The 62,630-nt window shown below is 39.6% G+C and overlaps 3 protein-coding genes across 3 annotated transcripts; all 3 read right to left on the minus strand.

Annotated features, from left to right (window-relative positions):
* Positions 1-6,580: 6,580 nt before the first annotated feature.
* On the minus strand, positions 6,581-23,502 carry LOC104462377 (plasma kallikrein-like). Its single transcript, XM_010074294.1, has 14 exons — positions 23,445-23,502; positions 20,551-20,713; positions 19,797-19,903; positions 17,927-18,086; positions 17,237-17,346; positions 13,941-14,100; positions 13,075-13,184; positions 12,827-12,986; positions 12,583-12,698; positions 12,028-12,202; positions 9,915-10,090; positions 9,516-9,611; positions 8,110-8,249; positions 6,581-6,736 (listed from the first exon to the last, which is right to left on the minus strand). Exons 1-14 carry the CDS (start codon positions 23,500-23,502, stop codon positions 6,581-6,583), a joined length of 1,887 nt encoding a protein of 628 aa, XP_010072596.1.
* Positions 23,503-28,866: 5,364 nt separating this feature from the next.
* LOC104462378 (cytochrome P450 4V2) lies at positions 28,867-41,623 on the minus strand. The gene is made up of 11 exons (XM_010074295.1): positions 41,413-41,623; positions 39,473-39,585; positions 38,512-38,597; positions 36,577-36,767; positions 36,090-36,159; positions 35,007-35,133; positions 33,046-33,237; positions 31,560-31,662; positions 31,077-31,211; positions 30,727-30,906; positions 28,867-29,110 (listed from the first exon to the last, which is right to left on the minus strand). The coding sequence occupies exons 1-11, from the start codon at positions 41,621-41,623 to the stop codon at positions 28,935-28,937; spliced, it is 1,584 nt and encodes a 527-aa protein (XP_010072597.1). The 3' UTR covers positions 28,867-28,934.
* A 6,407-nt stretch (positions 41,624-48,030) lies between these two features.
* Positions 48,031-60,472, minus strand: FAM149A (family with sequence similarity 149, member A). The gene is made up of 13 exons (XM_010074296.1): positions 60,367-60,472; positions 59,255-59,387; positions 57,631-57,773; positions 55,505-55,630; positions 55,195-55,371; positions 53,129-53,319; positions 52,247-52,401; positions 50,996-51,099; positions 50,546-50,773; positions 50,100-50,220; positions 49,181-49,309; positions 48,684-48,771; positions 48,031-48,137 (listed from the first exon to the last, which is right to left on the minus strand). The coding sequence occupies exons 3-13, from the start codon at positions 57,714-57,716 to the stop codon at positions 48,031-48,033; spliced, it is 1,512 nt and encodes a 503-aa protein (XP_010072598.1). The 5' UTR covers positions 57,717-57,773; positions 59,255-59,387; positions 60,367-60,472.
* Between the last annotated feature and the right edge of the window lie 2,158 nt (positions 60,473-62,630).

Raw genomic sequence — 62,630 nt, forward strand, 5'->3', positions numbered from 1 at the left:
CTTTAAGATTCTGATGTGTGTGAAGGTCAGGCTCATACATAGCTCCCCAAGCTGAGGTTTGCCCCAGCCTAAATTCGCTTTAAGATTCTGATGTGTGTGAAGGCCAGGCTCACACATAGCTCCCCAAGCTGAGGTTTGCCCCAACTCCATGTCCCCCAGATCCCTGATCCAGGGCCAGACAACTGCTCTGTGCCACAACTGGCCTCCAGCCAAGACCTGCAAAGAGAGCAGATGTGCTCAGGGCCTTGACTGTGGTTTTCAACAGTTCGGATGCCTTTTTATTAAAATGTGAAATACTATGGGGCTGTGCAGGCAGGGAACTGTGTGCAAATAGCACTTGCTTAGCTTGTTTTTTGTCAGCCTTCATGTCCTACTGTCTCTTAATGCCCCTGAGCTCTGCTGAAAAGTGGAGCTAAACATATCCACTGTCTTTGAACTCTCCGAGTTCTACAAATGTAGATGACTGTTAATTATTTACTATTATTGATCAGCTATAGGAATGAAAATATCCTTTTTAGATCTACTAATCATACTCTAATCAAAGCTATACTAGAACAAGTTAATCTCACCATGCACAAGTTAGAGCAAAAGTGACACCTAGTGCCAAAACTATTGAAAGTTATGAAATACATGAAAACGTTTCTCAGTTTTCCCTGAAATTTTAGCTGAATATGCAGTGAATGTTAAAGAATTCAGAGACTTACTGAGAGCCATACAAACATTTCTGTAGACAAACAGGATATCTTTACTGCAAAGAAATATACAACCTCTTTATTCTATTTCTTTTTCATGTTTATTGCTATTTCAGTGCTCCCACCAGCCCATTCTGCCCATCTTAAAGTTTCAAACTCTTTGAAGTCCAAAGTTTTGGATTATGTGGACTCATCCAATATTAATCATGTAAATGTTTTATTGACAGTTCACAACAGTTCTTCCAACAAGAGAGTTCAGAAAATTATCTGCATTCAGTGAACTTTATGGCATCAAATCATCTGTCAAGACAGCCAAATTCCAGGAAGCCCAGGAGAGAAGTTAGCTCTAAAGCTGACACACCTTTGTCTTTCCCCTTCTGCACCTTCCCATTGTCCCCTATGGATGTCACTGCTCCTCCCTCCTTCCCCAGTCAAATTGTGTAATCTGTTGAGTATGTCTTCTTCCCTACTCAATGTGTTAGGCACAACTTCAAAACCAAAATACTCATGCTTAAAGTTCTTAAATGATGAACCATGCACAGGACAAGGGAATCACTCACAGCACAGAAACACAAAATCTTCAGGACGCTATATGATGGTGTTTCCATAAGAAGCATCTTTCTATAAGCAGCACTCAACCAAGAGGAATGAAACCTCAGGGAGACTACGTTACCCATTAACACCCCAGAACAGTGATTTCTCCAGATCTCCTATGATAAGTAAAATCATACCAATCTTCACATCTCCATACCCAACCTTTGGGCGCAAAAATGAGCAAAGAGACAAAATCTACCAGATGGTAAAATCAATGGGAAGAAAGAGTGGAAGTCGAGACATGAGGCTAACAATTCAGACTGTTACATCCATGTAGAGCAGCAAATCACAGCAGAGGTGTGTGGCAACAAGCTCAAGTGTGAGTGCAGCAGATTCATGTTAAAGCAGCACTGCATTTCAGACAACTCTACAACTTCCTAGCATACAAAGAGCTAATAAGTCTATTTCTGCACAATACCTCATTAATCTTCAGGTCCCGTGGTACAGTTGTGTGGACCTGGAAGGGATGTCTAGGCACTCAATCATGTTTTCAGTTGCAAGTGCACAGTTGTGTACTATTTGGGCTGGTCTTTCTTCAACTTGTACTGATTCTTGTTTTGTTTTCTCTCAATAATTTCACTTCACCTTTAATTCCTATCAGCTCCTTTTAATCTCTTCTTGCACGCCCTGCACACATAGTCCTCTTCCTTCAGTGTTATCATCCACCCTTCCTGGTCTTTACAAACAAAGCAATTAACAGAAGTGAGGGAACTGACTTAACATTGGCTAACATCACATTGTGATGTGAAACAAGTATCAAATGTATGCAACATTGGCTAACATCATGTTGTGATGTGAAACAAGTATCAAATGTATGAAAGGTGACTACAGAAAATCCAAAAAAAAGAACAACAAAACCCCAACCTTCACCATCCCCATTTTCTATTTCCATGGCAGGCAGCACAAGTAAATTAAACTGTAGGAAAGATTATTTCATTCAGCAACAAGGAAAAACTTTGCAGTGGTAAAGATCACCGAGCACTGGAATACCCATTTTCCATTTCCATGGCAGGCAGCACAAGTACTAGAATTAAACTGTAGGAAAGATTATTTCATTCAGCAACAAGGAAAAACTTTGCAGTGGTAAAGATCACCGAGCACTGGAATAGCTTGTGCAAGGTGACTGTAGAACCTCTGCTGCTAGATCTAGAAAAACTCTGGTCAGGAATGATATAGGGGTCCTTGATTATGTATGAGGGCAGGATGGCGCACTAGTTAACCTCTAAAGACCTTCTCCAGATCTTTTTTCTGGGATCCTATGAAAATTAAGAAATATTAAGAAAGTGCAAAACAACTGTTTTACATCTCCACTGCATAACTTTCACAAAAAAATTTCTTCTAACACACAACTCTCCACAGTAACTCTAATACATCTATAAATATTTATAACATGATTTACAACGCAAAGACCATAGGAAAACCAATTTACTATTCCAGGAAATGCTTGACTAGAAACACATAATATTTCATATCTGCTATTATTGTTCAAAGAGGTAAATTGATGTTGCCCTCTGTTTGAAGTGGAAATGCATTTTTATATATTGTAATGCAGATATTTCATAAACAAAATGAGCTAGCAATAATTTTCCAAAGAATCCTCCATATATACTGGAAATTAGGCAGAGAACAAGAATCCATATTTTAATTTGAGTTCTCCTACTATGAAGACCACCACCATTAATTATTTTCATTCCATCCAGTTCCTTATTCCTCAGCATCTGAGATGCATTTTTCATCACAGCAGAATAATAATTTTTCACAGAACAAATAAAACTTATGGTAAAAGCTTATATCAAATTGTTCCCTTCCCTTCTTCTAGAGAAGCAGAGGAAATGGGCATACTTGATGACCTCTGTACCTCCTCACTTTTGAGAATTTTTAATTCTCCCAGGCAGAAGAAATGAGAGAAGAAATTTCATGTCATCTTACTGCCAGATCGGGTCACTTTCAAGAGGACATACTTCAGCCTTAGACATTAGGCAAAGCATCAGCAGTGACAGGAAACACAATGCAAAGCTGTTTTAATGGGAAGCGGGCCTTCTTTGGTTAACAATTCCATTAAAATGACTGCAGAAAAGGCTATTACAAGCTAAAGAGACCATTTGAACAGCAGCACCGTATGCCTTACCTTATGACAAACTAATTGCTCTCCAGACTATCACGGCACATATAAAGTGTTTCATATCTGCCTGAACAACACTTTCAATTTCTGAGATCAGGGACCTTATTTGTACAAAAACTCAGGACAGACTAATGCTGCCATTCAGTACCCCTTGCAAGACTTCTGCCCATCTAGTGTAAGATTATGAGTTTTATTGACTTTTAGTGTAACTAAAGAGCTGAATGTAAGATGCTGCGAGAGACACTTGCCATTAATTAAAATAACAACTAAAGCACTGATGTTTATGGCCTGTACCAACATAAACAGAAGCAGATATAAAGAATAAAGCTAGGCTTTTCTTTAATGAGATTGAGATAGGATTCGTGGCTGTTGGTTGTTAAAAACTATTTTTCCCCAGGGAGACAGAGGAGAAGGGAGGATAAATAAAGGTCTTAAACCACCTCTTATTTAGTGCAAGCTACCTACTGATACCAGAAAGCCTAAGCAACATAACACTTAACAGCCATCTGTTTCTATCTACGAGTCTAAAGGTCTCAATGAATTACATATTATGCGGGTGTATAAATACACAGAACGGTCAGACATTCCCTCATGTAGTTCTTAAACGAAGTCATAAGGACTACCAGGAACTCCTGCATTCTCCATATAATATCTATTCCTGTCACTCACTTTTATCTATCAGGAATTTGTTACAGATGAACAGACAACTAATGCAAAACCTCACTGAAGCATATCTGCTCTAGGTGAAAATATATTGGAAGATATTTTATATGGTCAACAGCTGCTCATGAAGGATGTATGCGGTCACTGAAATCCCTTATCTTTTCCACAGGAAGAGAGAAGTTTCCTTTGGCATATTGCTGTAACCAGGTATACCTCTGAGAAACAAAACATGGAGCTCCAGAGCTCTACGGAGCTGCCATTCCTCTTCATTGCTCCAGTAGTCATAACCTGGAAAGTCTCATAGCAGAAAACAAAACAAAACAAAAATAAAGAAAAAAAAAAAGGCAAAATAAAAAAACCACATGCACTTTGTGTGCATTTGAAAAAGAAGCTGATGACAGCATTGTTATTAGAATGCATTAAAGGTTATTAGTTTGACACTGCATATGCTCTTTAGCAAATATACAGCTTGAGTATTGGCAGATGGGGAATTTGGATGGTCTCCTGACGATTCTTTTTTAGAGCATTTCAGTCTCTGTTTTCACACAGAAGCAATTCCTTTGTTTCTCCAGCATCTCTTTTCCAGCTGTCTTCACTCCTTCCCCATGAGGACAGAACCACATTTGAATGCCAGGAATTTTTCTTCTTTTGCTATGCTTTCCATTTTTTCCTACTCTTTCTCGGTCCCTTATTTAAGTCTCTGGGTTTTTTACAGCATGTCTGAGGTTTGCTGATATTTAAACCAGTTGTGGATTAAACAGAGCATGAAAAGGCTATCTCCTATTCTGCCTCTGCAATGTTGGCAAAAAGCCCCAGTGCAGTGATATGCCTTCCCTCTCCCCCTTGACCCAATTCTCCCGCCACGTGCCAGGCTTTGCCTGTTAGCCCTCTGAACAGCTAAGCCAGCCCAGGGATTCCCAGATCAGGGGACCTTCAGCACTGAGCACCACTGGCAATGCAAGCCCCTGTCCCCAGGAGCCCACCCTGGGGCAGAGGGAAGGCAGTGCTCTTCTTTCCCAAGATGTGCCCGCAGCAGCACCATTCCCTCTCCCCTCCTGCTATGTTCACACTGTTTTCATCCCTGCTTTGAATTCTGATTCTTTAAAAAAACAAACAAAAGCAAACCGCTGAGCTTTTGAACATAGCTCTGGAATTTCAGGTGCGTTGACTGCAGTCAGCTTAGCACTGCACACCCCGAGAAACACTCTGACCCCAGGGGCTCTTTGGGCACTTAGGCACAGATACAGCTCTTTGCAACCTTGTAGTTGGGGGATTACGTTTTTCCTCAGGGCTTGCTGCAAATAAAACATCAAAAAATTAAACACAGAAGTAATTTTCAGCAGCCCGATTGTTTTCTTCCATAAATTTGGCATGTTTAATTTCTCATCTTCACAACCTCATTTACTTGTAAAGTCACTCCTGCTGCTTACCTCTACAACATACGCCGTGTGGGTGTGTGGCAATTATTAGTGCTCTAGAATATATTTTCAGCAACTAAAGTGATGTAGATTATTAGGAAACAAGCTCATGAAGTTTGGCAAATACAAACGTTAAGTCCTATGCCTTCCTTTCTGATTCAGTGTGAAATGCTGCCTCTTACTATGGGAAAATAATGGAATTTTGATTGCCGTTTCTCACACCAGTTTTAATTTTGGCCACTAAACATATTTTCTACCTGACACAAAATAAGGAGAAAGGATAAAAGGGGAAAAAAAAATAAAGAGAGAGAAAAAGTAAGAGAAAGCTGTTTCTTTAATCAAGGGGTGCTAGGGATCTGCAAAATAAAAATATATTGTGCTAAAGATCAATGACATATAATGTCTTTAAAGGGGATGATTCTTTATTAGACACTCTGGATATTCTGCTTCAAGGGAAGCAGACCCACATTATCATTCATATTACAAAACTGTCTACAGAAATTCAAATAATCTAAGTGAAAGACAGTGCTGTTACCGTACCTGCAAAATTGTTACTGAAAAATTTGCCAAGGCCCCAGTTTTATTTTCTCAGTTAGCACTGCCACTTTTTTGGTTAATTCCCTAAGGAAACAAGGTTTGTACAACCCTACAGGCTTCTCCCTGCTTCAACTTCCCTTCCCCAAACCCCTTAGTAAGTTTGTAACTAGTTGGCCCATTTCAACCAAATTCGGACAAGGGAAGGAAATCTCCATTGCTGTGTCCACATCTCAGAAGCCAGGAGCAGTTTTCAGCTTTCAAGTCCATACATATCCTGCAACCTCATCCACTCCCATTTTATGCTAGCAAGGACAGAAGAAATCAGTGTTTCAGACATACTCTTTTTTTCTGCCAAATCAGTGACCACAGAGTTTATTTTTACTACTGCATTTTATTCAGTAATGGCAAAGTTCATTCATAACTTTTTTAATCAAGTCTTTTACATTCCAGGCTAACAAGACACACCATTGAAAAAACCTTAATACAACTTCATCACGTTGTTCCTAGGGTTACTATTCCACGACATCACTTTGAGCCAGTAGGTAACTCTCATGCTATGTAGTTTTTTCTAGAATCCAGTCTGAATACTCAGCAACTTTTGTGTAGACACCTGGCTGCCTGGGGCGAGCGCACCCTTCGCCCCAGCTGGTGATGCCCACCAGATACCACACCTTCTCGTGCTTGCACGACAGCGGCCCTCCTGAATCTCCCTGTGTCACAGGAGAAAGAGCATGCAAGGAACAGCTCGCGTCAGTATTTCTCTCACAAAGAAAATCTTGATTAAAATTACCATCATTCACCGTTAACATCAGCATAACTGCCTAGATTTCAATTACTTTTGCTCAAGGCTAATTGACAGAGTACTGAAGCAGGTTTACTGTTTTCTTGTAAATTGAGTTCTAAATCCTTTACAGTCATTGCAAATAACTTCCACTTCCCATTAAGTTTCAAAGCTACAGTGTTTTGTTTTGTTTTATCTACATACACATGATTTAAAACCCTATGAAGACTACATGCAAGTGAGAAAAAAAAAGTGTATTTGCCAGTGTTTTCTCTTATGACCTTGGTTTTAGTACACAAACCTCAGTTCTCTTCATGGTTTGTCTTGTTTGAGTGACACTGCCCTCCCTTGGATAAAACGCATCTCTGTTTTCTTTTCCTATTCCTAACTGATCTTTCTGAACATAAGGTTCTTCAGCATAGCTATTATGAGTTGTTGAAACAATAGCAAGTGTGTTATTTTTATGAAACATCATCTTGATGTTCTGGTACACTGTATCAGATAAAGAAAGCTTAATTGGCACAGAGGAAAAATTACTTCCCAGCTTCAAGTATTTTTATTCCTAATTACTCACTGCTGATCATAGTAACAGTAAAATTATAACATAAAAATTTTAACTGCTAAAAGGTTAAAGTGAAAATACTGTATTTGGTAGAGAATTTAATATTACTAATCAGACTATTTTCTTCCTGCATAAATTAACTTAGAATATTTAAATTAAATGCATGAGTTTACACTCAAGCAAATAATTTGGCTCACTGAACTCAAGCTGTTGTGACATTTTCTATTCTAATAATGAACAGACCAGTCTGCTCAAATTGTCTTCAGCCTTCCATTCCTCCTGTATTTTAATAGCGTTGCTAGCACCCTCCCTTCTAGTTTGTACACAGTGGATGCTTTAAAATAAGCTTTCATGTACTGTATTTCTTGTCAAGAAATAAAAACATCACATAGGAAATCTGCTTTTATTGGAGAAATGCTTTGAGATACTATACTTGCCCTCTTTGGATTTCTGATACTCCCAAGGAATACCATTTTATTCCTTAAATGGATGAGAGACACATATACGCACTTGGAGTTCCCTGTCCATGGAATCTATCCCTAATGATTTCAATGACATAAGAAATGTTTTGCACATACCTTGATTTTTCAGTGCTTTTGACAGACAAAAGTGGCAGCTTAATCAACAGCTCTATTGATAACAATATTTTTCTAATGGCAATTAAAAATAGTTACAATATTCAATTATATATTTGAACAAATGGTTGGAATATATGATCATATACTACTTCTTTTCATTACCTTACAAGCATCCCTTCCTCCTTCATCATAGCCAGCACAGATCACTTTGTCACCTATTCGGCGCTTCCGGTACCTTGCCTGGCATTCCTCTTTTGACATCAGGGGAACAGTAACCTTCTGAAGAATATCTTGTACGCGACCTATGTAATAGGTGGTATGAATAGAGAAATGTTTACATCTAGCAAAATAAAAGCTAAAATGAAACTCTAGAAATCCCCATACAGTGATACTACAAAGTTGGAGGCCACTGTTTTTAGAGTGTTGTTAGATGTTCATGACACAGATTTTCCTTTTTTTTTTATGTTAGTAAACAGTGTGAATGGTTGGCTAATTTGAATGGTTTTATAATGCCATTTTATGTCTCATGACTGGGCAAGCTTCAAATCTCCCTTGTGATCTGCAATGAGTAACAATGAGTACAGCTTTCAGGACATTGGCCCTTGGAACCTGTGCTCCCAGTAAGACCATTGCTTTGTGTTATTAGCAATTACTTCTTAGTAATGTATTACAACAGGTTTGGAATCTCAGTTGCCCAATATGTGCCGCTCTATGCCATAGTAGTTTACAAGATGGAGAAATCTGCACATAGAGTAAATAAGAGTATTTGAGAGCAGCCTTGTCTTAGAAACTAACAGAAGAAATTAGCCTATACAGTATCTGTCTAAGTTTGTTAGATTTCACATTGAACTCTAGCCTTCAAATAGGAAGGTGCATAAAGGAAAGGACTCTATTTAAATAGGTGTATTATATACACACACACACAAAAATTTACACATATAAAAATGTAAATACATGTAAAACTAGACTTTCATAATTAACAGCTTTTTGGCCTACCTCCACGTAAAATCAGAGGAGTTCAAATCCCATCTACTATCAAAACACAAAGGTCATTGGCATTGTTTATAATCGACCTCCAGAATCATAAAAGCAACCAACATACTTTAATCTCTGATTTCTAAAATCATACAAATGCAATCACATAGAAAGAAAAAAAAGCATGGGTTTTGTGCTGAGTGTAATTCAAAATCTCACAGTTCAGTGATAAATTTGTTGGCTCTTTTCAGCTGGGAACATGAAAAGGAGTGTGCATTCCAGGTATGTACTGGATTTTGCCAGTAGATTAATCTAGAATCTAAAGAAATGTATTTGAGAGCTGTACAGGATATATTTAAGGTTGCATTCTTTCAGATTTCAAATTATTGAATCAAAGAATTTATCAAATCTATTTTTTTGTCAGAGCATGGAGTTATTTAATTATAATGTCATACATCTTTCATACATGTTTTAAGATGTCTTAATAGAAGTAGATACTAGTGAAGAACTATATTACAGTGCTGGCCAGATAGCAATAATGGAACATGAATCTTGCAAATAGAAGAACTCACTGCTTAAATATTTATCTGTACCTTTTTCTTTTCTGTAACCCCATCCAATTACCCAACAGTCAGTATAAAGTATGTTAGCATCTTCCTTTGATGGCAGGCAAATAGGTAGTTGAAGATCTAAAATATGATTAAAAATATTAGTTTGTCCAGAGACAAGTGTAACATTACGGTTCTGTGGGCACCTACACAACCCCTGATGATAGCCTCCATGTTATGCTTTGTCCCTTATACTATACATTGTTCCAGTCACATAAAGAAAAGCCACCCATTTTCTTTTCGAAGCCAACAGAATGAGATTCTCTTCAAACCCTAGTAACCACATGTTAAAGAAAGCCAGCCCAGGTGTCATGCACTGCTGTACCAATGCCAGCCCTCTGTCATCCTGCACATTTCAGAATTCCTCTGAAATACACTACATACCAGTGAAATTCATAGGCTTATCAAGTTTCATTAAAGCAATGTCATATCCAGTCTGTGCGTATTTATACTGAGGGTGAACAATAATCTCTTCCACTTTGAAGAAGGGCGTATCCTCATTTATTTCTGATTGTTTTAAAATACCAGCATAAACACGCCAAATGTTGGGATTCTCAAGACTGAGGGAAAAAGACAAACAGTCAGTGTGTGGCAAAAGATTTGCACTGATTTAGAGTTTGAGCGTAGGTGACAACATCTTCTGTTACTCCTGAGTGTACAGTGAATAGCACTGAGGTAATTCTTTCCTTTTTTTTTTTTTATTTCCACACTTAAAACTAAAAAGAGGTTTGCTTTATCCCATTCCCTTCACTTCTTCTGTTTCTTTTCCTGCCCATATTTTCAGCCCCACATCAGTTTTCTCTCTCCTTTATGTTCAAACTCTCATTGTCCTGATCCTTCATCCTCCTTCCCCTTCTGTTGCCTTTATTTTCTCTTCTGCTCTTCTCCTTTTTTTTCTTTTTCAAAACTTCAAGGGCCTAATTTAAGCCCTGAAAAAAATACATGACATTCTTTCCATTCGTTCCAACACAACAGTGTTGCTAGTAACCAAAATAGAGTTGGAAATATAAATTCAAGTAGTGTCTATTCAGACACTTATTACAAAAACAAAACCAGCCACCAAAATGAATGTAAATAGAGATTGGAAAGTGTAATACCATAGACCCTATGAAAACTTCAGTTAATCTTTATGATTTCAACTTTACTTTAAGTTTAAGCAATTTTTCATTGTGATATTCTACCATTAAGGCAACCTAAAAAATTTGGTAAATGCAATTAAGATGATGCAAAACTTATTCTACATAAATTTTCCAACAATACTGAATATTTATATATGAATTCATAAATATGTTAGACTTAATAATTTTCAATTAACATAGAATATATATTTTTTTATTTTTCAAGCATACCTTCTCCCTTTGCTTTTTATAATACTATTAACTTTTACCTTGGATAGCAGGTAGAAAATAACATACTTTATATAGGGTCTTTTAGATGGTTTAACCACTTTTATAAGGTTTGTCACTGGAGGTAAAATAATGCCAATGTTACTCCTTGCTAAAGCAGTAACGGGTAACATACTACACTGCTTGAGGAGAAGTGCCTGAATTCAGATGACACAGCTGGATCAACACCCTTTTTGAAGCATTTTCTCTCTTATCTGTCCCTCCTCTCCCATCAAACTGAGTAACAGCCTTGCAATTTTCACTCTGTAAATGACAGGACAACCTCCTTTACAGGTGGTGACTATCTAACACATGCAATCACCGGCATGACAATTAAATTAGTTCTTCACAACACAGCTGATTTCACGACCCAGATCTGATGGCATTTTAATGGTCATTAACAGTATGGACTACATGTCAGTGCAAATTAGCAGTGCTTTGGGTACTGGTTGTGCTAAATCTTGTTCTTATACCTGAAATCTTCATTAAAAATAGGGTATTAATTGTCTGATCGATAAAAAAATGGAAAAAAATGTTAAAGGAAAATCAGGGCAACAGGGATCTGGATGTTTCATATAAAGCAGAGATAGGTCTCAAGTACCAGAAGCAGCCGAAGGGGACTCCCACAGAAGTTTACTTTGTGTCCTGGTCACCCTGCTGCTGAAGCTATAAGATTAGTACCATTTCTTAAGTGCCACAGAGAAATCCCTGAGATAAGTCATTTGACTTTTGTGAAATGGAATAACCTAGCAACAGCTTTTCCTTGATAGGTGATAGGGTATTACAGTAAGAAAAAGCTTGTATCACATGAGAATGTCTAAGTTTCTGTAGGTTTCTGGTGTCTGCTTTAGAATTTAATCTTCTAGATGCATAAGGATAATCTTGCATCAGTGTTACAATACTACGTTACAAAGAGACAAAGTATGGAGTTACAGTTACGTTAAGAATATGAATTGTCTACCTTAAAAGTTTACCTTTTGGTTACATTAAATTTGGTTACATTTATTTTATTCTGGTCATCATTTTTATTTTTTTGAAAGGTGGATCTCAACTCACGTCACACACTAGATGAAATTTTTGGTTTTATTTGTACATTTACATTTAAGCCTCACCTCATGACGCAGTGAGCAGCTGTAAGAATCCAGCGGTTGCTGATGATAGAGCCCCCGCAGAGGTGTCTCTGACGAGACAACTTCACGTGCAAGCTGACTTGCCATGGCCATTCACCAGGGGAAGAGTCTGTCCCTCCCACAATCCTAATAGTTCTTGCAGAATGCTGCATACACACTACAGAAATAATTCAAAACTGTGCTTAAAAATAATTCACACTCACGAAGGAAAAATGAAGATGAGACTACTGCTGATCCCTGAATAGGGACTGACCTACTACAAAGAAGGTGATAAATTATATATTCTAATCCCTTTATGATTTATGATCATAAAAATCTATTAAAACCAAGTTCACAGTGCCACAGTTGGTGTTTACAATGTGCAGACCTGGACAGCTTCACTTTTTCAGAACACACTAGCTTCACAAGGCATCCCACTGGGACAATGCAACCAATTAAATAAAAAAAAAGAAAAAAGAAAAAAAAGAGAGGTTTTGGCTTCCTGTACTGAAATCAGTTAAGCACTGTCTCTTTAACATGAAAAAAAGTTTTACTTACCAGTACTGGCTTTTTTTTTACATAGTCTTAGTGAGTATCCAGAGATCCTTCCTGGCCCATGTACTATTTCCACTGGAGATCCATTCGAGGACATTCTTAGGTGACACTCACACTTTCTGACAATTAATTAATGCAGAGATTCAGTTCATACCCTTTTAATGCAGAACACATACATTACCCCCTCACCAAGCCTGCGGAATGATTATTTCATCAATCTTTGAACATTTTAAAAAATAAATCTCACCTTTCTTCATTGCATGAATCTTGGAGGGAAAAGTAGGTAAAAAATTGGCAGCGGATCACATCTGTGCAAACCTGCTGACAGGTTCTGTGTCCTTTAGTGTAAGTGACATTGAGTTCATCTCCCAAAAAATCCATGTGCATGTAAGTGCGAGAATTGCAGGCTGTAAGAATGAGTGCATTCCAAGCATCAGAAAATCTATTCATCTGACTAATTTAAAATTAGTATTTTTATTGTAATTTATTGTTTACCAGGAAAGGATCTTCTGCAATTTAGGAGACTAAAGCCTGATACAGCATTTTCTTGTGATATAAGTGCCTCTGGTATCCCACTTGTTGATGTCTTCAGAAGGCAAAGATTTCTAAAATGAAGAATTTTTTACAATAACTAAATCTGTTCTCACATCCTAAAATTGATTGTTTAGGTACTGGTAAGGGAAGGTTCTTTCTTAAATGCGTTTCTTCTCCCAGGTCTCTATCTGTAAAACTATTTCATATAAAAAAAACGCATTCACTGAGTTCACTAGATCACACTAAATTGAGGGGGCTTTTGTAGGTTGTACAGTATTTATACATATGTAGAAAAGGTGACTTTATATGATATATGCCATCTCAGCTTTGCTTCTCCCTGAAATTCCTTTGAAACTTTATTCTTCTGTTTTGTATGGAATGCAGATTTTTAACTATTCTCACTACCAAGTATGAAAGAAGGAAGCTCGATAGAAACATTTTTAAACCTGTTAACTTTATCGAAAATCTTTTCAAGTAAATAACTTAATACTGCTGGGAAACCAGATGACTCTCTTGATAATTTCATAAAATTCAGCTTTAACTCATTAAAGCAATTTGGAGGCTCACTCTCTCTTTGATGTGTGTAACTCTTTTCAGATTAACACCAGATATGCAGCTGCAATACAAAACCCCTGATCACACCGGAGAACAGATTAAATGCCCATGGAATATTATAAACTTATGAATACAAAACATACAAAGCTGTGCTTTAATGAAAATAGTCTTTTAACAAAAATTTACATAACTAGAAGAAAATAGTGTTTAAAAAAAGGCTGTGTGCTTTTAAAAAAAAAATCTACTTAGAGAATTTTAGTTGTCATATTCACCTTTGGGATTTTATTTGCCATTCCTTGGTAAAGAACGTAAAGAACAAGCACTTTGGAAAATATGTACAAATAGTTTGGCAGACAGAGATATCAGGAGTGAAAAAACTTGTAATATTAATTCCTGAAAATTCTTGATCTTCAAAAATGTCCGTTTGACAATCTGTAAAAAAAAAAAAAAAAAAAAAAAAAGAATAAAGATGCAACGTTCCAAAGATTTTATTATGTCATCAGAATATTACAGTTTAGAGATTATCCATTTCTATCCTTATGCACATTTTCCTCCCTTTGTGACTGATAAACTGGAAAGACACCACCACATTTTAACCAAAAACTATTTCTCAAGAACTTTTTTGAGTGTGTAAACTCAGGGAGAGGACTACTGAGCAGGGATAAGATTCATATAGAGAAAAAGATAAATTACATGTTAGAATACAGATTTGCTAATCTAATAGGGAAGGCTTTAAACTAGGAACAGTGGAGATCAGTGTACAAATCCACAGTTAGGAATGAACCATGGTAATCTAGGGAAAGCCTAAAATACTTAAGGTAATAGGTAATCTAAGAGGATAATGGGAAGACTAGAAGAAAAATAATGAGATGATCCTCTTAACACTTTATTAAATGCTATTTGAAAAGTAGGCAGAATAAACAGGAGTAATGTACAGTCTGCCCTCTGACATCACCAAAATAACACAGCGGAGGCTTCGCAGGATAATTCACACAACCAGACTATGGATATAGAAGTTACATGAAGTACTAGCATGTTTAGAAAGAGAAGAAAGAATTGCCTTCTCCAAAGATATACTTGAAGTCCTAGTTAAAACCCCAGTGCAACAATAAAAAGAGAGGAAAAGGAAGCACCAGCGTGGAGGATGTTTCTTGAAACTATCAAGTTGTACAGAGAGTAAAAACAGTGAAATGATCCAAAACACAGGACTTGGTGGCAACAGAGAACTTCAGCTGCTGTGAAAGCACAGCAGCCAAGTCAACCCTACCCAATGAGTTATAGAAACATACCAGAAACATCTTACTACAGAAAGGGGAAAACAATGAAAGGGAGAGGTAGAGCTTAATGTGACTCCTGTTAATTTGATGAGGTTTTCAAAAAGCATAAGCATGAAAGGACAACAATACTGGACAGTAATTACACAATAAGAACAACAAAAAAAATCAGGAGACTAGAAAAGAAGTGTCAATTAACTGACAATTAGTAGGCAAGATCCTATGTTAAGGGGAAGTAAAATTCAGGATAACAGATAGTTTCTAAAGGAAATTATATTTAAAGCACAAAGGTGAATGTGGAAGTTGAGGGAAGCTAACCCATGATTTCAATGGTCATGTTTGGTGATCATTATTCAATGACCTCAAGGAAGGTACTTTGCAAAGGGCAGAAATACAGGCAAATTGCTATGGATGTGTAATAGCATGAGTGCATAAGGGCAGAATCAGAAAGGCAAAGTCACAAAATGGAAGGAACAAACTCTTGAAAGAAAAATAATCAGTACTATTTAATAAACATTAAGAAAGGAGCTCAGGTTCTGCTCAGGAAGAAGGAAAACTAATGGCAAAGGACACAAGAAAGGCTAAAGAACTGCAGGGTTTTTCTTCCTCTTGTCATGAAAACAAACTGCAGTTAGATGGTCTACAACATTAGCATTACTGAGCAGAGGTAAAAGTAGAATAGGAAACAGAGAAACTCCATAATATTGATGATTTCAGTGGTCTGAGAATCTGACTGAAGCAATCTCAAAGCTTCTTTGTACAATTTAGCTTTTGGTGTTCACAGAGGGTTGCTGTGATTCCAAAAGCTTGGAAAGGGTAAGCACCTATTTTTAAAATGATGACACTGGAACACATAGAATGTAGGACTCGTCAGACCCATTTCAGATATTTACTACATTTGACAAATCTCTGTCTGGACAGGTATAGCTGACCTGTCTCAGATTAGGACAGATGACCTCCTTAGATGACCTCTTGATCCAATAGTACTGTCTAGGTTTCTGTGATCCCATGATTTATTCCTCCTCTCTCTCCTCTTGCCTTTCTGACAAGACACAGAATGCAAGGAAAGACAGACAGGAAAAAGATTGATCTTCATATGCTTCCAGACGTTCTGCTTTAATTTGTGATGGATCATTACTGCCAAGTCATCAGTGTCATAAATCATAAATGTCTTTGATAAAGTCTCAAATGGCTTTTGATTTTTTTTTAAACTTAAAATCATATCAGTTTTGCATATGCTACAGTCCCCCAACTCTTTTCAAAGTCTGTGAGCAGGACCCTCCTGAATACTGTGATTTTTCTTCTAACCACGATTACATGTCTTTCTTGTATATCTTAATGCAAGAGCTCGGGGAAAAAAAGAAACCCTTCCCTCTGTTCTCCCTCAAACACACAGTGAGGGAATAGCTAAATTTTTACCCTCTCTTCACAAAACTTTTTCTTCCTTTTTTAATTCTTTACAGTTCATTTTCCTTTAAGTGTCTTCATTGTTAAGATCTGAACAAAACTACTTTTTCAATAGTTTCCAAAGATTATTCCTACAATAGGACTATCAGAATCTGAAGAAAATATATTGATACAGAAAAAAAAAAAAGATGCAGTCTCTGTGATTTCTATGAGAAAGTCTTGTATTAGCTCACAGAAAATCTAGTTATGTGGAAGCAGAACACCATCATCATTAAGAAGGGGACACACCACACAGTAAAACAAAGTGGAGGTAGATTAAAAAAAAAAAAAAAAAGAAAAAAGTGAAAGATGTTTCAACTGAGAGCAAAAAGTTGTCATACACTGTTTGATCTTGCACTCTTAAGAGTTTTGACTGAGTTATGATTGCAGGAACAAGCACATACACTGCTTTCATCACAAATCACACAGAATAAATACCCTCTTATTAGCCAATCATATTAGAAAACTGCAGGTCTTCATTAAAAATTTCTAATTGCATACACAGTATACAAACAATTTAGAAAGATTTCAATTCCTCCTGATCTCTGATGGGATTTTGTCTTTCATTTTTGAGTCCATGGTACAACATGCAAGCTGCCTGCAAGCAATTTCATCAAGCTAATCTTATCAGTGAATTCTTTAGATCTTCAAAGCAGGCAACTGTTTTTTGTAAGACAAATGATAAAATAGGAAAACTGAAAAGATCTCAAGCGCCTTTGTGCCTGAGAGTACTAACTATATTTGCAAGAGTAAGATTATATTAGAATTATTTTACATAATGAAACATAAATAACCTCATCATCCATAACCCTTAAAACTAAACTAAATCAGAGATTTTAAATAGTTACCTATTTCAGAAAGCTGGCATGGCTTTAAAGAGAATCCAGACACAACCTCATCACGTACCTTTATGCTGGTTGGAGTTCCTACACTGGCATGTTTCAAGAAGCATTTTTTACTGAGTGACAAAGAATAAAGAAAGTGGTAAGACAACAGGCCATCTTCCTTGGTCTATACCATCCTCCTGGCCACGTAATTCCTACCGTGGTGTATGCTCTGGCCATGGTCCAGAGTAATCTACAAACTCCAGAACAATCTTCAAATGAAGAAGAGAGCTAGCTGAACAATATTTAACTTGTAAAACTGAGCAGATTAACAGCTCAAAAATACGCCTAATAAAAATTAAAACATTTCTCTGGCTGCTCTGAGAATGTTATTTTCAGAGCAACAAGCAGAGCTGGATTTAACAGTGCAACAATGCTGCACACCCATCAATGTAATTTGCACTTCAATACCTCCAGAGGATTTTAATTTCTTCCAGTGCTGTGATAATGAAGTTTGTCTTTCTCATCAATGGATAAATGAAAGCTAATTTACTACAGACATTTTCCTATCTGTAAGTTTGAATAAACATTGCAAGGATGACAAGTCAAGGAAAAAATATTTTCTTGAATAACTTATTGCACCCTAGACTGCTGTGAGATTTACTCTACTAAAGCACAGTACTGTCCAAGGAAAGGGATCAAACCTGTATTTACCGAAAGCCTGCATTGTGAAATGTTTCTGAGGTATATGTAAAAAAATGACAACGGTTGTCATTGGTACATCTTTTTTGACAATGTTGATAGCTGTCAGACATAGTAACATCATAAATTTTCCCTTCCATATCCAGTCCTATGTGGACATCTGGGCTGCAAGCTGTGAAAAAAGAGAGACCAAGTTCTGAAAACATGCTTCTATCCTTCTGTTCCCCAACCTGCACCCCAAACTGCCCAGAAGATGATATGACACAGCCCTCAGAATCTACATTCCAAGTCCCATGCTTGCTTCGGTTACATCATATGTCACATATACTTCTAGTAAAAAAAAAAAAAAAATAAAATCAGAGGTGTAGGTATAGTACCACATGGCAGAGCTAAAAACTGGCGGACATGGCAGTGCCTCTGCCTACGTGAGAGAGGAGCTGTAACCACTATGGCTGAGACCATGATGACATTAATCAAAGCAAGAACTCACAATTAATAATAAAACATACTTTCCCATTTCCAAATTCATAGAGCAGTTTAAAAGGCAAATTGTGTCCTCATAAGCAATAGACATCCCCCATTTGAGTCAGAAGATTTAATTAACACTTCACAAATGGAGAAATGGGACTGCAGGGTTTGAAATAGCTTTCCCCCATGCAGGATGCAGATTTTGCCTCACAGTCAGTGGGGTTTCTTCACAGAACACCAGTGAGCCAGCCATTGGTGGGGTTATAAAACACAATGGATAGATTTTCATTTTAGTGACATCAGTCTGATTCCGCAGTAACTCCAGCAATATCAAATAGCTTATATAGCGTAAAGAATAACATCCCAAACTGAAAACTATTTTGCTGAGTCAAAGCTACTCACAAATACAAATGCAACAGGATGTTGGTAGGAAAGGTCTTTTAAAAGTCCTGGCTGCTCCCAAAGACAAGTGGCAAGCAAAAGCCAGCACAACTGACTTGTCAATAGCTGCAATAGAGAACTTGTGTAAAGCCCAACCCATTTAGCCCTTGCATATTGAGACGTTACGCCAATAAAACTGAAGAATTAGCTGACATCTATAAGATACTATTTGGCCTCAAAGACAGGAAGTGAATAAATATATTCTTCCTTATTCTCTTTCTCTGTAGTACCATGCTATGTTTAAAGCTGATCTCTTAATGACATCATTACGATGGTCCAAGTTTAAAACATATTTAAAACAACACATTTAATAGGCTTTAAATATGCCAGCTGATAACTTGCAGGTATGGCATGGTGACACAGAGATGCTGTGCATGTGATGGGTTTACCCTTGGCTGGGGGCCAACCCACACAGCCGTTCACTCGCCCTCCCCCCACCAATCATGAACAAAGTTAACTCTGTCTCAGCTTAACCCAGGACAGTGCACAGCACACATACACGAAAAGATGGAGCTGCTAATAAATTACTACATGGATTCATGAAGGTAGCAACATCACTTTGTAACTATGTACTTCTGCTTTGCTAGGCATCTGCTCTACAAAGTTGTAAAGCAGGGTTACACATGCCATATGAGCAGCTTGCTGGAGTGGAATTGTAGTAATAAATTAATCTTTAGAACTGGAGCTACCAGTTAAAGCATGTGCTCTCATCTGCCTGTATGAAACAGTGACATCAGGAGCATAATTTCCCCGTTATCTTGTCTGGAAGCCTTGGTGGTGGATAGCTGGGGCTGAAGGGTGAAGACAGTGGAAAATTTTGTAAGCTGTGTTTGAAAGAGATCTGGCAAAGAACATACAAATCACTGCTTGGCTGCTTCCCTGATTCTATTTCTGTTTTCAAAACGTTAATTTTCTAACACCTGCTACACGATACAGAGCACAAAACGCATACATGTGAATAACCATATCTTACCACTAATTTCGATGTTACACTGTTTTAAGGAATGTCCAGAGATAGCTCCTTCCATATGCACTTTTGGCAGCATTTCTGTATCACTGTCTTTTAAGTAGCAGGAAAACCTGTGTTTTGAAATGCAGAATTCACAGCTTTTGCAGTACAACAGACATTTAAAACAGTTTCTCAGGTGAAATGCAGGCTGTCCAATATCCCTTACCATTAAAATTTAGACAACAAGTGCGATTTGGAGAAAGATAGGGTAGGGCTGCATCTACTTTGTTGGCACTGGTGGCAGATGAGATTACTCAGTGTATGTGGAAGCTCCAAAAAGTCTCATTAAAGCAAGAAGCAGAACCCAGGGTCTGGAGGATGCACTGGGCATTGAGAAGACAACCTCATCCTCTCAGGCTACTGAAGTTCTTAATTGTGAGAAAAATATGTGGGGGACAGTAGAGGGGATCATTGGAGATGCGAAATTGATCACATTGTGCCTCAACAATAAATATGTGGCACAGAGGAAGGAGTGCACAGTCAGTTCAGTTTTTCTGAAAGGGTTGGTATGTGAGTGTTAAAGACTGGCCACTGCCATATTTAATCTTTCAAATTTAAGCAAGTACACTTTTAGATCACCAGTTCTAAAGATACATGCATTGTTTTCCATGGCAATCCTGTAGCTTTCCCTGTGTGCCTGTATTCTGTCACAACGCTACCAAGTTCCTAAAATGTTCACAGGAGACCAACAAAAGTCACACAAATACAAACATTTTACCTTTCTGTAGGATCTTTAGTCCATGTTGCTGGCAAATAGGTGAAGAGCAGACAGGTGGGATGGTAAGTACACACTACTTGGCAGTAATTGGCGCTTGGTGTAAAAACCATAATGAGGTCTCCTCCTTGGAAGTAGGTATTTTCATAGATCTGAGTCATACATTCTGATATGGAATAACAAAACGTATAAATTATTAGAGATGAGAGCATGCACAGTTCACCAGGAGAGGGTGAAGCCACTGCTCCTCTTTCTCATTGACCTTGCCTTCAAGACAGTCCTTTGGCAGGAGAAGAGGGTGAGGGGGGTGAGTAACACATTCCTCCAGGAGTCTCATCTTTGCTCTCCAGCAGAAATAAAACTTTCTGTGGCATCTCCCCCTGTTCCGTGCCCCGTACCCAACATGCTGGAGCAGGGCAGTTTGAGCTGAGGCAGAAGCCCAAGCAGCAGGATGGGCCACCAGGCAGGTCTGCATGGCAGAGAGGGAAGGGACCTTCTCAGGAGCAGCAGAAGCATCTTGCATGAGAGGCCAGTATGGAGCACCATTAAGAGGAAAACCAGGAGAACAAAGTGCAGAGACCAAAAAGAGTTAGAAAGTTGAATGTGAAGACAGTCCTATTCTGTTTAGGGATGCTCTGAGGCCAGAGTCACAGGTCATGCTCGTGTGCATAGCTTCAGTGGCTCCCAGTGTTTTATAAAACTTCTGTTCCTTCACACACCACTTTGAACCCCCTCTGACTTGCTTTACAATGAATAAAATACTGTTACAGGAGTAGCATCTCTGGAACTGTCCAGAATAAAAAAGAGCTCAGCTACCACCTCACATGTACAGTTCATCGTCAATCCCATACTGAACTCTAACGAAACCCACTCACACTGCAGAGCCTCCTGCTCCCATCTTCCAAAATGAAGGTGTTTGTAAAATCTTGTGACAAAACACAAAAAAGGGCTGTCTTTGCAGAGAAGCCCACTCTCTTCTTGTATTTTGCCCTCCAAAGGGGTAGCAAATTGGCAAATATGCAAATTTTTATTCCTGTATCTACAAAAGTGCTTTTTCTTAGCTAAAACATAAAGAGAAAATACTGTATTTTTACAGAATGAGAGGAAACTCAACCGAAAACATTTTGTCTAGCTGCTTAATCGGTTGCTATAGAGCTATCATACTGTATCAAAAGCTATTTAAAATTAAAACAAAGGGAACTATCATATTAGAATTTACAGTTTAAAAATATTACAAGTTGATTTTATTTGTTAATGTGATTATAAAATATACTTGGGTTATTCTATGTTTCCTGCATATGGCTAAAATATATAACCTACCCCACAAAAAAAGAAAAATAAAGGAATTATTATAAATATGTGCAAGACAAGCTAATATAATCTAAAGCTTAATTTCTTGTGAATACAATATTTATACTTTATAAACATCCAAATTTTCTGGTGTATATGCTTTGAAGACCTTTCTCTAAAAATTGGTATTTATTATTCTCAGTAGAGTTTCTTCGCCCAACTTTGTCATTAACATAAAAGCATTTTCTGTTACTTAGAACACTCTACGTGCATTCTCAAGTCAAAAGAAAAGAATATTGCAATTATTTGCTGTATCATACATTTTGGATCTCATTTACCTTCTTCTAGTGCAAATTAACACACACCAATAAAAAGATTCATGCTGTAAAACTATATACCATGTAAAACTGTGCACCATGTAAAACTATGCCAGTTCTGAATATTTTAACTTAATGTTTCCTAGGCCTCAGAAATGAGAGTTTAGTTTTCCTGAGATTTCAATCCATGTAAAATGTTCCCTTAAATAATACTACATTTATCAAATAGATTTTGCTAAAAAGCAGTTATCTAACTGTCCTCTGGAAAAATGGTTAATACATTACTGAACATAAACCTGTGTTAGGTCTTAGTTATAATTTATCAGCATAGGGAACTTCAGGGAAATGCAATGCAATTTTTGTAGTTTGACTTTTGCTACCTGAACAGGGTAAATCATTAACACAGACTGACATTGAAAAATGTACACAATCACTAATCTTGCAGCATATCAAAATAATTCTAAAAAAACAATTTACAATAAAACAGTTGGTTCTGGAGTTATTCACTTATTGCAAGAGCCTTTCAAGCATGATACTATGTAGGTGTTACACAGACACTTTTTAAATCAATAATTTCACACAAAGGCAACGTGTGAATAAGACTGAAGGTTGGTTGGGCTTGTTTATTTAAAAAACTTTAAAAGGATGTTGGCTCTGCTGTCCCCCAGTGAGGCTTCTGGGCCAAGTGGCTCCAGCACGATGGCTGTCAGTCCTGTCTCCTACCCAAGGGCAGCATCTGGGAAAGGGCTGAGGCTCCTCTGCAGCCAGGAAGAGGCATCCAGTTTACCCCAGCACCGGGCCAACCCTCCAACTGCCAGCACACATCAGTGCAAACTTCAGAGAGCTCTTATTTGTGCTGGGGGGTAACCAGGTTAGAGGAAAGTCAGCTGAAAAGCATGGGGCACCACTCTACCTCTTGGACCTCCCATCAACCACAAATGGCTCCTGTCCTAAGCTGCTGCTAAAGCTGCTAACCTTGCTGTTGGGTGTGGGACACTGAGCATCACACTGATGAGTTACGAGCTGGATGCAGCCTCAGTTCGATAGAGAAAACTGCCCATAGCATGGTCCTGTTTGTGCTGGGCAAGGTGGCAGGACAATATCAGTGAAGACCCATTAGAAAGTTCCATGTCAGGTAATAGGGTTATGTGAGTTACCCAAGCTTAACTCAGCACAACCCAGCAGAATCAAGGCAGCTCTCTCAGGACCAGACTGCAGTCACTAATCATCTCCCCTTCTAGAAGAGTTGTATGAGTACATGACTATCTTAGAAATTATATATTCACTTACCACTGTAAACGGAAGCAAGTAAGAAAATGAAATTAGAAGTCTGATAAATCCAAATCATCCTAAAAAACACAAAATCATTCTTTAGGATATGTTTAATAAAGGGTGTACAATTGGTTTTATCAAGTATCAGAAGGCATATCACTGATTTGCACATACACTGTTACACCATTAACTCAAAATGACACGGAAAATTACAAATTACAGCTGTGATATGCAGTTATGGTATATATCAAGTAGCACCAGAGAGCAACAAAGGTTTGTCTTTTACTTATGGTTGCAAGACACAAGAAAGCTTATAAGCTTAGAGAATTTCTGCTTCATTTTACAGCAGAATATTTCTTCTTGCTTAGACTGGGAGAAATATTCCACCAAAATATCATTATTAAACCTGGCTCTGTCCCGGCAGTTAAGTGGATACTATTATCAACGTAGCATGAATGACTTGCACTAACTGCTTCTGGTATAAGTCATATAAATTTTAAACAACTTCTTTTTTTTCCCACATACTACAACTTAAGCTGTGAAAGAATCAGATAAATTAACCACATAACACAATCCACAAATAGATGAATATACAGTCTTGTTGCTATGAAAATCTTTCACTGAATATCAGTTGCAATAATGATTACATACCTGAACACACAGTAGGTCTGGATGAATGGATAAGGTTTATGCTCTACTGAAAAAAAAAAGTCAACTGTTTGTGTTAAATATTACTGTGCCTGCAATGCTAACATTTCTTTAATATTTACTTTGAATGGGTACTCTTTCTGTCAATATTGTTACTGATCTTGGGCCACATTTTCAGAGCATACATCATCCACATTGCACTGAAATCGATGTCCAGGATTTACACCAGCTGAGTATCTGCCTCTTGATGACATTATAAAATGAAGGTGAATCCCTGGTTCAGAACAGCCAGAGTATCTGCTGCTAACACAAGAACCTGCACAAAGAGGGAATGAGATTCGTCTCAAGAGTAAATCCTGGGACAGGCAGGAAATCCACATGAAAGCAGTAAGACTAGTGACTCAGACTCAGGAAAATGACACCATTACGAAACTCCTGTAACTGAGGACAGAACCATCACCCATGTTTTCTTACTATTACACCATTTTCTTGAGGCATTCCCTTGGCAGATAGAGACAGGTATATTCTCCAACTATGTATGCTGTGCTCTGTTTCCTTTAACATAAGTTCAAATTCTTATTCCTCCTTTTCAACACTCTGCAGCAGAAATTATCCTGCCTACATCTTCCAAGCAGTTTTAGTGTGGCCCTTTCTACCCTTCTATTCTGCTGTAAGATGCAACTAAGAGAGTCTTCAGTTTCCCAGAAGCCAGAGAGAAACCCAAACCTGTTTGCAGATAGAAAAAAAGTAAATGCAACAACAAGAAGCCAAACTTAATTTATAGCTGATCTGAATCACTTGTTTTGATTTCTGAAATTCTTTTTAACACGTGTAACCAAAGCAAAATAAATTTAAACAATATTCTTTCATATCTTAAAAAAGAAAGATGCTTTGTTTCATAGTGAAACTGCCAAAGGGGCAACTCTTCCCTCCTCCCCACTCTTTCTCCTCTTTTCTTTTAGCCTGAATATGCTGGAAAGACAGATACATATGCTGTACTCAAAAAATACCTAGAACAAAACATTTCACCGAACTGTGACCCTTTTTGAGTATTTCTGATGACTGAAATAACTTCTCCACGACTTGTGTGCCAGTAAGGTCTCAAAATCCTCCTTACAGTGGAAGAACTGTCTCAAGGAAAATCTTCATACTCTCCTGTGTATCTATTTGCTTTGCTCTGACATACCTGTTTTCAGTACAGTAGCTTTTGTTTTTATGTGTTCTCTTCTGTTTTAAGTGTGTACCAGCAACAAGGGAGAGTGCTGAAAGGCTTTACTGCAAACCACATTGAAGTTCACTCCTGTAACATGAAGTATTTTGAGACCAAGATGCCTGTACAGCTCTGACCTTCAGCTCAGAAGAGGAGATTTTCCATCGGTCATGGGGTGTAGAGGTATCTTGGGATTACTGCTCTGGGAAAGTATACCACACTATCCCCAGCAAATACCACAGAAACCTTCCTATGTAACCTCTCAGTCACTCTTTTCTCATCCATAAAATACTGAGGATCCTTTACACTTCTGGAACAATTATCACCTTTGCTTCAAATTACAGAATTTTCATATTCCTGAAAGCAATCACAAAAAGCCATCATGTATCTGAAGATTTATGAATAAAACAAGCTGAACTTATATGCCTTTGTGTTATTTTATCTGAATATCTGAGTACAGATTGAACAATTCTTTTTCTTTTTTTGTGTGTGCGCATTTCACTTGGTGGCACAAAGAGATTATAATTTCTCTCCACAGACTTTTAATATTTTCATTTTTCTTTTCTCATCTGTGCTTTCAAGGAGGTCATTTTCATGACCCAATAGGTCACTTAAGGGGTTTGTTGTCACTTTTCTTCATAACAGCTATTATACCATGATCCAGAAACACTCACACCCTCTTTCTGTCATCCCAGTAGAAAGCTGTGACCTTTCTGTCATCATACAAAAGGGATCTTTATATAAGACAAAACTATCAACTTCTTACAGCAAGGCAGTCATATTTCAGAAGCAGAGCCAGCATCTCCCTATAATTAGCATCATTAAGATGACCTTATATGAACCACTACTCAGGAGTAATATTTGGGTTTAGAGTTCAGCCACCACCTTCAGACCTAAGCCTTCAGCACAAAATCCCAAACAGCTACGACATACAAGTAGTTTTTATTCACAGTATTTTATTGTCTCATTATTTTATCAGGAAACCTGGCAAGGCTGCACTGCATTCCCAAGTCCTACAGGGTTACAAACAAAAAAAAAAAACCAAAACAAACAAACAAACAAGCAACAAAGGGTTGTTTCTGACCATAACCAACAACTACACACCACATGACTCAGGTTAATACAAGCACACACTCTACACAACGCAAGGTATCTAACATCTACCCTGCAGTCAGAAAGTTCCTATTCTTTCAGGATTGATTTCCACAATATTTATTTCCTTAGCAGCCCCAGATTGCTCCAGAACCAGTTTTCATAACAAAAGACAAGAGGTCACTGCCTTTTCAGAAGAGCTCTGAACACAAAAGACTATGGGATTACACCACTGCTCACCTTGGCAAAAATCCTGGGTGCAGCACTAAATAGGGATTTTCCACTTTGGTAACCCTGTGTCAGCATTTGAGCCCACACACTTTTAATAATGAGCTTCGCATTACAGTTTTACCCAGTTTCATCTCTATTTTTCTTGTTGCCATCAGAGGTTATGAAGAAATTACAATTTACTTGAGATCCTATTATATGAAAAGAGTATGGTACAAAAACTATAACAAAAAAATACTGGTCATTGTAGAGAGATGTCACAAATTTTTTTTCTCCTTATGGAGAGAATTGTTACAGTTTCGTCAATTTTAATAACTGTCTCCACAAAATAGATCTCTCCCCCACCCCTCTCCCCCAAGTAAAGGAATTAATATTAGTTTTCATTTGTCTTGAAAGTCCTCAGTTTAAGGACACAGTTTAATAAAACACGAGGGACCTCTCCAGGTTTCAACTACAAACTGAATGTCCAGAGAAAATGTATTCTAGATGCAAATATACCTGCAAAGCTCACATTACCAAGTACCCAAAAGCATTAAATAATTCCTTAACTTAGAGTCTCTTTGGAAAACATGTCATTTGCTTTATGTGTATTAACATAAGAAGGTATTCTCAAAAGTTACCTCATTATAAAGAAAACAATTTTTACAATCACCCCTGTAAACTTAAATTCTTATTATCTAGCTTGTCTTTGAAAATGAAGGCTGAAGAATGTAACCATATTATCATTGTTACATGGCTTTTGTTTTCTCAATGGCAAAAGAAAGGCAATAATTGCAATAAACTATTTGTCAAGGTCTCTGATTTCATTTAAGTAAACTAAGCAGTTAAATCCTTTATTTTCATGGGATCCTCAGACAATGGTAAAACCTAGGCTCATCAGAATATAAAGAATTCAGCAGGTTCAAGGAAACCTCTAACTTACTTAGAAAACATAGGAATTATTTTCTCTCTGTTCTGATGTTCTATAAAGCACAGCAGTCTCCCAGGTATTAAACCACTAAGTGTTGTTAAAAGGGCACAAGGAAATAGACAAAAGAAAAGAATCTCTGAAGGTCAACAAAACCAATAAGGACAGATTACTCCTTTCTTATTCTGTAACACATTAATCATTAGGAGCGGAGGAGTCCATATTAGCCGTATGAGCTCCTACCTCCAGCTTCTTATCCAGTTCCCCTCTGCAGGTCGCCCACAGCCTCAGAGCAACCTAAAGGCAATAGCACACCTAAAACCCCCACCACCAGCCACAGTGGCAAGAGCAACATCAGCAGATAAAGACAGAGGTGTGGTTAGCAGTGTGTACCCTTCTTTGCACAGTGCCATGGGTCATGCTGGGGTAACACACACCCACCAAAAGAAGTGCCAAAGCATGGGGCAGAAGTAAAGGGCAGACCAGTTAGAGGACCTCAGCTTGGTCTTGTATCAGCTTTCAGCTGTGTGGCTTGTTGCAGATTTTGACCTGAAACTTTCACATGTGCTTCATTCCATCACTGCAATTCCTCTTCAACATCAATTATCAGGAAATTCTCAATGTTACCTTCAGGACCTTAGCAGGTAAGAGCAGACTGGGTCACAGTTTCAGCTTTGACTAACACAGTAAAATCTGGTCGATTGATCACCCCAGAGGAACTGATCAAATTATATTATATTGAGGAATAGTAGAAGTTTATTCTCCAAATTTGTAATAACATACAGTGTTTCTGTCATTATTAAATCCTGTGTGTAATTTGCACTGTCTAGTTCATGGTGTGATTATACAGATTAATGCTTAGGGTACACTTCACTAAAAAATAAAATTCAGATGACTCACTGCTAAAGAACTATTGTAAACAAAGGAGGAGTGAAATTATCAGAGATTTTCACTTTGTCTTCATAGATGCAATCAACACCAAAACAAGGAAGAAATGTGCCAAGGGCAAGAACTGATCACTTGAACCTTTCAGAACCAAAGAAACCTGAAAACTATCCAAAGATTTGAGACTATCAGTTACCTCACAAATGCTATGGAATATAAGCAGATCACTCCATCACAGGCATTAGTGTTATTACTACCATAGCAAAGTTTTTTGCACTACTGCAATAGAATAGTTTAATCCAAGTAGATAATTTGATGTTTAAAGATTTGCACTTCAAAGATGAACACAAAGTTCACAGGTACTAGAAAAGTAGAGCAATTTAGGGTTATTACAACATCTTCTTAAGTCATTACTGATTTTTTTCACTATAGTTTTAACAAATTCCTGCACTGCTATCAAAATGTCCATTTTAAAAACATATCTCAGCCTAAATAGCTTGGACGGGTTTTTTTGAAAAATGAAATCTTTAATTTCCTTTCATTCTGATCCAGTATTTGGCCTCCTCTTCAGCTTAATCCAGATGCCATTATTTGGCCGAAGAATCAGTTCTCCAGTTATACCAAGCTCTTCCACCTTTTGACATGAGTCCACCCAAAAGCGCCGCAGGATGAGGGCTAGAAGAGCTTTCTCCTCCATTTGTGCAAAGCGCTGACCTAAAAATTACAGGGCAGCAAAAAAATAGATGTTATTGTCAGGTTGCATCAACAGTTGCTGCATTTTCACGCTCACAGCAATACCCCTAGGAACACAGGACAGCAAAGACTCTGCATCTGCCTTGAGAACAGAACTGGCTTTAGGCCAAAATCAGGGTCATATGGATACTACTGAAACTAGCACTTTTCTCTGCGTGACAACTGTGGCCTTCCTCAGACAATCCATAGCACATCCTCCTTCCCATAGTACACAGAACTAAAACAGCAAAGAGGAAACAGTCATCACTTTCCATGGACCTCATACAAAACACAGCCTTGTCATGACTCTTGGACAGACTAGGCAGGTGGGGGAATAGATGACAAATCAGAGCAAGAGAAGATGCAGCACAGGGGCTGCAAGGAGAGACAAATCCCACTGTTCCATATATGCAGAGAGGAGAAAAGGAAATATGACTGCAACAGAATGACAGACAGGCAAGGAACACTAAGCATCACACACACTGATGATTCAGTAGCACAGAAGGCGAAGTTTAATTTACATTTCAGAGAAAGATGAAGAAGGAAAGGGAAGAACAGAGAAACTCAAACTAAACTGAAAATGGGAACAGGACACAAAGCCCAGTGCTCAAAACTTGTTCAGTGCTTCCCTCTGTATAATATGCACAGATGGATGTCTGTACACACATGTACAGTGAAGTATTTCTGCAACGATGTTAACGGACCTCCTCTCCTACACATGTTCCTATACATCCAGGAACTTGCTAGACATGCAATATTAAATTAGATTCCTCTTTGCAACATGGAAAGACCTAGCCTGCTGTTCTTATGGGAAGGGCAACTACTCCCAATGAGACAAATTTAAAACAAACAAACAAACCAACTCACCCACCCCAAAAGAAAACAAACAAATACAAAAATCCAGAAGTTGTATTTCCCATTCTTGTAAATGGCATGACAATTGCTGAATGTTCCCCTTCTGCACTTAAGACCAGCGCAGGGAAGAGTCTTTTCATGTGTTCCACAATATAAACAACAATGCCTCTACTTTAAGCATGGATAAATGTCAAGTGTTTCAGTAGCACCCGAAGAGCTAACAAGCTCTGGGATGACAGCAAAAACACAAGGGCAACAACGGTGTCAGAAAGAGGGAAAGAATACATCATTTGCAGACTGCATGTCTGGGAAACTGAGCTGAGATCATGAGATAAAAATGAGATGTTTCCAGACCAAAACAAGTGCAAGACATTTGTCTTCTCTATCTCTGTCTTGCTGACAATAAGCATCAGAAATTTGGAAGTAATCCTGTCCTAATACAGGAGCCCACAAACATGCTGCCAGGCTGCACTGGCAGTGAGGAAGAAACACAAGCATTACAGACTTTGGCCTCTGGGAAGAAAGGAAACCTTTGGGAACAAACAAAATGTGGCAGCTCAAGCACCAGGATGGCAGGGGAGACAGTATCCAGAACCTGGGGGCAGAGAAGGGCGAGGGGAAGGACAGGACATGACCCACAGGCACATCGAGACTTAAATTTCTGATACACCCGCTGCTGACACAGTTATCACACTAAAAGCAGCACTGTCACATTACAAGGGCTTCCCTCTTCAGCTACCTACCAATGCAGTTCCTGGGACCAGCTGAGAAGGGCACGTAAGCATACGGGTGCCTTCCCTTACAATTTTCAGGGAAGAATCGCTCAGGCTTGAACTCCTCTGGGTCAGGGAAGATCTCAGGGTCTCTATGCAGGGCATAAGTTATGACAAGAACATCTGTGCCTTTTGCTACCTGATATCCTCCTAAAGAGAAAAGGGAAAGGGAGAAGAAGGGTCAAAACAACAGCAAATAGGTGACTTTCCATACTCAACAGAACAGTAATAATAAAACAACATTGCCCTTTACTTGTGGAACACCTCCACTGAGGAGATGCTAGCAGGACAGGAAGTGGCAAACGCAAGACACTACTTACTAATACAGCAATCCTCTCTCAAGGTACGGGCAAACAGCGGAACTGAAGGAAAGAGACGAAGGGCTTCTTTCACAACACAATCAAGGTATTGAAGCTTCTTCAAATCGTCCATTGTAACAGGACACTCAGTGTTGCCTGTCGAAAAACAAATAGATGGATGAGCAAGACCAAAACTCCCAAATTTTTTAAACAAACTCATCCCAGCTCCCTCCAGGAACTCTCGTCATGCACCAAGACCACATAGGAGAAGGTGCTGCACATACACTGAACGTGCATGTGTCGCCCCAAAGACGTAAGGTTGGCTGTACTCTCCTACGGACCTTCCAGCACCCATCCTAATCACATCGAGCTATTGAAAGCTCCAGAAGGGCCACAAGGCATGTTCCTACCTCCCCTTCTACATTTAGGTTAATAATGTACCTCATCCCCACTCACAAATGCAACTACCACACAAGCCCAATGAAGGAGGGAAGGGAAACGTACCAAACACCTCGTCCAGTTCCCTGTGAACCTTCTTCTGGGCTTTGGGATTATGTCCAAGTAAGTAGAGGGCCCAGTTCATAGCAGCTGCTGTTGTATCATGGCCCTAGAGGTCCAGATATACAAATATATTCACTTCCACACTATTCCTGTGCACAAGCAGGCTTTGTAAATACTTAGGCATGCAGGTAGTATGGAAAGTGAGACTTATGAGTCCCACGACCACGAGAGAAACAAAAATCTAGAGTGAGGAACTCTATTCAACACGCTGATTATCAGGATATAAGGTGGCCCATGATTCTGTAAGGTGCCTGGAAACTGAGCAAAAGGGAAAAGCATTGAAATAACCCAAGCAAACACCCCTCTCCTCTGCCTCCTGGAAGTTGCATGAACTCTCAGTAGCTACACAATGAAACAGATCTATACTCATCTTTTTTGGTTACTGTCCAGTCAAAAACATAACATCTGAGGGGCCAACAACTAGCACAGGAGAGATACAATGGACACAATCTGTAAATTTTACAAAACTATCCAAAAAAAGGTCTAATGAGACACAGTAGGCCATAGGGGAGAATACTTCTTGGTTTCCTGTGGGAAAGGGATCAGCTATTACAGTTCTCAGCACCACATAAATACTTGGAAAGGAAACAGAGGGAAGAGGAAAAAAAACCACACACACACAAACAAAAAAAAAAGGGGGGAGAACAGAAAGGGAAAAGTTGACCAAGAAAGGATTTCGTACTAAAAAGGTGCACTTGTGAAGTTCAGGATGTTGCACCTCTTCAAAATCCAGCTATGGAGTAGTACAGGAATGGTAAGATGGGAAGAGAGTTTCTCTAGGTTACAAGAGCAGTAATATGACTCTGAACTAAGCTCTTCTGAAACAGAATTCATGTCCACCTAATGGAGTTGCCTGGAAAACTTTTGAAAGTCTTATTTAGATCCTTCATTGGACAGGGAACTACATATGAGAAGACAGTACACCAAAGCACAGCTGGTGACAGAACCAGGAGGTTACAGACAGTGTGGCAAGGGACAAAAGGTGAGGAGAGCTGACAAAATGCAAGGCAAAATACTGAAACCATTTAGAGTTCTCTTTAGCACTAATGGGGTTTGCAACAGGAGCTGAGAGCCCAAGGCCCACATCAGCCATTAAACTCTTATTACTCACATGCTTTCATGACTAGAGCCTGCTCACTTAGGCAGGGCCTGTCACATGTGTGTTGCCCAACATTTTGCCAGGGCACACATTTCTGGAACAAACATTTCTACCCTTCAGCAGTTTCTATCCTACAGAGGTTTCCTTTTAGGCTTCCAGGGCTAAAATAACTTCATACTGAAAAGCAATCTCCTGAACTGAGAAAAAGAAGAGTCACTACCTGCAAATGGCGAATCTCAGGTTCTGGGGGAAAAAAAAAAAAAAACCAAAACAAAACAAAACAAAAACACAACCAAAACAAAAAACCAAACCAATGGGGTTTTTGGGTACCTCAAACATGAAAGTATCCACTTCCTCACGAATGTCCCTGTAGCTCAATTTGTTCCCTTCATCGTCGGTTGCACTCAGCAGCATGTCCAGGAAAGCCTTTCTCTTTTTGAAGCCACTTTCTTCACAGCTGCCATCCGTATCACATTTTGTTTGTTTGGTGTTTTTAAGTTCTGCAGCTTTTTCTGCAATGACCTGAGATTAGAACCATTACATTAGATATGATGCATTCAGCACATGTGCACAGTCTACATCACACAGGTTTGTGATTTGGTCCTTACTAAAACATCCATTTGTAGCAGTCTACATGAGCTAGTTAGCACAGCTGTCAGCATCAGCTCATGAATTTAAACTGACTTTGTGTTAGTAGGTGAAATATGATCAACCCCTCTTGTCCCAAGCAACAGAATGAACCTTGAATAGCCTTTGTGTGACCAAGAAAATAGCCAAACTATGCAAATAACTTATTGACTATCAAGAAGTGTAAACACATCCAGAATATCTGAAACAATTCAAATGTGAATGCCACCAATAACACCAGCAAATCAAAAAACATCACTATGATTTGAACAGACTGATCACCAGGAAGATATTCTCTACCCTATTTGATAACTAAGGAAAGAATCACACCTCCAGTTTCTGGGCAAACCAGGAGATTGAAAAGAAGCCAGGGCATGCCACATTTTCTTCAGTATGAGAGCAGTGGTTGAACTTCCCTTTTTTAGGTCAAAGCACAGACCCAGTGACAGACAGAGATTTCTCACTGTCACCACCGTTCTTATAACAGCAAAACAGAACCCTTCAATAAACTGGTACTGCTCTCAACAACAAAGTGTTTAAAAATAAAGGCTGGGGTGTATGCAATTCTGTTCAGAGGAAGCACTGAATGGGAAAAAAAATAGTTATATACACACATGTTTTTTCCTTTACTGAACATACACATATAAAGACACATATGGAACTACCTTTTGTCTCAGTGCTTTCTGTCAGCACCTGTGCTAGGTTATATTATTATTTACTGTTCCTTTGTCATCTTCCAAGATTTGGCTTCTTATATTCAGTGAACCAGCTCAACATGGGAACAAAGCATTACCTTAGGTCCCTTTAAGAGCCTCTCTCATGCCTCACTGCTGCAATTCCCAATAAAAGGAAGCAACACATGAACTACTTAAAAACAACACAGAGTCAATGTGGCTCATTATATGTAGTGAAAGTTCAGCGACTATTTCCTTTGTTGTGGGCATTGATACAGTGACATCATGGGGTACATACATCTATTTCAGGGAAAGCAGCCTCTCTGCAGCAGGAAATCATCCTAACAATAGATTTGGGAGGGCAACCAGTGGCAAGAATAGCATGGGAACTATTTGGTAAGAGAAAGGGGTGTTACTTGCACCCTAACACATCTAACATGGTGAGAGAACACTGTGTTTTATGCCAAGTCAGTGATGCATGCTTAGTAGTTTCTGTGTCAAAGTGCCTTACTGCTGATGTGGGGACCTGCATATGTTTGCTCATCTCAGCAGTTCTGCTAAAAATAGGAGAAAATTAATACAGCCTTCCATTTCTGAGGGCTGGACCAAGCAGCATTACCAAGCAAATCCCTATGCTTACTGCTACAAACTTGGCAGGGAGCTGTTGCAGGTGATTCAGATGTGGAGCATCTCAGGCAGAACATGAGTTCAATTAATTCCTGTTGTTTGTTTTGGTTGTCAAGGGCCTGTAAGTCTTGTTACTCCCTTGGAGCAGTATACTCCCTCTCTTAAATACCATAGAGCTCCTGACAGGGCAGTCAGATGTCGTCTTCTTTTCGGGGAATTCCTCAGCGTCCCAACAGAGCAATAGTTCTCTCAATAGATGCATATCAAGGGGGCTGAACCTCACCTCCATTTGGAAGCTCTCTACTGAGTGCAAGACTTCGCTCCAACAACTAAAACGTATCACTAAAAAAAAAAATATTATACTGTATCTGTGAAATTGTGAAGGATCTTGAGGTTCCTCTCATGCTCTCTTCCTTCCTTGAACAGCTTATATACAAGATCAGGCCAAAGCCAAGGGCTCTTCTGTCGCTGTTGGATGAGATCGCTCATCCTAGGGACACAACAATTACATCATGTAACAATTCTTGACAAAAAACAAACTTACAGCACACTTTCAAGAACCAAAATAAAGTTCTACCTCCCTCAATGAAGCCAAACTTAACTTATTGTGTGGGCTTAAGCCCATTCTTCTGAAGGGAAGGTTATTCATATTTGTTTCCTGATTTTAAACCACTTCAAAATTTCTGCCACCTGTCCCAGCATTACCATCATTTACATCTTTAAACATTGATCTCTGAGAAGGAGAGCATATTCTCATTTAGTGGGAATCCTCTTGAAACAGACATATTAAGTCATCCAGTCCAATCCCACTCCACATCAGTAAAGCATTGACCATGCTGAAGAGACACATACATCCTGAAAAGACTACTCATGCCAGTACAATTTGTGAAAGGTCAAGGAACCTATGACAATCAGACCTCTAATTCCACCCCTTTTTTGCAACATACCTGCCTCAACAAGCCCCTTCAAAAGCTAGGGGCGAGATGGCACAGGCAGCTACATCTCTTCTAGGCTGACACACCAGTGTGGCAGGGATACAGACCATGCTCTTCCTAACGCACTGACAGTCACATCCAATTTGAATGGCGTAAATACTGCCACGAATTGCAGTGCAGCAGTGCCTGAGCTTTAACATGCTGTCTAAAACAGCACCCTCCCAGTTGTGCTAGTCATGCTGATATGACACACTGCAGCTCCATTTTTAACCTCCTGTACCAAAGGATTAACTGAATGGCAGCTGATACCTCTTCAGAGCCTCAGACTCCCATCACATATACTCATACCAGAAAACGCATCAAAATCTGCAGTTTTTCCTGCCTTCTCAGTTTTCTACCTCCATATATGATCACCCAGCCCTCCCTCCTGGTTCAGAGCAGATGAGCTCCTGACACTAGCAGCATCAACTCCAGCCCAACTACAACGTAGCCAAAGAAAATGTCCATTTACCTGTAGATAGCACGCACATACTCAGAATTGTTATTCTCCTGAGCACCCACATTCTTGCCCATTGCTGTTTCTAGGAGGAGGAAATCATCAACGGTTCAGAAGTGCAAAGTGAAATGCAGAGTCCCTGCACACAACCAGTTACTACTGCTCCCAGCTTCTGACTGTCCCCACACCATCCCTTCAACAGGTGAATACACACACCCCTTTCCAGTTGATGAGCTCACTTTACATTTCCATGCCCTGGAACCCTGCTCCTCAACACAACCACTTGAGACTGCTACCTCTGCCCTGCCCACCCCACAAATTCACCTGTTCAGATGCACACAAGACACCCTAGGAGAAAGATGGCTTCAGGAGGATGGAAATGCCTTCACACAATATGCAGGAATATTCCTTTTCAACTGCCTCCTCACACAACAAGGCACAGCTGTACTCACAAGCCTCTGCATCATTCAGAGCCCCACCATAATAACCAAAGAGTACTTACCACAGATTATATCAAGGGCACATAGAGTGATGTCCAGAAAGACATCAAATGGTTCCTTGTCAACATGCTTCTCGAGTTTCTCCAACAAAATACCTCCTTGTTCATTCATAACCTCTAGAAAGTCAGTTAAGATTGTGAAGTGGAATGTGGGAGTTATCATCTTCCTCCGCGACCGCCACTTGTCTCCAGTGCTGCAAAATTAACATGGAGAAGGAAGGGTTAAAACTCCAAGTCAAAAATAAAACCCTCACCATCACAAAAAGTACACACTAAAAACTGCATCCTAGAACACATTCACACGCTGCAGATGACTCTTCTCCGCAGCACTCCCCAGAAGGAGCAAAATGGAAATATTTCTTGCTCCAGCTCTCTCCAAACCACAAGCTACGGTTTCTAAAGCTGCTCTCAACAAAAGGAGATGCCAAGAAGCCTTCAGGAAATACAGCTTCATGGTCATTCAGTGCACAGGCTGAGAGAGATCAAGCAGAAGCCATCTGGACAAACCAGCATCAAGGCCTCAACATGGTCTCTCTGAATAAGCACCTGTGCTTGCCTCATCCATTGACTAGGAAATGAGGATTGCAGAGAACTACGGTCCACAGACATCACACAAATGACTGCCTCAAGGTCTGTCTACAAAGTACTTCCTTGGAGACAGGCAACCACCTCCCACATGCCAGTGAAAGAGCATGGAGCCACTGCGGATGATGCCAGCTTCCTAGTTCTTGTTCACTTTTTTTCTGAATCACAAGCCCCATGGGCACACAACTGGCAGCTCTGCTTATAGGGTAAACTATCACACCACTTTTCCTGTTAATCTGCTATTGGGGCACTCCTCAGGCCAGTTTATCTGCTTGCTGTCTACCACTACTGCCCTTAATCAGCAGACACTGGAACGTTCTCCTCCATTATGTTTTTGCAAGAATAAGGAAGTAAAAACAACTCTAAAAGTCTACTGGAGACGAAACAACCAGAAAGGAAGAAGACTAACAGTGAGGATACATCATGTCTGACGCCCATGGACCTCAGTTCTCTGCACTCTGCTATTGATTACTGCCTTCTTACAGGCCACGAATAAAACTCAGGATAAAAAGCATTGCTCATCCTCTCACGTAAGCTTGGACCTACCACACCACCTGATAACAGCTTGCTTCTACGACACTGATCCCATCATGAAGCATGAGGAGTTCACTTCTGAGGGCTCCAAACAGGCAACAAAGCTCCACTGCTAACAGGGGAAGCTTGACCTTTTCACGAAAACACAGAAAAGGCACAAAGGCACCAGAGCCACTCTACACTCACCTTGCTCTGAGTCTTGAATCTCTGCATCATCCAGAACAAACATTCCTTAACGCTCCCAAGACCAGAGGACAACAAATCTTTACATCACCTCCTCCCTCCTCTCTCTTCTCCTAACTTGCGCTCTTACCCAGGCTCACCTTTTAGGAGCCTCCACTTCAGGAGGCAAATGAAGGATGGGGTGCAGATACACTCCCACCCTATCCCAAAGCACCCGCAACCTCAGGCCCATACTACTGGTCTGCAGCATCACCAGTTGAGATAAGCAACACATGCAGTTGCAGTTCTGCCACAGTCCCACCACTCAGCACAGATCACAACATTCACAACATCCAGCATGTAGCACTGAAGACTAAAAGACACCACCTTCAATAGGATACAAAACTCGCATTCGTTTCAAGCCGCTGGGCAAAAAAAGTAACGGTTGCGAAATTTGCCAAGAAATAGATAATGCCGAAAGATTTTTATTGGATGTCAGCTGCTAAAGAGCAACTGAGACCATCACAAGGATTAAGACTTCTATAGCTATCATCTACATTTCCATCCAGAGATACACACAGCATGCAGGCCATCAAGCCCTCTTCCTATACCCTGCAAATTTCAAAAAGCCAGCAATGCACCTGCATTTCACTATACCTTGTCAGAAGTCCAGTGCCCAGCCATGGCTGCAGGAATTTGTACAGGTATGACTTTTCTATATGTTTCGAACTGTTCAGAATAACCTGTCAGAAAAATGAAAGGAGAGGAAAAAACATCACTTGTTAGATGGAAAGAGATTTCTTCATCTGAGATTACTTCACATAACCTCACTTCCTCCACAAAAATGCCCCGAACCTCCCCAAAATTCACAATAAAAAATTCACAATGTACCAGTACAACCTGGTACATGGGGATAATATTGACTTCACACCTTCAAGTCTTTCAGTAAATATTCCAATCCTAAGAAACAATGAAACACTCAAAAAGTACCACTCCCACTCCCCTTATCTTCCTCAAAAAGAAAAGTCTGTGTTACAAAGTCACAAGCAGAGCTCAAAGAAAACCCAAGGTTTCCAGCCTGAACCAAACTCACAAGAAGTCTCATAAACACTCCAATAAAGAAACAACTCTGTCTTCCCAGTTCAGGAACAATCATTGTCAGTAGCAAAACTAATGCCTACCTTTCAAGGCATCAAGTTCTCACCAAGTTCTAATGCAGAAGTCAGCCAAACAGGCGCAAGCATTGCAACCTGCATTCCCTAATGTTCTATCCCTGGTTCAGTAGTTCCATCTTTCCTGCTATCTGCTTGTCTGTTCTGATCTTGGGAGCAGAAGCTTTCACACATGTGAAAACAAAGCTAAAGGAGATGCTTCTTCATATAAAACATACGGAATTGGTGCTTTCACTTGCTCGCCATCTTCTGTATTTTTTTTCCCAAGACTAGGCTTTTTACATTCTTCCACTTTTCAGCCTTTCTTTAGCACTGGGTCAGAGGACAATCTCAAGTAAAATCAGTCCAAGCCCTTTTTTGCAAAACAGACATTGAAAGAACAGCAACTCACGTGTTGGACACTGATTTGCGTAACACGAGAATCAGGAGGGAAGAAGCGCACTCACCTCCACACTGTCAGGGTGATACATAACCAAGAGAGGCAATGGTCCTAGCCAAAGTTTGAACAATGGCCAACTCCTGAACTCTTCAACATAAAATTTTAGTTGTTTAAAAAAACCTGGAATGAAAAAAGTACATGAGAATATTTTAAAAATGGGAGTTTTGCTGAATAAGCAAGACTTCTGTAATGAAGTCCTTATCACCACACGCCCTGTAATGATGTTTTTGTTGTAGTTTTATCTTGCTACTATGATCAAGCAGCATATTTTGCACCTATCTATTAGCTGTACTGCAGGAGAATTTCTTTATGGCTGCACTCTTGAAGGCACTCTATTGAAGAGAAACCCCTGCTAGCTGTAGATAAGGCAGTTTGATTCAAGCAGTCTCAAAGCACTGCAGCAAGGGCCTTCCGTATTGCAATGCTCTGTAACAATTAGAGCCAAATCAAACTTTACCAAGGCTATTTTTACATTTTGGCCTATCTGACACTAGCCAAAATGCTATCTCAATATGCTTCTTTACTTTACAAGTACAGCATCAAGCCTTTTCCCATCTAAGACCTCATTGACAAGTACTACACTTGTGGTGCACACACAAGTGATGCGATGCACCATAACAGCAGAGCACTGTGCAAGAACGAGTATCACTTGAAATATCTAGTTGCTGATAGCTGGATTCCCAAAGAAAATCTGTGGAGCCCTTACACCATTATAATTTGTCTGCAAACAAATTACTTCTTACTCCATGTCCTGTTTTCCTCTCACTTTCTCACAGCCCTAACCATCAGTGAGACTGCAATTCTAGCAGGGGCTTTTGACAGCTAGATGCTCCAGGATTAAACTCCAGTCTTGCCCTTTTAGAAATCTTACTGCTTATGGGGCCACTGTGGATTGGCAATTCAGATGTCCCCACCTCTAAGGACACAAAGACGCATAGGATCATTTATGCCATGGACCACGTGAGAGATACCACTATCGTCCAGCTCTCAGTTGGACTTCATACCAGTGAGCTCAGCAATCCAGCCAATTCTCCACCCGCTTATCTAGTTCATATCTTGTCAGTTCAGCTGTACAGAAAGCATGTGAGATGGTATCAAAGACCTCACTGAATCAAATTAAACGCCATCTACCACTCTTCCCTTGCTCACAGATCCAGCTATCTCATCACAGAGGGCAATCAGGCTCACTCTGCAGTTCTAGAGGAGGTGACCGTTATCAGGATGTTCAAGGATTAAACATGCCTTTGCCCTTTCAGAAACCAGATTAAACAATAAATTATTCCCTCCAAGGCCTCTGCAGAGCTGAAAATTCAAAGGTCCTCAAATCAAGGGAAAAAAAAAAAGGGGGGGGGGGGGGGACCCAGTTTCCTAATAGACACCCAAATACAGCGTTCCCTAGTCTTAGGCAAAGTTCTAACGACACCTCATTCAAAAGGCTTGCACATGCTCACTTGGGGGAAGATCACTGTTTAAAGAAATATTTTTCCTTCGCAAGCTAAAAGCTTTGTTTAGATCACAGCTAAAAGCCACGTGGACACAGCGCTCTGTGTTACGAAATAGCACTTCCTGCGAGGGCACCAGCATGCCTCCTTGTTGCAAAAACATTCCACAGCATTCATGCTCCTCCCCAACAAGTGGAAATTGGTCCGAGTCCAGCATCATCATCTGGAAGCCACTGTCAGACTGAACCTCCAGCTAATCTTTGATGACAATAGCCCCATATTTATGCAGTTCCTCTCTTTTCCCTTCCACTGCCCACTTCTCACATAGTTCCCCTCTGCAGGTTGCCCACAGCCCCAGAAACACCTAAAAGGTGATGGCACACCCTACAACCCCCAGCCAGCCACAGGTCAGCCACCCAAGCACCTCACCAGCACTGGCTCCTCCAGCAAAGCCCCACGCACTGCAGGGACCTCACAGCTGGACAATGGCGTGAGCTGCCCTTACCTTCTCCCTTCCGCTCCAAGAGTAGAGCGTTTCCCAGCACAGGATAGCAGGGGCTGATACCTGGGATTGGCTTCATCACCCACCATCGCCTCCAGTAATCCATCAGGGAGGGCAGGGAATGCATGGCCGCAACTGTCAACAGGAGGGCGACGACCCCAGCCCCCAAGTGCAGCAGCTGAGGTCCGCCTACGGCTCCCTGCATGACCTCCATCACCACCTCCCAGCCTCCTCCTATGAGTCTTAATCCCTTCTGGGGAACCGGCGCTGCCTGTACGCAGCTCTGCCTGTACCCAGCGCTGCTGTGAGTGGAGCGTGTGGGACTCAGGCCAGGAGAGCAGGAGGCGGAGCTGTCACACAGCCCCAAGGCACAGCTTCCTGTCAGAAAAACAAACAAAGATATAAAAAAACCACAAGGAGAGGCTGCCTGCAAGCACTTCATGAGACAGAGCAGGCACAGGGAATGGTACCATTTCCTTGCCCTCACTTGGCTCCTCTGACTCAAGTGAAGAGTGAGGAAGTTCTTCACAGGTCCATGCAATACCTCAGAAGGAAAAGACACAAACCACTGTCAAGAGAAAAACCACCTTTTCACTGATTTGGGGAGGATGGGTTTTCGCAAGACTGCCTTTCTCTGTTTCCAGGTGCTCATGGAACACAAGTTAGCCACACAGAACTGCTCCAGTGCTCTCCAACACCATGCATGAAGGGTTTCAAGTGCTTCAGATGGGGAGCACCTTTCTTAAGTTGGGCTGATGGTTCAAAGGGATTACACAAACTAGAGCCCACACAGACCCACAATCAAGAGCAGCACTGCCAAGCACACTGATGCTTCTTTGCTCAAGCGTCCTGTGCTGATCCCACTGTTGAATGCTCAGTCACAGGCTAAAATTCCTGGCAGCAACAGCACCTGTGTCACAACTTGCAAAGTGCTTGGGTAGAAGTGGTCCCATACCCACCACAAATGCCACTGCCCTTCCTGCCCCTGAGGAGGAGGAGACAGCATTTCTTCTCACTGCTGCAGGACTGCTGAGCACCTGCTCCTCAAAGCCTCCAGTGCTCAGAAACCTTGTGGTCAAACAGAAGTTCAGTGAAAAGACAGCATAGTTCACACCCAACTTGCAAAAATTTCACCTCCTGAATATACCGCAAAAGCTTCTTACAGCCATGGTCATGTTTCTCCTCTGTTTTGTACCAAAATTGACTCTGTCAACAAACACCATAAAAAAAGCAACTAAGACAAGAAACACAAACAGAGAAAGCTCAGAACATCAGAAGCTAATGAAGGGCTGATGACCCTTAGCAGCAGAGAGGAGTAAACTTTGGCACTTTCTTCCTGCAATCTCCCAGAAAATGCTTTATCATAAATGCTGACCACTGCATTTTTCTTCATGGTAAACAGCTGGAAATGAACTTTGCCACTCTTGCTGTTATTTGTAATGGTTTGTGACAGCACGTAGTAGATTCATACTCTGTCTTGTAAACACATAAGGCAAGCTACCTTGCCATCAGTCCCCTCTTTTGTTGAGGTGACACCCCAGGAAGGAAGCAAGCATGCAGTAAGAAGCTCAACTTCTGTCTTTTAACATGGAGATGAGCTGGGTAATTATACTCCCTTCTTTACAAAAACCTTGTTTGTTGCCTTCACAGAGTTGATAATTGATAATTGACAAAGTGGCAAGTTGTGATTCCAGTCAAAATCTATGGTTTTGACTGCTGATAATTCCCTTCTGCAGGAAAAACTGAAAAACAGTGAAACATCAGGGACCAGGTGAAAAGCCACAGAGAACGCAGTAGGGAACACAGCAGAAAAACAATTGCAAAATTCTGCAAGCAGCTGGCAATGGTTATCTTGCTACTAACAAAGGGGAGCAGCTACACTGGAATGAGATGCAAAACATATATCCAAGAAAGAATAAATAAGAAGTCTGGCATCTCTGAGGCCTAATCATGTCACTAAGACCTGCAATCATCACAAACCTTGAAGGACATTCTGTAGGAAAGGAGTTTTCCACCAGATTATGATTAGCACTACTTTTACCTGGAGAGCCCTTTGCTCAGCGCTGGCTTTCAGCAGGCACTCCACTGTTAGTGAATCTTCACTTTTGTAAATGCGCGTAAGAGTGCAAATCTGCTTTTACTCAGCCTCTCACCTAAGTGGAAGCCTCTCTGCCCGTGCTGACAGAAGGCATGCATGCTGTCAGGAAGCTATGTCAGCCCACAGGAACAGTGGTAACATAAGCTTCTTCTCATCCCTAGAACGCAGGTCTGGGTTCTTTGATAAGGAAATCAGTAAAATCATTGTTACTGGCAAAAAAAACCCCAAAAACCCAAAGCAAAGCCAGGCTGAAAGGGATCCAATACAGCAGAAGGACAAAAGGGAAACACACAACACATTCTGAAATGCTCTGGGGTGCCAAAACATACCTGACGTTCTTGCCATCCCTTGCAAAACATGGCATCCACACTAAGCAAGACTAAGCAGTTGCTAGCTTAGCAATCATTACAATTCACTTGCAATTAGGAAGAGTTTGCCTCTTTCTCAACATACATGATTACAACATGATTAAAGTTTATGTAAAAATTTACTTGCACCTGAAAAAAAATAAAAAGTCAATTTGTAGTACACAACAGCCATCACCTGCACAAAGAAAATATACCACAGCGTGTCTCCATTTGAAAAGACATCATCAGTGCCTAACAGCTCAGAGATCTCCCCCATCCTCAGAAATTAATTTTAGGGCCTGATGCTGAACTACATACCACTGCAGCCCAAAAACCTAGGCTTCAAAGGCCAAAGCTCGAGGAAGACTCCAGCTTCAAATCCTTCTGTGGATTATCTTTCCTCACACAGGTAAAGGAGATTAACTACACTTGAGAGGCAGAACCCACAGTTATGTTCTTTAGAGACAGATTGCTGTGATGCTCACCCCAATCAAGCATACCTCGCAATGGTTTCTGCAACCTGGCGTTCACTGTACAACAACTGCTCTGTTCTGTAGACACCATTTGGGACTCCTTCACAAAGTGAAGTTTTGTGTGAATGAATTATCCCCAACAGAAAACAAAAGTTTGCCACCTCTCTAAGGAACCAAAATCTTCCATGCCAGGAAGACGCATGCCAGGACACTAACACACCTTGCAACAAAGCAGGTTGCAGCTTGGGCTACCACACACTGACAAACAACAGCCTACTGTTCTAAAGCAATTCTGAGGACCTACAACTAATGCTGTAATTAATACTAAGTAGCTACCAAAACACCACACCTATGTTTACTCATCTATGTGCCAAGGAAAAAGCATACTCCCAAGTTGGATGGCCACAACCAACCCCAAGGTGGACATTCTGCCCACTGTTCTGTGGTTTGGCTAGATCCTACAGGGCCTCCTCCTTGCTAAACTCTAGCAAGTTTAAAGACAGCATTTAGCAACATGCTACACATTACATGGAGCAAGACAGTGGTCATGGAGCATGAATAAAATGGTCAGTTTAAGATCCGGAAGAACTTGTGATGGTGGGTCACAGAAACACACAAGACTGCAAATCTGCCAACCTGCACTCTTGCAAAATGGGAGATTTGCTCTACAAAATTCACTGTCCACATTTGACATGCATGCATGTACAGAATGAAAGATGAACAACCCATTAAAAGCTGTTGTGGGTTAGCCTTGGCCAGCAGCCAGACACCTATCCATTTGCTCATTCACTCCCCTTCCTCAAAGTGACAGAGAGAAAAAACAGGATGACAAAGCTCATGGGAAATTGCTTACTAGTTACCACCGTGGGTAAAACAGACTCAACATAGGGAAATTTGATTTATTGCCAATTGAAAATACAGAGTTGGGAAGTGAGAAACTAAGACAAAAATGTTCCTCCCTGCTGCACCCTCCTCCTCACACTCTTCTCATGCTCCAGCATGGGTCCTCTCCATGGGCTGCAGCTCTCGAGGACAGGCCTGCTTCAGTGTGGTTTCTCTGCAGGCTGTGAGGGAAACTTTGCCCTGGTGCTTGGAGTACCTCCTCCTCATCCTTCACAGACCTTGATGTTTACAATACTGTTTCACTCTCTTCCACAAAACCCCCCCTCTGCCTATCTATCTGGCTTGCTTTTTTTTTTTTTTTTTTTTCCTGTCCTTAAATACATTTTCACAAAGGCACCACCAGTTTGGCTGCTGTGCTCAGCTACATCCTCCAGCAGGTCCATTATGGAGCCAGCAGAAACCAGCTGTGTTCTCTTTTCTGGCCTTTTCTCACAGAGGCCACCCCAGCAGCACCCACTGTTAACACCTTGACGCCAGCACCCAGCTGAAATCCTCCCGTGAAACCACTGCAAGACTGTCTGAGAAAAAGGAGGTGAAATTTCTTCCATATGACGCCCTACTGAGATCAGAGGCATCAGCTACAAAGAGATGGATACACAAAAACTATCAACAACTGTGAGTACCTGGAAAGCATACAAGTGCCTTCCCTTACAATTTTCAGAGAATCGCTCAGGCCTGAACTCCTCCAGGTCAGGGAAGATCTCGGGGTCTCTGATTTGTGCCGTTTGGTACCTGATCTCCTCCTGGATATCAGGTACCAAAATATGGATATCAGTCCCACGACCACGAGAAAAACAAAAATCAGGAATGAAGAACTCTATCCAACACGCTGATTATCAGGATAGAAGATGGCCCATGATTCTGTCAGGTGCCTGTAAACTGACCAAAAGGGAAAACTGTTAAAAGTACTTCTTGTAGCCAGCAAACATCCCTTTTCCCTCTCCTCTGCCACCCAAGCATGCGCCATTGCAGCTCTAGTAATTAGCAGATCTTTCCTTTCCTTTTAAGCTTCAGAAAAGCAGATGCTTCTTGCTCTGCTCTTCTCTCCATTCAGAAATCCTGTGACAGAGCTATATGGCTTCACAGAGGTCAGCAATCTTCTCTCTTTCACAAAGTGCCAGATGATGAACAACTATTCACTGTGTGGTTCCCAATTCTGTCTTTACAGAACCAAAGTGGTGCATATTCATCTTTTCATTTAGTCCACAATGTAATGTCTGGGTTGCCATTAAGTGCCACAAGATGGTAAGGGACACATTTTGCCATAATTTCTCTGCATTCTTGTAAATGTCTACATAGTAGAGGGGGGAGCACTCGTGAGATCAAAATTAGATTTCAGACACACCTCTGAAGAAGTCTTAAATGTGAATTTTGAATGTTATGTCTTCTTTGACCCAAGATTTCTGAAAAAACCACATCAAATTTACCTGCAACGGCATGAAATCAACCTGCAACTCCAAAGCAAAAGCATTCTGCTTTCTCAAGTACTGTACCATAATGCTACCAGTGAATAAGTTTAGTGCAGCCAAAAGAGAAAAATAATAAGGCAGGAAAGTAATTTAAAAAAGTTTTCATTCACTCAAAAGAATGCAGCATTTGATGACCATTTACACAAATCAGAAAATTGATAAACAGTACACATAAAAAAATATACATTACAAATGCTTTGCCTTGGATTAGCAGTCCTTGAACACCCATAAAAAGAAGTGAGGAGAACTGGCAGAAGAAACTGATTCTATTCTGAACTGCACAAATTTGGGAAATGTTTTTCTCCTCCTCCCTTTCCCCCTCAATGGTTCTTCAGCCACATCTATTTAAACTTATGGCTCTCTGATGGAAGGAGGAAGCCCCGACTGCAAATGCACACACAGTACTAATTACCCAGGGAGCTGATCTCTGGGTAGAATGCAATCCCGGTCTCCTCTTTGATCTTCCCACTTGGGTCTACACAAAGAGGTATGAAATAATGCTTTCATCAGTTAAGTACATATTTTCACGTTAAAACGTTGAAGGCTTAGATACTAAAAATATGATTAATTTGTAAAATAACAGGCAATATTTTATAAGGAATCTCAAGAAGTGGAAATGGTCTACTGACTTGTCAGCATGCAGGTTCAATTGCTCAGGATCGACAAACATGTTTGTCCTGACAGGGAAAACATTACTTCCTGTATAAAAAGTTTATCTCTGCAGTTCCCACAATATCTGACAAATAGAACAATATAAGTAGAAGCAATAAATTAATTCCATCTCAACAGAATTAAATGAGGAAAAAGTAGGGACAGACAATATTTACCAGACAGCAACTGCAATAAGTAGACAGTCTGAAAAACAGAAATGTTAAAAGAGGAATTACAGAGGAGATAACAAAAACTCCCATTTAAAAGCATAAATTTTTTATATTATTGATTTTTCGATAGATTAGAACATCTTTGACACTGAGGAAACACTGAGGAAAAAAAGTGGGAACAGCACTTTGTGGCCAAAACATAATTATTTGCTTCTACACATAGAATAACAATTCCATAAGGAAAGACAGAAAAAGGAGGAATGCCTGAGAAGAAAGTGCAGCAGCATCAGCATCTTGACTCTGCAAACAGACCAGACATCCAGAACTCTGGGATCTCAACTATTTATTTAATTTTGCCCTGATTTTTAATCTAACCTCTGGTCAGACAACTTTAAAAGAAGGCAATGCAGTCATCCTGAGGATTGGAAGGCTCAGCAGAAACCAGCATACTGCATATGTTCTTTGTTACACAAGATACTAGCTGGCTAATTTAGCGCTTCAGTCTTCCATTCAGTGCAGGGTTCCACTTCTTCCTAAACTGGGGTAAGAAGCAATCTGAAATCTCTTCCTTGAGGCTGGAGGATTTCTCTGAAATGATCTGTAGTGATGCTGCGAGCCTAGAAAAGATAGAACATTGTTAATTGTGGTAGAATATGAAAGACATTCCAAGATATGTACGCGTTACTTCTATCAGCCTGCTCCGATCAATGTTTGCTAACCTGCCCTCATTCTTACATCACTTTTCACATAATTATGGCAATCATATAATCTTTATATCGCTTTTTAAAAAAAACAGCTCTCAAACATATTTGTGTTGCTACTCTAGCAGCTGCAAAACATAACATATAGCCTGTACACCACATACTCTTGCCCTAATTGTAAATATGCTGAAATCTTAACAAAACAAAACACATTAGGATAAGGGGGAGTCCTTTTCCTTCCACATCATAACAACGAAAAGAAGCTTTGCAGGGTTCCCAAAAGTCAGAGTTAGGACTATCTCAGACCAAGTGAGATGAAACGTCAAAATCAAACTCAAAAGATCCTGCCAAGCGCACTTGCTCTTTTTTTATGTTGAGATGGTTCTTCCCGAGCACTTTACTCCTTGACTGTACTATTGGTTAATAGGCTTTTTAGCCTTTTGCCTTCCAAGTGATTCTTACTTTGCCCACCTATTAAAAATCCTTGACCTGTCCCTCTGTGGTTAGCAAAATCCATGGGAGTCAGTGATCTCTTCTGACGTGTATCTGTCTGTAAAAGGGAAGACATACTATTAGGTAGTATGGCATGCTTATCTACTGAAATGGTTTGATTACCTTTTTTATTATATAGTCCAGCAGAGTGAGTCCCACCAAGTCGCAAAGTTGCAAACAGTACTAAAACTGCACAGTTCTAGTACATACACAGACATCCTCAAAAGAACTGTTTGTGCATTAGACTTGGGAAAAAAAAAAAATCTCTTCCTCATACAGCAGTCCTGCTTTTCCAAGGTCTCAGACCCTCTCAATGCCCTTTAACATCCTGCTCTCTACAGGTAGGAGGAATCCCCGTACATGAGAAATCAGGAGAGAACCAGTAAATGAGACCGTACATAGACCAACAGTGGGCATGAACGCAAGCTTCTTCACTTCTCCATGTCTTTGTCTACATTGTAACATACCCTGAATGTGTGAGTTGTGTTGGGCCTTGAAAATTCATCAATAACAACAGTTCTTTCTCTGAGTGGTTGGTGCTCTGTACCACCAGGCACTGCACTTGACACTCTGCTGTGAGCATATCGTCCTCGATGCTGAGAGAATTAAAAAGAGCACTGAGAGAATGCAGCAATTGAATTGGTTAAAATAATAATTTTTCCATTTCCATACAAAAAAACAACATGAGAAGAAGAAAAGAAAAATAAGTTTTCACTAACCAAAAGCACTGATTTAAGGTAATTTAGGTGCACTCATGTTTTTCAAACAAATTTGAGACTGTTCTGTAATACTAGTCTATGATCCCCAAAGGCTTATATTAACTAAAATAACAATAAAAACAGACTTTACATGTGTTTTAATTCAAAATATTATTCAGAAGCAAAATAATATCAAAATGCCAATTTACTTTCATTCTGGTGACTTATTACTTCCTTATCCTTCAAAAATAGGCAAGTATCAATAAGATTTATCTTTTTATCAGTCAGTATTCTTTTTGACTTAAGTCAGCATAATATCCCACTTCTTACAACCTAACATAAGTGAATAAACCAGTGAAAAGAGCTATTTAAGTCCAGGTGCATACAAGTGCAAGGTTACTATCTGGTTGGTTTGTTGTTTTTATCTTTTTTTTTTTTTTTTTAAGAGATTTTTCTGTTTTCAGAGGCAAGTCTTTCCACCATGACCTGCTTGTGACCTCTTTTTAACACTGGCTTCCCTTGCATTCTAAAGGTACCCCAACATAACACACACTAGCATGTTAAGACCATGTATTAAATACAAACCAACACAAAACTGTAGAACTGCTCATTTCAACCACTGACACAGAGCAGTATTTTTCCAAATAACTTGAAGTTTTTCACCAGTACAAAAAGGGACACAACTTACAGAGCTCTGTTGCAATCGAGGCACCAAAAGATATTGTTCAACAGCCTCTGAGTTTATTGGTGGTAGCTTGTTCCGGGTTGTGGGTTCACAAGCAGAAGATAAACGATCCGAGCTGGCTCCCCTACAGAATTTCAAGTGTTCCTCTTTTAGGAAAAGTCATATTAAAGACTTCTTCACCAAAGTAATATGAAATTATTAAGCAGTACGTTTCTTTATACAGCTCAGCTACAAAAAGTAACAGCACCTAATATAGCAACAAAAAAAAAAAAAAAACACCACAAATGCCTCTCCTCAAAAAATATGGTTCTGCTTGCTTTCTTTTCCTCTCTGAATTCTAGAATCACTAATAAATCTCAGGTTAGTTCTCAAGCATTTTGCAAAATTCTTCACTGGTGAAATTTCAGTAAAGTTCTGAGGAAACCAAAGAATAAAATGAAAAAACTCACAATTTAGTCCCCCTAAGGATTTCATCATTGTACATATTAGGAGCTTTTGAGGAGAGTTGTTCAGAAGTGAGAGAAGGTAACCTACGATGGCTTGGTAGCTTCCTAGAAGATGCCAGCAGTACCCGAGATGATGAGAAAACACTGTTCTCAGCAATTCTCCCCAACCTAGTGTGCACTGAATTTGGAGCACTGGAGCCAATGCTACGCTGTTTGTCTTCTTGCTCATTCCTAGGGAAAAAAGAAATAGAAGGAGACAGGTAAGGAGAAAGAAAAAAAAAAGTTAAAAGGATTTCTTAACAGAGGATCATTGCAACCTCTACAAATCATTGTCACATCAGTCATACATACAAAGGAGATGACTGCCTTGTTATTGCCTTTTTATAATTGCAAAACATCTTTTATATAATATGAATTATACCACATTTTCAAAATGTCAATACCAACACCTACTGTACTTTTTCTACTGTGGCAACATGCCTCTGTTGGAGTGGTTTTGCTTGAATTGTCATCACACCATTCAAATCACTACAGAAGCTGCTAGAGAAACGGTGAACCTAGGAAAAGCAACAAATATGTGTTAACCTTAACTTTTTTTTTTGAAGAAAGACCTCAAAAAGCCCATAGTTAGAAGATCTTTGACCTGTTTCTTAGAAAAGTTTCTGTTAAGGTGGTTTAGTAGAATTCTCAGTAGCAGATGGGGCAAATACATTTTTTTGCTTATTTTAAACAGGTTCTTACAAACAGAACTTGGGTAATTTAGTTACTGAATTGCAACTCAATTTGATACATGTCTCAGTTGAAGCTGGGTTGGATTCTCCGAAGTTTCCTTTTTCCCTCAGCACAGTCCAGCCCAGGGGCACAGATCCTGAGCACTACTTATGTAAGCATTTCACTTCTTCTGGATGCAGGAACCACTACAGAACCAAGTACGCCAGCAGGGAGCATCACGACTGCTGTGCTGTCTCTTCTATGTTTCACATCTCACTACCTAGCAAGCATGGAAGAACAGCAGACAAAAGAGAAAGAAGCTGCTTGCAATGAATGGGGGTGGGGTGGGAATAGAAGTGGTGTTTGGGAAAGAAAAAAAATGTGCAACACAGGAGCCAGGGGACAGAGGGAGGAGGTGGCAAGCAGGACAAAAAAAAAAAAAGGGCATTTTATCAATACGAACACAAGCTTCCATAGAGACAGGTAAGGCTGGTGCCACCACACTGGTGGATGTACAGCAGAGTCCCCTTTTGCAAGAGGCAAAGGAAATGAAAAATGAGAGTCTGAAACTCACAGGGTTCCAAGTAAAGCACTTTAAGTTGCAACTTCTCATCCCTGCAGCCCAGGGAAGAGCCTCGTTTGTTTTCGTAATTCTACCAAGAGGAAATGACTGGACTACAATAAAAGCAGAATTATTTTCTAAGAATGGAATACAATCTAACAAGTGTTTTTTTGTAAACCAACTTCAGCAATATCTTAGCGGTAAACAGTGCCTTTAAGAACAACGGAAGAAGAACAAGTGATAGTAAACCATAAATGCATATTTAATGAACCTTCATTTTAAATGAGGTGACTTATTTTAAGTATACCTAATTGGTTAAAAAAAAAAAAAAAAGAAAAAAAAATGAAAAAAGGAGCATTTTCTAGCTTCAACCAGGACTCTGTTCGAAGTTAGGAGAAAAAAAAGACCATTTGATGAAAACTTATTTTTACCTGTGACGAAACAAAATGAGACCCAAAAGATACACTTCGTGCTTCAGAGCCTCTGGAAAGAGGAATGTTCCTAGCATCTGCTGTAATATGAATGACTGGCAAACATGGCAGCTTTGCTGTAGCACCTTTCAGTTCTTCCATCTGTTTGTCATCCTCTGCACAACAGAAAAAAAAAAAAAAGGTACAGGAAATAACTTGCGACTTATAAATACCCCCAGGTATTCTTCTGTTACTGTCCTTTTAAAATACATTAAAAGAACTGAAATCTCCCTCAGCCTCCAAAGACAACACGTGCACACTAAACAGAATTTCACTTCTAGTTAATTTTCCTAGCTTTTGCTTTTCCTCACTACAGTCTGTTAGAATACAAAAATAAAATATAATAAAATTGCATGCATCACCATTTCTTCATCCGATATTAAGCTCTAACTGCTGCACTGTCAGCAAGGCTGTTTATCTCACTTTAACAATCCGACTACCTAACTGTTCTTTTTATTAACAAAGCTCCAACAATGAGGACTAGGAGACTTTGATTCCTAGGTTTCAGATTCAGACACATCATCAGCGATCGCCTGCTAGCAACAACAATTTGCAGCCCAAGCCAGTGCTTAGTATTTTTTTAATATATTTTTTTCCACACCTCACAGAAAACTCCCTGAAAAACAGTAGGAATGTTTATATTTTAGGTGCAGGGGTGTGTGCGCACACGTGTATGTGGCAAGGCATTACGTATCTTATAATGCTGTACTACCACAGCTATCTTAAAATAACCAGATTTCCCAAGCTTTAAGGAAAAGAAGAAAAAAAAAAAAACGAACCAACACAAGAAAGTGTGTTGGTGGTATTAATTCAATAAATACCATATCTAAAAATACCAAATACCTGTGATACTAGTTTCACAATTTTTTTTAATCAGTTCCTCCAATATTCCAATTACACTGCTCCAGACATGATCAAATACTTCAGAAGCCACAGCATCTTTGATACAGGCATTGGGAGAAACAGGGGGAATGCCACGCTTACTCCTCTTCTCAGCAAGATGCATTTTCTTCTGTTCCCAGTTCTCATCACCACTAATAAAGGAAGCAAATTCAAATTAATTCCCATGGGTTTTGACTTTTCCGCCCCCCCCCCCCTTATACACTGAATGAACAGAAACGTGTATGGAAGAAAAGCAAGTCAGATGTAGATCACAAAAAATTCAAATTCAAACACAGAGTACCTATGGGAACAGAACCCACTGAATACATATAATGATTACTTTTTCTTTTGCTTGCAGGTAAAAAAATTAAAAATCCAGATGGGGTATTATAACAGAAAGATCTGCAGCTCTAGAAAGAATAACTTTATGCATGTCACTTAGTCATTTGAGATTAAATCCTATGCTTTTCACCATTAGGGAACTATTGTCTGTTGCATTTGGCAGGAGGACTATCACATAGAACATTTTTTCATATCATGTCCTATGTACCCGCGCACATCTGCAACACTTCACCACTGATCAAAGACAAGCAACTTTAAAGGATTTCTATAGCCTGACAAGAATAGCAGGGCCCATAGCCTTATGCTCACCTCCTTCCCTTCCACTACTGTGTGGACAGTTACTCTCATGGTTTTTTTCCCCCTCCCTCCCTTCCTTCCTACCTAGGGAAGCACAGTGTAGCAACACTTCCTAACTTGGTCTTCTAACACACTTCTTAGGAAGAAAGTTTTAACGTGGTGTTTTTGGGTTTTTTGTTTGTCTGTTTGGTTTTGTTTGTGTTTTTTTAATGTCATGACATTTACTTTTAAGAAAATGCAATTGGTTTTGAGATTTCAAGGACAATCCCAAATTCATACTGGTTTCTACTATCTCCCTTTCTCTTCTCAGTCACTTCTTTTACTTCTTCCTCAAACTGGACTGCAAACTTCTTAAGTATAACTGAGACTTGGCTGAATGGTCCAACTTGCCAAATGACCAACCTATTTTCACTTCAGGCTTTGTAAGTCACAATGTTTTAGTTACGGAGAATAAGATATTTCAGAAACGAACCCTGAGATGAAAACAAGAGACAACATATCAAGGAGGCACAAAGAAGAGCACCTTCAGTCAAGTCCCTCTCCCAAATTAAGTTTGCTTACTTAGCAAAACAAAATGATGCTTCACTCCCAAAAGGATTGTTAATCCTAAATCCTTTCCAAAACAGTAGGCACCCAGGCTCTTTCAAAAACAGGACTGAAGGGGTCCTACCTGGGTCTCAGTCTGGTTTCTCAGTTGTTCAGAACAACCATGTCTTTTTCCTGTAAATGCATCAAGCTTTAGCACAAAAAGTTATGCTTTGTGCCCTACTAGTCCTACAAAATTTTCTCCCTCGTAGAGGCCTTTCAGAAAACAGCACATTACAGTCTTCATTCTACCCAGTAGCCTAGTTGCTGGAACATTCAACTGGGCCATGGGAAGCCTAGGCTGCATTGTCAAGACGAGAGTTGCATTGCTCCTGTCACCCACAAGAGTACTCTAACTGCAGGTTGTATCCAGCACCTCTCCTCACAAAGCTATTATACACTGCACAAAAAGATTTAAGATTCATTAGCACAGACAATGAGAGCACATACAGTGTAATGACCCTAAACAACCTGGTGGTCAAGGCACTCACCTGGGAAGTAGAGATTCCTTCATTTCAGTCCCTGTCTCAAAATTAAATATTCATTCTATCAAATCTCCATGCACTTCAAAACAACTAGTGATTATGACACATTCCTCTAAGATGGGAGATGAGTTTTGAACCACTAGATAGACAACATACCTAATCTTCTACATGCCCAGTGAGTGCTCTGACCACTGCACTACTGAATACAGGGACAGAAGGAACTGTATTTTACAGAAAAGAAACAGTTCATGAACCCTGACTGGGCTCACTGACAATTTTTTATTCTTTTCTTCAAAAACACATATATCTGTTATTTACAGCTCCTTGTTGTCAAAGGCAAGATATTCTTCTATTTTTCCATCCATATCATAGATTTCTTCTTCCAGGAATGAATAGATGGATGAGTCAGAGGCAGAAATCCCAGTGGACCTTGAATCTAGTGATTTATGTATTGGAGATGCTTTTGGGATCAGCTTAGAGCCTGAAATGCAGAGCCTGAAAAAGTATCAACAAAACAAGAATATTCAAAGAAAGAAGAAAGTCCATATTTAATTATACTGAAATGTTTCAGTAATACATATTTCTGAAGCGGAAAGACCAAAAAGAAAACTTAAAAAGATTAACATACTCTTTTATATTACTAGTACATTGACGGAGGCCAGGTAAACACTTAATATCCACAGAGGTATCACTTCTGCTCTGAAAATGCTGAAAGCCTTCATCCTTTGGCAATAGGAGCTGCTTTCCTAGAACCCTGAATAAAAAGGAGAGAGGGAATGATATCTTCGATGGAAAACCACTCTGTATGCAAATATCAAGAGTAGAAATACCTGCAAACAGCGGGCAATGCAAAAGCACACCTTATATTTGCTTTCAAAAAGCAGTTTATGGAGGGGCCAGGATCTTGTGCAATACATTAACATTGCCTAGTATGTAAGTCATTAAAGTTAAGCTGATTTACACAAGATGAGATTCTAGCTTATAATTTTTAAGAGCAAATAGTCAAACTTGTTATATCGTTCTAAAGGCAGATGAAGTAAAAACACTTCCTTTCTCATCAAAACTCCTTAAGAAATGTTTAAAAAAGGATGCACAAGACAAATAACATCTGCTATGCCTTCACTTGTCCAACTCCAATATCCATCAATGTGAGCAGTACTCCTAATCCAAAATGCTTACACTCATAGTTAAGACTAGAATTAATGCTCAGAAAATGCACAAAATCCAGCATGCACAATGCATATAGGCAGAGAAAAAAGGTAAAAGCAACTCTATTTTACTTTTTATTTTGTAAGCCAAGAACAAAAAGCTTTCTCTTTAAATAGATCTGATCTTTCTCTTATTGATGACAGTTGTCAAGTATATTTATCACCACATGCTGAGATAACTATTCATGTAACAACATAGCTGGTTTACAAATTAGAAAGGTCAGTCAGCTCTTGGAAGCACAACACTCAGAAATAAATCTGGCATCCCAGAAGCTATTCTTTTGAGTAACTAGTCAACACAAACTGACTTTTAAGGTTTAAGCTTAATAACAAAAATAACTTGTTTTTTTCTTTTTAAAGCACAGGATGTACCACATCCCTCACATCCAAATGACAGAGAGCCCCCAGATTTCTTCAGTTAACTTTCAACTTCTTGGACTTGGCTGGTATTGCCAGCATTAGATTTGAATCAGAAAATCATAAGTACAGGGAATCACACACTTGAAAGAAATTCCACCTAGTAAAAATACTCTGAAAATATACCAAATGGCTTACTTTGAATGCATTACACAGCACAAAACCCTGTCTCCATTTTATGCACTTTCTATTGATTTTTACAGTATCTAAATTGCAAAGCATGCCTTAATGCTAGTGAAAATTGCCTCAGTTTTATTTAACAATTCTCTCTTATTCCTGTCAAAGTGTGACAAGCTTTGTTAGTTGATTTTAGTTTATATTTACTAGCAACAAGCCTCTGCAAGTTATCTACAAGCACTGAAAGCATACCACAGTTATTGACAGCATTCTTTTTAAAGGTGTTAAACTATTAACTAGAAGATAGACACATGCAGGTCTATGTTTAGAATAGCTCAGAGCCACAACATTTCACCAAGAAGAACATGCCATCATTTATGAAGGCCGGACAGTACAATGCACTGCAACACCAACTTCTGTCACCTGTGTTATTAGCAGCAGTCATCGGGCTGCCTAGACATTTTGCACATCTATACAAAACAATTCTCATTAATCATGTTCAACGAGTTATTGCTGGGTTAGTATCACACATTGCTTTACATTGATTTACACAGCCTAGGAAGACATTATGGCCATGCAGTATATGCAAAGCATGTGGTCGCTTTTATTTTTCATTTATTTTTAGAAGAATCAGTAACAGAATAAACACAGAATTTCTTAGAATTTCATGGTATGTCTTCACTTACAGTAAGAAAAAAATCTTTACAAGATGTATTCTTTATTTAGAAAAAGTCATTATGAAATTGGTACATTATTACTTTCTCGTTACATCCTGCTAAAATAACTTTGTCTGAAATAATTGTATTAAGCAAAATAAAGAGCATTAGCAGCTAGTGCACCACCACTCAGACTTACTGCATAACTATGGCACAGCTCAGTCCCAGAGATCCAGATCTGAATGTGAAGGTGTTACTGACGCCATACATCAAAAGCAATTCACACAAGGGTGCCCCAAAAATTTAAACTGGAGTGATAACTGGTCAAAACCAGTACCAGCAAGAAATTTCCTTACCTTAGATGAGGAAATTGTTCAACCCAGTCTGCACATTCTGCCTGCAGGTTCTCAGTTTGGGAGGTCACTTTTCCTTCAAACAGCATTTCATCAATCTCCCAAAATAACTGATGCACTCTCTGTGTGTTGGCTTTATCAAATTCCTACACATTATAAAATTAATAGTTGTCAGCAAATATGCATATATATTTATATTAAAAACCCCACAATATTTAAAGAACAGGACAACTTAAGACTGATTTGGCTGAGCATCTCAGAATGGATCTTCAGAATACCTGCTTTGGAGACAAAATTTATACACTGCAGTGCGAAAAAAAACCAACCCAAAACCCAGGTAGCAAGGTGATTTAGCAAAAAGGAACTAGCTGCCAAGGATCAGCTGACAGAAAACACCAGTTATAACGTGCCTGGACTCCTGGCTCCCTCCCTGCTTCAACACAGAGTGAAGCACGCACACTGCACCTCTGGGACCCACGGCACCAACGCTCCCCGCTCTTTTGGGCAGTGCTTTTCCTTTCTAAGTAAAACAGCTAAGAGGGCCAAGAGGGGGCACCTTCCTTCTGCACGACATACCCTGGTGGTTAGGGACCAACCCTCAGTGTGAGAAATGGCCTTCCACTGCTCTTCACCGAAACTGCAACTCCGTACAACCAGAAACAGGGGAGTGCAGGGGCGTATGAAGGTAGCAGGGAAGAGCCTGACTTTATCCAACGATGTGGGAACATACACTTGGCTGAGGGTTTCTCAACTGTGGTACCATTCATAACGCTATTTGGCTGCTTATCTTAGACACTTAGAAACACAGAAAAAAGTTCATATTCTCAGTGCCCAAATCATATTTGTTCACTTCCAGCTGAGTGCCCCAACCACTTCAGGCCACAGAAGGGATCACGCTGAAAAGGAATGGGAAAATAACTCTCACCCAGGTTGTATGATCCAGGGTCAGGCTTTCTCCTGGAGGGCTGGAAGCAACAGATGGGGTCAGTACCCTAAAGGTCGGGATATTATGCAAAAGTACGGCAGAACTACCACTACCAGCCATGGATGGCTTTTTAAAATGAAAGTGGCAGTGATCACAATGCTTTTGGATTTATTCAATGCTGCCAGCCTGCACCAGGTATGCCTCAGAGGTCAGCTTCTGTTAACAGGTTTAACCTCTCTCTGCATCATCTGTGAAACAGAACTGAGCTTAGGTAAGAGCCAAATATTTACTCAGGACTTGGACGTGTACATGCATGCTCATTAATTTACTTCATGACTCAAAACATTGAGAATAGTTCAGTTTAGACATTGCCTGCATTATGCAGTATTTGAAAATACATATTTTATCACTCTCATGGACTCAGAAACCTAAGCCTAGCTTTCTTTGGTAGAACAGGTTTGTTTTCCCCAAATTTCATATTTCTATTCCATTTTTCTCTGTTATGCATCAGCTGCACTGATATCAACTTGCAAACAGAACTATTTTTTAAATATTCAATTAATATACTTATTCATTAGGCTATAACAAATGAAAGTAGTTAACTTCTCCTACAGGACATGTGCTTCATGTCCATTGTCTGTAAAAATTGATCTGTTCTACAATATTTAGACAAAGCATATGGTAAAGGTTTCTGTGACGTACATCATCCCACCAGGAGTAAATTGAACTTCTTTCAGTAGACAAACCAGTAGTGTAGCTTTTTATTCCAGACCAAGAATTATTCAACTCTGTGGGTGTTGTATGACCACTAGATGAAAGTGATGAAATTGTTTCACTGTGAAAAGAAGAAAAATTAAAATGAAGAACATAATGGTTTTCTGTATAAACATTTTTAAAATAATACAACTGATCACATAAATGGACAGTAATACATATTCCCGTTGGACACAAGATTTTCAAAACATACTGTTAGAGTTGATGCTAAGGTTGCAAATGTACGTTTTTAAGTAGGGTGCAATGAACACATGCTCCTATTTGTACCATTTACTGCTTTAAAGGCAATTCCTTCTACAGCTTTACACTTTTATCTATATGTATACCATTGCAACTGTAAAGGCACTCTAGACTATACACACACTTCTACAAACACTCACGTACCAAGCCTTTCCACCTCTAACAATTATTTTGTTTTCTCCAGTTCAGCCAATGAGCACATCAAAACTATGCATTAAAGATAACATAAGCCTTCTTTAACTCTATAAGAAGCTATCACAAGAAAGTTATGCAAAACTGAGCATAACATCTCTACAAACGTTTCAAACACCACTGAGTTACATCTCTGTATACAATGTCTTTTACGCTGTTAGACCTTGGTGCACTTTAAACCTCAAGCTCTGGGATTCCAGCCCTCAGAAAGCTCTAGCTGGTCCCTGCCAGTGACCACCCACCCTGGGATGCAGTGAAAGCAATGGCAGTCAGACATACAGGCCAAGCAAATCCTAACCAGTGCCAACTGGAATGAAGCTTCTTGAAAGTTAACTGACCTTCAACGCTAGTGAGTGTTACTTGCATTTAACTATAAAGTCTGACTTTCCTTCCAGGCTTAACCACTATGCTCTAAAAATGCATAAGACAAATCAGGAACAAAGTTTAAGCCCTCTAAACAATGGGCTAGGTCAATTTATATCCTGCAATAGTTGTCATCCATGACAATGACTATAAGCATGACTAGTGAAAATTAATATCAATCTTGAAATAACCTACTTAAGCCAAGAGTCCGTTAATGAAGTACTATTTCAGAAGTTAATGCATACCACTTATAATTGTTGATGGCTTCTTGCACATTTCTCTCAAAAACTGCTGGAAGAGACTCTCTACTTTTTCCGGAAAGGCACTGATTTGTGGCACCTCTGGACAGTCCCTTCCTATAAACACAAACACATAATTTCATATTATTAAATAAGGTTAACTCACACCTCCACTGGGGGGGGGAAGGGGGAGAAAGGGGGGAGAAAACTGACAACTGTTGAATTTTTCAATCCTATCCATCAACACAAACATTTGTTTGAAACAAACTACCTTGTTTTAAAATATGTTTTATTTATTTACACAAGTATTTTTCAGAAAAACATACATGCAATTTGAGACTTCTTTTACTCCATAGGCATCCTCCTTCAATTTTGCACTTTAAAATCTGTATGAAGTACACACAAAAGCAGCAGCACCTCACTGCTGCAGGAACAGAGCAAAGGCACAAACCAGTAAATTGTCCACACAGTAGTTATTTAGATACATGTTTCCTGTTCAATCATTAACATAGAGCCCATTTTCTCAGACCTCTCTCTGCGTAAAACAAAGTTGCAGATATGATGCCAAGCAAACAGTGGCCTTTACCAAAACAATGGACTCTCCACTTGGCTCTTTTAAGTGAAGTGAGATATTAGTACATCAGGAAACACGGGCATATTCTCAAAACATTTACAGGCCACAAAGCATCAGTTCATCCAGTACCAAAGACTTCTTAACATTGTATTAAAAAACATGCCACAAACTTTCTAGTATTATGCCTTTCCAACATAAGAAATGCTAGAACTTGTCTTTTTTGGTTCTCCAAATACCTGAACACATGGTCAAACTTTAAAACCATCTCTTACAAACCACACAGATGAATACTAAGCTACAGTAAGGCACAGGAACACCTGCACTTTTATTACAAGCCTTAAAAGAATACCTTTTAATGAAAGAAAAGACTTTGTAAATGGAAACTGTTTACAATCATACATTTCTATAATCTCACTAAAATCTGTCGCTAATATGCTAAGCCCACCTTTTCATAATATATACAAATACGTTGAAGTGTTCCTCAGAAACACTTGTACAGCAACAGATTACTTCATCTGTGTATACTGGAAGTTCCTATGTTCATCCTGTAAAATCCCCAGGTCATAATCATGAATAGCAGCATCAAAGTACATTTGTGAATGAGTAACTGTAAGGAAACAGCTCATAGTTCAAGAATTTTCTTGATTTATTTAGCCAAGAACTGTAGATTGGCCCTGCAACCATCAGGATTACTCTGCCTTCTTCCAATCCTTTCTGAATTTTATCTTGTGTTTACACAGATTACAAAGATACATATGTAAAAGTCTAACTCCCCGCTCAAATGGACCACATCACACATCCTACTCCTATGCTTTGGCTAATAAGCTACCAAAAACCTACCATAAATTTTAACTTCTCATCAGGGAAGACCTTCAGTTGCAAATTCTTGGAGGCTGGTACAACAGCAGCAGAACACATCTCTATATTTGCTCTAAATTTCTTCCCTAGGCATCTGCTTTTGGTCCCTATAGAACAAAAAGGCCCTATGAAAAGTGACACACTCCAGTCCCATGAAAACTCTATTCTGTCATAACACCAAGATCTATCTCCCAAGCAATAATGGTCCAGTCAGAGCCATCTTCTACACGGAAAACTGGTTCCTTCTGTTCACATACGTTCCTCTCTGCCATTTCATTTGCCATATTACCCAGCCAATCTTATCTTTCTCAATTTTTTTTCATAGCTGACCCTTGTCCTTGCTATTTTTCCACAGCTTAATACCAGCACCAAGCCTTCTCACTTCACTGCTCACCCCTTCACTTGGTGAACTAGTTTGAACTGCCCAGGACAGATCCCTGTGAAACACCACGGGAGAAGGAAACCATTTACTGCTACCCTCTGTTTCCTACTGCAGTGGTTTGCCTGTGCAACAACCCTTTCCTCTTGTATTCCAGCTGCTTCGTTTACTTGACAGACTGTTGGCAACCCAAGCTAACTACACTGATTGGATTCCCTGTATCTATAAGACTTTCTGACTTCTCAACCCCAGTTGAGGTTTTTTTGTGTCTTTGATGGAAACCTAAACCTACAAACATGAAAAAAAACAGAAATACCACCAATAAAACTTCACAGACTTTCTCTGTGAAATAAATAATATACATTATACTTAATAGTATAATACATGATATGAGATGGAGCAAAAAAAGCGTTTCTGCCATATCATCCCACTGCATGCAGTGGCACTAGTCTTCCCGAC

The sequence above is a fragment of the Pterocles gutturalis genome, unplaced genomic scaffold, assembly GCF_000699245.1.
Source record: "Pterocles gutturalis isolate BGI_N339 unplaced genomic scaffold, ASM69924v1 scaffold13622, whole genome shotgun sequence".
In the NCBI taxonomy this organism is placed as follows: Eukaryota; Metazoa; Chordata; class Aves; order Pterocliformes; family Pteroclidae; genus Pterocles; species Pterocles gutturalis.

Coding starts and splice junctions, on each gene's coding strand:
- LOC104462377 (XM_010074294.1), bottom strand. CDS start 23,502: ATGATTTGGATTTATCAGACTTCTAATTTCATTTTCTTACTTGCTTCC. Junction 20,714..23,444: donor ACTTGCTTCCGTTTACAGTG/GTAAGTGAATAT, acceptor ATTCCATATCAG/AATGTATGACTCAGATCTAT. Junction 17,347..17,926: donor TTTCACAATGCAGGCTTTCG/GTAAATACAGGT, acceptor TTTGTCACTCAG/TAAAAAATGCTTCTTGAAAC.
- LOC104462378 (XM_010074295.1), bottom strand. CDS start 41,623: ATGGAGGTCATGCAGGGAGCCGTAGGCGGACCTCAGCTGCTGCACTTG. Junction 36,768..38,511: donor GGCACTGGACTTCTGACAAG/GTATAGTGAAAT, acceptor TTAATTTTGCAG/CACTGGAGACAAGTGGCGGT. Junction 30,907..31,076: donor GAGAGAGGATTGCTGTATTA/GTAAGTAGTGTC, acceptor TTTTCTCTTTAG/GAGGATATCAGGTAGCAAAA.
- FAM149A (XM_010074296.1), bottom strand. CDS start 57,716: ATGCTGTTTGAAGGAAAAGTGACCTCCCAAACTGAGAACCTGCAGGCA. Junction 53,320..55,194: donor GCCTTTGACAACAAGGAGCT/GTAAATAACAGA, acceptor TTCCTTTATTAG/TGGTGATGAGAACTGGGAAC. Junction 52,402..53,128: donor TTGTGAAACTAGTATCACAG/GTATTTGGTATT, acceptor TCTGTTGTGCAG/AGGATGACAAACAGATGGAA.